The sequence below is a fragment of the Quercus lobata genome, chromosome 5 (assembly GCF_001633185.2).
Source record: "Quercus lobata isolate SW786 chromosome 5, ValleyOak3.0 Primary Assembly, whole genome shotgun sequence".
Classification (NCBI taxonomy): Eukaryota; Viridiplantae; Streptophyta; class Magnoliopsida; order Fagales; family Fagaceae; genus Quercus; species Quercus lobata.
In genome coordinates, this window is record NC_044908.1 from 4424964 (window position 1) to 4497052 (window position 72089).

Here is a 72089-nt window from a genome sequence, read left to right on the forward strand (position 1 = left end):
CTTTTTTAGTTCAGCTTAAAGGAAAAAGAAATTAAAAATATCAAACGATCAAGCCAGTTTGAAAAAAAAGAAAAAAAGAAAAAAAAAAGGAAGCGTTTAGGGTTTTGAAATATTGCATTCGGGGTTTTGAAATATGTAACATAGAGGGAAGCTTAAAGGGAGGAAAAAAAAAAAAAAAAGGTTGAAGCCTTAAGGTATTGTGTGAGAAAACAAAGAGTTTGAAAGCTGCCCATCTTTCTGCTCTACCGTTTCTCAGTAACGGCTGTCTATTTGATTTCCTTCCTCCCTTTATTCCTTTCCACACGGTTTATAAATACCAACAGAACCTCCCTACTTTGGTTGAGGTATCTCTACATCTCAATTCTTTTTTTTGGGTGCAAAACTTTTATTCTCTATTTCAATTCTTCTTCTTTTTTGGGTGCAAAACTTTTATGCTTTGTTTATATTAATATGAGACGCTCTTTTTTTTTTTTTTTTCTTCGTTTGTTTGTGTTTGTGTTTATATTAGACGAGCATCCTTAGCATGCCATTGATGTGTTTGTGAGATTTCTTGAATGTCTGTTTCAATAGTGCTATAATTTTACTGCCAAAAAAACTATTTTATTTTACCTTGGTTTATTTGGAAATATCTCAGGTGTCATTTTTTAAATGTGTTGTGGTTTATTGGAAGAATGTAAGACTCTGAAGTAGTGAAGTATAAAGTGTTGGTGGCACGTCTCATCCATTCCAAGGAGATTCAAAGGTGAGTTTTCATCTCTCTCGATTGCTTATTTTTCATAGTTAATTGTCACTTTTGTGATTGGTGTACCAATTTTTTTTTTTTTTTTTTTTTTTCATTAGAATCTGGCATCTACTATAAAAGAAATTGTACATCTTTTATGACCATGGCCTCAAGGACCTGCCAATGGACTAGAATGAAACTTCCATCTGGGTGGAGTGGGTTAGTACTATATTCAACAACTTTGAATTTAACTTGCTTCTTCACTTGCTTTACAGCCTCGCTTTTGCCCAATGAAATTGTGTCCGGTCATAGCTATTATTCTTTCTTTCTGCTACTAAAGTTGAAATTCCCTTTTTTTTTTTTAGAAAGGTTGGGGAGGGGGGCATTCATGTTGAGATGAATTTTCTCAATAATGGTATACTGGAGTTTGAGTGGTTGTTAGGAGTGGGTATGGCCGGATTTTAGGGAGTCATTAGATGTCAAGTATGTGAGTTTCTATTGTATTTTAGACTAAATACAAGTATATGGTGAATTAGGGAACATATAAAATTGAGCATGGAAGTCCAAAATAGTGAAGTGAATGAAAGTTAACGCTTGTGGCTTTAATTTAAATCAAGTTTTGGACCTAATTTTTCGAGGGAAAAAAAATAAAAGAAATCTATCACCTTACATAAATATTAATAAATTTTGAATTAAGATTGTGAGTTACTTTCATTTGAGGTCAGACTTTTGGAATTTTTAGGAACCTAGGTTTGGTAGATCCAAATTTTGCTACTAACGTTGAAGTTTTTTTATTTTTTTGGAAAGGTTGGGGAGGGGGACATTCATGTTGAGATGAATTTTCTTTGATATTTAGGTAGCTTGGATCTCAGTTGGATAATATTATTGTTTCAAGTATATTACAAAGTGTTGTATAATAGTGTGACAATCATGTAGTGCAAAATTAGGCAATATTGTACCAACTGGAGATAATTTCCTAATACAGTCCTATAATTCCCCCCCTTTTTTTTTTTTTTTTTTCATTTGGAAAGGTTGGGGAGGGGGGCATTCATGTTAAGATTTTAGGCAATATTGTAGCAACTGGAGAAAATTTCCCAATACAGCATTTATATCGGTAAACTTTCATCTAAACCATTGTCTCTTGCCACCAACTGTGATAAAAAAGCCACATCATCACCTTCCATAGTATCCCATATGCCTTTTGGGATATGATTTTACAGATTCTCTTTTGTAACGCATAATAAATAACCGAAGTACATCAGCCATGTGCCTCTTTGGTCCATAAGTGTCATAGATCCAGAGCTATTACCACTATGGAGGCAAAGGTAGCAGTCTATCTGGATAAAAAACTAATATGCGAGCGGTCAGAGCTTGATGCAGTTGCACATAGTTAGAACATATTACTTCTACTTTTCTGCAATGTATTGTTTAATGAGTTGCTTTGCTGGGAAATTTCACTATTGCCCAAACAGTTTGTGTAACCAAAGAAAATAACAAAAAAAAATAGGTCATTGTTGAATGAGTTGCTTTGCTGGGAAATTCCATTGTAAATAAAGTTGGAATGTTTCTTCAAGTATGTCCAACACTTAATTATAAATAAAATGAAAAGGCTATGCTAAAATATTTTTATACTATCTTTTGGTATGCTTGAATAATTTTATATTATCTTTTGGTTGTGTAAGGTGTTTAGTTCAAAAGCTGGATTGATTCTTTAAGTATTTGTAACTTTTAATTATAAATAAAATGAAAAGGCTATGCTAAAATATTTTTTATATTTTCTTTTGGTCGTGTAGGTTGTTCATATTTTCTACCAATTGATTACAGATTATCTATTAAATTGCAAGTTCAACAGCTGGATTGTTTCGTACAGTATGTCCAAATCTCAATTAATGAAAAGACTATTATAGAATTGAGATTGTATTATCTTTTGGTGTGCTAAACTAATTTTTATATTATCTTTTGGTTTCTACGAAATTATAATGGATTATCTTGGGGGAATTTTATAAATAAAAAATTTTCCAAATACTTTAGAACCACATGATATTCAAATTTTGAGATAACCGTTAGATGAGATTGTAAAATCATTGAGTAAAAATTCCAAATTCTTTAGAATCACATGATGTTCAGATTTTGAAATAACCATAAGATGAGATTGTAATATGTTTAGAGATTAGATATTTTCTATTGAAAAACATGAATGGTGCAAAAATATCACATAAAAGGTCTTGGTGTTGAATGATGTGGACACCTATCATCATTCTGATTACTATTTTAGTCACCAATTGCTCACAAGTTACCTGTTAATTTACACGTTTTTAAGCTGGATTGTTTCTTCAAGTATTTGTAACTTTTAATTATAAATAAAATGAAAAGGCTATGCTAAAATATTTTTTAACTTTTTATTTGGTTGTGTAAGTTGTACATTTTTCCTAGTAGTTGATTACGAAATATCTATTAAATTGCAAGTTGAACAGCTATAAAATGAAAAGGCTATGCTAAATTTTATTTTATTTTTTTCGGTTGTGTAGGTGGTTTATATTTTGTACCAGTTGATTACAGATTATCTATTAAATCGTAAGTTCAACAGCTGGATTGTTTCGTAAAGTATGTCCAACTCTCAATTAATGAAAATGCTATTATAAAATTGAGATTATATTATCTTTTCGTGTGCTAAAATAATTTTTATATTATCTTTTGGTTTCTACGAAATCATAATGGATTATCTATTAAATTACAAGTTCACACAAGCTGGAATATTTCTTCAAGTCTCTCTAAAATGAAATGCTTAGCTAAAATAGTCCTCATATTATTGGTAGGGTGTTCATGTTATCAACCAATTATTTCAAATGATTTTTTACAATAATGACGTTTAGTAAATGACGGTTGGTAGGTACTATGGAGTCACGTCAGCAGCTATGGTGTCTATCTTTCAATATGAAATTTTACTGAATCACATTCCCGTGATACAAAAGAATATAAAACCCAGACAAGTTGGGAAAATGGGGAAATTTTATAAATAAAATATGTTCCAAATACTTTAGAACCACATGATATTCAAATTTTGAGATAACTATTAGATGAGATTGTAAAATAATTCAGTAAAAATTCCTAATTTTTTAGAACTACATGATGTTCAGATTTTGAGATAACTGTCAGATGAGATTGTATCCTTTCCACATATAATTCCAAGACAATACCTTCTATCATCATGAGTCCTACAATATATTGTTTATACATATATAATGCAACTTAAGTAGTAATACATTCAAAAATATTTCAAATAATAACACGATCATAAAAAATAAAAAAAATAAAAACCACGCGCAACGCGGGTACTCGACTAGTTATATTATAAATTTCAATACCAGAAGACTTGAAAAAATAATCTGAAAAAATTAGCAAGGGGGAGAATCTTTCCAAACTTAGGATTTAAAAGTTTAAGGAACTAGAGGTAGAAAGCCCTCGTATGGATTTAGGAACTAATTTATGTGGGAAAACAGATCATGCCATATGAACACTATTTAGGAATTCTATCAAACTCTTGTGAGAAGCCAATATCAAATCCGGAAAAGACTTCTAGTTTGAATTCTTTCAAACTCAGGTTTATTTGCCTCCATCTAAAACAACCTTTATAAAAAAGAATGCTTAAAATCACTAAAATGAGACAACATACACTATATATTGATGACTATCTTAGGCATTAAGCTAATCAGTGCTTTCAATATAAAAAACTTAACAGTCTCAATTTTCAAAAGGGAAAAAAATACTTATCCCAATGAAGACAAACAAATACTAATCACCCTAATGTCATTTAATTATTATTGGGTTCTATTTGTTGTTATATTTCAAACTGAACCCCACACCCTCAGCAAAACCAAACCCATGAAATTTATTCTACAACTAGAAACTTGTATTGCGTCAAGTTCAGCTCTCCAAGCTGCTATAGCGTTCTTGTGTGGGCTTCTCCAAAATGGCTTGACCATCAATAGAATCAACTATGGAACATGTTCTATATGAAAGAATCTTTGATCTTTGAGAAAAGACAAAGATTGAATCTAACCAACTATATATCACAGATGAGCAAGAAAAAGAAGCAAGTGAAAATATCATGAAGTGTAATAGAGAGAAGAGAAAGAAAGAGAGAGATTAGAATTGGACTGAAAATTTTATCTCTTTCATTAATTTTGGATTAGATACACTTATCAATGTATAGTACGAAACACTCACAGTTCATCAAAGATACAATCATTTACACAATCATTTACACCATAATTAGATCACTTTAACAAACTCAGAATTTTCTCACGTGCTCCGTAATAGAATTCATAACTGCTTCTGAACTAACAGCTACTATACAAATGACGGCGCTTGATTAAGTGATGCATGCGTGGGAGGATTGAATGACACCGTTTGAATCCTTTTCTCTAAAGGGTGGACTTGTGGAAATGGCATCTTTTTAGTGCTTTGAATTCTTACTATTAATTTAGATTTTAGACTTGTGAAAACGGCATCGTTTGAGTGCTTTGAATGCTTACTGTAAATACTATTGGCTCGTTTGGTACATGTATTTAAACACATGTTTTCAGTTTTTAAACAACACTAGTCGTGAACCTGCGCGTTGCGCATGATAATTGTTTTTATTGTGGTTTTATTAAAATTTTTTATACAATTTAAACTAATTTAATAAAGAGTAATGTATTTTGTAATTATATTTTTATTTATTATAAGAATAATCATAAATGTAATATAAGAACAATCATAAATCATAAATTTAATAATTTTTGTCGTACTAAAATGAAAAAAAAAATACAATTTTTTTCAGAAATTCAAAAGGCAAGTTAATGAAAATATTTTTTTTAATAAAAGTTATTTATAACATTTTGTGAATCATTAAAAAGAGTATAAAATTTGGAAATTATTCTTTTAGTTTTAAACAAACTTTCTCAAACTTATTTTTTTTCTACCTACAATCCAAAACACTGAAAAAAGTAACTAAAAAATTTAATAAAACTTAACTATGATTAATTGGACCAATTAGGAAAACAATTTGTTGTTTATAATCTACTAAGGTTATTTTCTTTGCAGAAATTGTAATTTCGTCCACCCAAAACATATTATCAAATAAACAATTATTAGAAAAATCTAAGAATTAAATTTCTATATATGCATTGTTATAAAATAATAATAATAATAAAATTAAAATCATGAAAGATAAAATTTGTCTCTCATCCAATAATTTTTGTTTAGCCAACCTTTGCTTTTCTCTAAATAAATGGCATTATAGAGTACTTCTAATACTATTAAGAGTACTTTGTCCACCACAAAGGATTAAAAAATAAACAAAATTTACTAAAGTCTTATAGTTTAACATCTAAATTGAGCACTATAAAAATCATGCTATCAAATTATAATAACTACCAAATTAAATTATCCAAATCAAGCTATGTAGTAGAATAATATTATATTTTTATATTTAATCCTTTATAACACAATAGGATAACATTTAACAATCAAAGAGAGAAAGAAAAAAAAAAAAAACACAACAATTAAAAAAAACACAAAAATTGAATCACATTAACCTAAAGTAGATTAAAGAATATAAAAAATTATCAACCTAAAGCGAAGATGCAAGAAAAATAAAAAATAAAAATCCACTCAAAAATTTTGTGTGTGTGAGAGAGAGAGAGAGAGAGAGAACCTTTTTTTGTTTTTTTTTGTTTTTTTTTTTTAAGGGAAAACTATGCATAAAATGAAATAGATAGTGACAAATTTATAATAAGAGAGTGTGAATAAGAAAAGACAAAAATAGAGGAAGATGAAAGGAAAGATGAAGAATGATATTAATGTAGAGGGTAGTGGGGAGATGAGAAGGTGAGGGAAGGAGAAAGGTTGGAGAAGTAGTGGGAAGATGAAAAGGTAAGGGAGGGAGAAAGGTTGGAGAAGTGTAAATATGAAATAAAAAAAAATATTAAAAATAATTATAAGAAAATGGAAAGAAAAAATATTATGATGTGGACGTTGACGTGGCTTAACGTGAGCGAAACAGCATTAAACGCTACACTTCAGCTTTTAGTAATATATAGATTTGACATCCAATTCTCTTTTAATAGCATCCAATGATATATTGTATATTAATAATTGACGAAATTTTTTAAATAATAATAATTTATATCAATACCTGTAACCTCCTTCAACAAAATCACCAAGCAAGTCCAATTGCTTCCACTAACAATATTGAATAGAGCTTATAAAATTGTATAGAAACACATAAAAGAATTGAACAGAATTTATAAGCCAACAAATAACAAAAAATAACTCTATCTCTACCTTTCAATAGCAACCATCATAAAAGGATTGAAGAAAAAAGAATTAAAAGTAAACTACAATAGTAGGTAGTCAATTGAATGAATTAAACCCTTAAAAAAGGTGTGTACACAAAATGTATTCCTCCTCCTCCTCATTCATAAATGGATTTCTTTAATGTCCACATCCAATTAATTACATGACCCAGCAGCAAGAATTATTTCTAATAGTACTGAATAGACAATCACTTTGAAGTGAATGCATTAACACCACTCACAATTTTACATGAAATTTATATCAATACCTGTAAGCTCCTTCAACAAAACCTGAAATTTATCAAAATTCATCATCTACCACTATAAATTAATGCAGGAAGGTCACTCCTAAAAATCAATGATTTCTAAACATCATAACATAATGAAAATGATAAATGTAAGAGTCTATAGAATAACACATAGGAATGTAATGACAACAATAGTGTGAACCATGAATCAAATTTTAAAGTAAATTTACATATGGTTTATCATATTTGTGATTTTCTTACTAAGTCTTAGTGATACCCATTGAGAAGCTTCAAACAAGGCAAAAAAAAAATTAAAAAAAAAATCCTTTTACAAACCTTTTCTTTTAAAGATATATAGATAATAAGTCATACAGTATCAATTGATTTGTGGTAAATTATGATGAAATAAGATTCAAGGCCCCAATATTTATAATTCACTTAAGTCAGAAAGTAAATTCCCAAAATCATAATCTATTTATTCTAAAGACAACCACACAAAAATACATGTGAAAACTAACAATTCTATATAAACAAAATTAAAACTTAAAGAAATAAAAATTGAAAGAAGAAGATGAAGAATAAGAAATATTAGAAGAAATTCTTACCACAAAATTCCCAGCCGCAAGTTCATGTTGTCTTTCCCACCATGCCTCTTGCTTTTGCACACCTTTTACAAAACTCACTCTAACTTGAAACACCAAAGCAATCCCAACCAAAATGAAAATATCACCCATTGAAAAGCCATAAAAGAGTCAAACTTTAGACATATATATATAGAGAAAAAAGACAAACTTTACACACGTACACATATACATGGAGAAAGACAGAGACCTTGTAGGTAGTGTAGATATCAATGGCTTGAACTGAAAATTGAAAGGGGTTGTACAAAGGTCTGAAATAGGTGGACAACCTAGGTGCTTTGGTTGGGATATTGAATAGCATTACCGCTACTGTGGGAAGAATCAGCAAAAAAACATCAAGGTATAAGACTCATCATATTCTAATAATTATGAAAATCCTTGTAGTAAACAAAACAAATATCATGTTGTATTGGCATGAAAAAAAAAAAAAAAAAAAAAAAATCCAAACAAAAATAGAGGATTTTCATGAAATAAACATAAAAAATTTTCCAAGCTATTTTATTTATTTATTTTGACTTCACTCAAACAATTGTAAAGCACATTGGGTGCTACTATGATAGGGTTGGCCTATCTTCAAAAATCTTGTCTCAATGACTCTTATGTAAAGGTCAAGAATTTTGAAGAAAGGACACCATGCAATTAAGCTCGATCCAAAATCTACCAACTAAAAAGGGCAACTAATGAAATAAACTATACAATACTTTTAAATAACAAATCACAATATAGATAGGAGCATAAAAATTCAATGCGTCCAATAATTTGAATTATCTAAACCCTCTACATCTAGACCCATCAATCTATGAATTCAATTATAATTCACCCATGATCCAATTCTACACATCACGTATGAAAATAATAATAATAATAATAGCAAAGTAATGTAAAGCCAAAACCAATAACCAAAAATTAAAGAAAGAATCTTCCACCTCTAGGGGAAGAAGCCCAAGTTTGAAAACCCACTAAAGTGTTCGACTTCTACCACAATAAGATATAAAGCAGAAGAAACCATAGCCCCTAAAGTAAATACAATTAAATTTTTTTTGGAAAACCCTTTTTAAGGCTGGCGAACTAAAGGCCAATCATTTAGCCATAGCAACCCAAAACACCAAAATTAAATAATAACAAGGTAGGTAGGTTTTCGATTGAAAGAGAATCAGAATTCTTACCTGGGGTTCAGATTTTGCCCTTCAGAGAAGGTTGGCTTCAGTTGCAAATGCTTTGAATTTGACGGTGGCAAGGAAACTATATATGTACATAAAAATGTTACACATACAAAACAAAGAAAGATTTGGCAGATTACACACACAAAACAAAGTTCTAAAAGATAAAGGTTTAGGATTTTGGTTTCAATTAGTCAAAATATAATCCAAGAACCAAGATAACATCAATTACATCCTAACCTTTTCGTTTTCGTGCAGAACACAGAGAGCAAACCGTCAAAAAAAAAAAAAAAAAAAACCCTTTTCATATCAAACCTCGCTTCAAGATTAGCCAAGTTTTCTCATCTATGTGAATTGTGGACCATTGCATTAATCAACCAAATTTCGGTTCACAATTTGCAAAATTTAGGAAAAAATTCATCGAAGATCATTGAATAAACAAAGAGTCATAACACATAGATAGATTTAACAGTAATAAACAATTAGAGTGAAAGATTTACAGAGAAAATAGCAAAGATCGTAACGTACCTCAACAGAGCAACCATGAACCTTGCGGAGAATGACCTTAGGAAAGCCATTGCCGTATTCATCATCTTCTCTCTCTCCCTTTCTCTCTCTCTCTCTCTCTCTCTCTCTCTCTCTCTCTCTCTCTCTCTCTCTCTCTCTCTCTCTCTCTCTCTCTCTCTCTCTCTCTCTCTCTCTCTCCTTTTCTTTTTTCCTGATTGTGGAATAGTTAAGAGAATGAATCATATTAGGTAGGGACGGCAGGGTATTAAAATTGAAATAATAAAGAGGGAACGGCTGAACTTGTCGAAGGAGAAGGAAAAACAGAATAGGAAGGGAAGAGAGAGCATCTGAAATTTGAATGCATATGGTTTGGAAGAGAGGAGTCAGGTTAAGCTAGGTTAGGTTTTGTTTGTTTGTTTTTTTTTTTGTTTTTTTTAAGATAAGTATCCAGTTTTTTTTTTGAGTGAAAATATTTTTTAATTTTAATTTTAATTTTTTAAATATTTTGCTGATGTGGGAAATTGTGAGAGTTCCAGAGGTTTCGGTTTTATATATATATATATATATATATAGATGAAGCCGGCGTCTAACAAAAAGATCCATATGGACCCAAATTTCTCTTTATTGAGTGAAGCCCAACACAAAAAAGTTGTTAACTGTTTATTTATTTATTTAAAAAAATAAAAATCATAAAGTTGTTAACTTTAAAAGGGAATTATAGAATAAAGTATAATATATCAAAGACCGAAGCTAGTAAAAAAAAAATTGATACTTTGAACACTTTAACAAATATTTCAACTACTGACCACATTGATGGTCCATTGGCACCTAAGCACCTAGGAGTTGAAAGGGAGGGGAGGGGTTTGGGTTGTGATAGAAATTTCCAATTGTTTGTTTTGTGTAGACCCTTACAAACTAGACTTGTTTAACCTAATTAATTAGCTAAGTAGTTACTCAGATTAATGGGTCTATGTAATTTCTACCTGAACTATTTCATTTGAGACACTTGCAGTAGCAATTTCTGTGTACCTTAATAACTCAGAGTCATTTGTGATGCCATATCTCTCTTCAAGAGTACTTATTGTATTGTACAATTCAAACATTGTTGGCTTTTGACTACGAAAGAAGTTAAGACAGGTACATGCAATTCTAGGAAATTGAATGATTTCACCATCAAATCCTCGACCAATCAGAGATTTATCAATGACACTGTAAAGATCGGAAAAATTACTCAAAAGATGAGTAATCCAATCAACCAAACTCCCATTCAAATTGTTCGAAAAATTGTTGATTTGAATGGGTTCCTTCACTATAATTAGCTCAAGAAGCAGAATTCCAAAGTCATACACATCCTTTTTAACAAAACCCAACTCCCAAACACCATTGTCTACAAAAGAGCTATTGCTTGAGTCAATGTCATTTGAATCAATGAACATCATCCCTTCAGGACTAGATTTTTTTACCCCTCCAAAATTTGATAGCTTGGGCACAAAATTCTTATCAAGTAAAATAGAGTTTGAACTCATGTTAAGATGGACTACTCTGAAATCCCACCGTGGTGAAGCCATGCCAAGCCACTAGCTATCCCGATTGCAATTTTAATCCTCAAAGGCCATGCCAAGATCTTATCAGTGCCTTCCTTTGCGTGTAGCCAATCATAAAGATTGCCATTTGATATATATTGGTACACTAGAAGCTTTTCCTTCCTTTCTCTGCAAAATCCCAAGAGGGGAACTATGTTATTGTGTCTCAATGTACCCAGTGCCAATAGCTCACTTATGAATTGTTTTTCAAATGATTCACAGCCATGTAACCTCTTAACTGCAAGGAGTGAACCATTTGGAAGAACTGCTTTGTACATCATCCCAACCTTTCCCATCCCAATGACGTTGTCTATGATGAAATCATCAGTTGCCTCACTAAGTTTTGTAAAGTTCATTTTAGCAACCATTCCCTCCAACTGAGAATTCTGTGGATCAAATAATTTGCCACTCTGGATCAGTACAAATTTGAAGTTACCACAAAATTTATCACATGGATGTTTCTTCTAAGGGGCTGTATGATTGCATCATTTTGATCCTTATTTGACGTACCATTTTGATAAGTCTTGAACTTAAGGGGAAAAAAAATAATGAAAAAAGGAGACTATTTTTTTTTCGGAAAACTAAAAAAAACCCCTATGATTTTCTTGTAAAACTGCAGTTGTAGGATTACATGTTTTGATGAAAAACTATCATGGGGTTTTTTATATTTTTCCGAAAAAGTTGAAACAAGGAATTGAAAGAAGTTTCAAAAGTACCTTTTTGGTCCCTTATTGCAGGAACCCCCTAGTTTGCGACTGATTAACTTGATCAGCTTTTTTATTCTCGTTCTTAGTACTCCTTTCCTTTGACAGTGTCATCTTCTTATCCGTTTTCCTTTCATTCATGCAAACCACATAATGGGACACAAAAATAGTCATTACTGAAACTGCAGAAACCACATAACCAACTAGAAACCCACATTGGAATGAAAAGTCGAATTTCAGTCCACTCTTTTGAGTTGGACAGGGTTCTAAAGGCTTTCCACAAACGTTCTTATTGTTAGCAAAGCTCTCAGCTGTAATCGCGGTACTGCCAAAGACAGGGACTAACCCTCACAACTGATTGTTAGAAACATAGAGGACATTCAAACGATCGAGGTTGCCAATTTGGGGAGGTATTTCTGTTGGGTGCACGTGACACCCTTTGGATTCCAGCACACACATTTTGTCAAAGCTCATTTATGAGCTTGTTCCAAGAGTCTTCAAATTCAGCTTTCTCATTTATTGAGAAATGACCAAGACTTGTGAGAAGTCTGACTTCTCTTAATGAGAAGTGATCCTAAGTGTGTTGTACACACTGAAGAAAAAGAAAAGGAAGAAAAAAAGGCCATTTGGCCAATGTGTGTGACAGAGAGAAACACACAGCGAAGAGCTGAAGCAAGAGAGAGCCATTCGGCCATTGTGAGAAAAACACAAGTGAGAGCTTCAGGAAGTGTAGTCCGAAAAGATAGAGAGAAACATAGTGAGACTGTGAGAGAGTGAAAAAGAAAAAGGAGACATTTTTCTTTGCACAAGTTACACACAAGGAAGATAAATTGGTGGAGTTCTCATAGAATTTTTGAGTGCTACAACCATGGAGAGTTGGAGTATTCAGAGGAAGATTTTGCTATTGATTTTGTGGTGAGATTGTATTTACTCCTTGAGATTTATTTGTTGTATATCCAATTTATTGTGAACTCAAGTTTAGCATAAACTTGATAGTTGTAATCTCTATTTTAGTGGATATTTTTCAGAGTTGCCCCGTGATTTTTCCCTCTACACTAGAGGGTTTTCCACGTAAGATTTAGTGTTTTTGTGTGGTTGTGTTTATGTGGTGCTTGCTGATTTTTTTTTTGGTTTCCATAATATTGCTATTGCTTAGTAGTTATATATTTTAATTCACACATGGACATTGAGGGGATTAGGATTTTTCCCCAACAAGTGGTATTAGAGCTTTTGGTTGCTTGGGTTCGACTGTCTTGTGTTGGATTAAATGGAGAATATGGCTATGAATACTATGGTTAAACTCTCGGCATCGAATTATTTGATATGGAAGCCGATGATGGAGGATGTCCTTTATTGCAAGGATTTACATGACCCAATTGAGGGTGATAGTGCCAAGCCTAGTTATATGTCAGATAGAGACTGGGAGAAATTAAATAGAAAAACTATTGGGTGTATTAGACAATGCATCGATGTCAGTGCTTTTCACCATGTGTCTCAGGAAACAAATGCAGAGGCACTTCGGGAAAAATTAAGGAGTCTTTATGAAAGAAAGACAGCTCACAATAAAGCTTTTATTGCTAGAAAGCTTGTGAATTTGAAGCTTAAGGAGGGTAAGTCCATTGCCGAGCACCTTAGTGAGTTCCAAGACTTGGTTAATCAGATGGTTACAATGAAGCTAGTAATAGATGATGAGTTGCAAGCTTTATTGCTGCTGAGTTCCTTACCTGAGAGTTGGAAGACTTTGGTAGTGTCACTTAGTAATTCTGCTCTAAATGGTGTGTTACAACTTGCCATAGTTAAAAATAGTTTGTTTAATGAAGAAACTAGAAGAAAGGATATGGGCAAGGATATTGCACAGGCTCTTGTCACAGAGAACAGGGGGAGGAGTAAGAGTAGAAGTTTTAAAGGGCGAGGTAAATCTAGAAATCGGTTAGAGTCGAAAGGAAAATTCAAATGTTTTTATTGTGATAAAGAAGGTCACATAAAAAGGAACTGCAAGGCTTGGAAGAACAAACAGAAAGATGATAAAAATAAAAAAAAGGCGGATGATAAGAACACTGCTGCTATTATAGTGTTGGAAGATGAGGTCCTAGCCATAGGACTAGATGATTGTTGTACAGTTTCAGATCCTTATGTTGAATGGGTGATTGGTTCAGCTGCTTCTTGCCATGTCACTCTAAGAAAGGAGTTATTCACTTCATACAAAGCGAGAAACTTTGGGAGAGTGAAGAAGGGTAATGATAGTTATGCGGACATTGTGGGAATTGGTGATATTTGTGTTGGGGCTAACACTGGATACACCTTGATTTTGAAGGATGTGAGACATGTCCCAGATATTCGCCTAAATTTGATTTCCACTCATGTTCTTGATAAAGAAGGCTATGGCAATTATTCTCATGATGGAAAATGGTGGCTTAGCAAAGGATCATTGGTGTTTGCTAGAGGGAAGATTTGTTGTACACTTTACAAGACATAAGTAAAGTTGTGCAAGGATGTTGTTAGTGCAGCTTAGGAGGATTCTTCACCTAACTTGTGGCATAGGTGGCTGGCTCATATGAGTGAAAAAGGGTTGCAGATTTTGGTAAAGAAGTCTCTCATTCCCTTTGCCAAAGGTACATCACTAAATCCTTGTGACTTTTGTTTATTTAGTAAACAACATAGAGTTTCATTTAATATACCCTCTACTAGAAAACCCAATGTATTAGATCTTGTTTATTCTGATGTATGTGGTCCCATTGATGTTGAGACTTTAGGTGGCAGTAAATATTTTGTTACATTTATTGATGATGCTTCATGAAGGGTGTGGGTTTATGTTTTGAAAACAAAAGACCAGGTATTTGAGCACTGATAACAGAGGTGAATACACATCTAATGAATTCAAGAGTTACTGCTTTGAGAAAGGCATAAGACATGAGAAGACAGTTCCTGGTACCCCACAGCAAAATGGTGTGGCAGAAAGGATGAATTGCACTATTGTTGAAAAGATCAGATATATGTTGAGAATGGCCAATCTGCTTAAGTCATTCTAGGGTGAAGCTGTTGTGACTGCATGCTACCTAATTAATAGATCTCCATCAGTTCCTTTGGGTTTTGATATACCAGAAAGAGTATGGACACGAAAAGATGTTTCTTACTCTCATTTGAAGGTATTTGGGTGCAAGGCATTTGTACATGTGCCTAAGGAACAAACATCGAAGCTTGTTAGCAAATCCACTCCTTGTATATTTGTTGGATATGGAGATGCAAAATTTGGCTACAAGCTATGGGATCCAAAAGAAAAGAAGGTGATCAGAAGTCGAGATGTAGTTTTTCATGAAAATGAAAACTTGGCAAACTTTGAGAAAATTGAAAAGCCTAAAGCTACAGTTGGAGGTGTTCATGATCTTACACCTACTTCTTCTTCCTCGCATAACGCCACAAATAAGGAAGAGGTACAAGATGAGAATTATGGTGATGAACCAACTGAATTTGATGTTGATGAGCCATCAAGTGTTGTTGATGATGATGTGACAAATACAGATGGTGTTAAGCAGGGGGAGTAGTCTCCTCCACTAGAGATGGTAGAACCTCAGGTGAGAAGGTCTACCAGAGAGCAGTGTCCATCGACTAGATACCCCACTTTTGAGTATGCTATGATTACTAAAGAGGGGGAGCCAGAAAGTTTTTAGGAAGTACAGTCTCATAAGGATAAGCAAATCTGGTTGAAGGCTATGCATGAAGAGATGAATTCTTTGAACAAGAATAAGACTTATGACTTGATGGAACTTCCTAAAGGCAAGAAGGTATTGAAAAACAAATGGGTGTTCAAGCTAAAGAAAGATGGTGACAAGTTAGTGAAGTACAAAGCTCGATTGGTGGTTAAAGGTTTCAATCAGAAACAAAGGATTGACTTTGATGAGATATTTTCTCCAATAGTGAAGATGAGTTCCATTCGAGTAGTTTTAGAATTAGTAGCTAGCTTGGATCTTGAGCTTGAGCAACTTGATGTGAGGACAACTTTTCTTCATGGTGATTTGAAAGAAGAAATCTACATAGATCAGCTAGAGGGATTCAAAGTGAAAGGGAAAGAACACATGGTTTGCAAGTTAAAGAAGAGTTTGTATGGCTTAAAGCAAGCTCCAAGACATTGGTACAAGAAGTTTGACTCATTCATGGTGGGTCACGAGTACACGAGGACAAATGCAGATCATTGTGTGTATGTCAAAAAATTTCCCGATAGTAAATTTGTTATTCTTCTGCTATATGTAGATGATATGCTGAAAGTAGGAAAAGATGCAAGTGTGATTGGAAATTTGAAGAAGGACTTGTTCAAGTCATTTGATATGAAATACTTGGGTCCAACAAGGCAAATTTTGGGTATGCAGATTCTATGTGATAGGAAAGCTAAGAAGCTATGGTTATCACAAGAGAAATATATTAAGCGGGTTCTTGAAAGGTTCAATATGAAGCATACCAAGCCAGTTAGCACACCTCTTGGTTCTCATTTCAAGTTAAGAAAGAGATCTTGTTTTTCATCAAAGAAAGAGAAGGGAGACATAGCATCAACTATTTATTCCTCTGCAGTTGGGAGTTTGATGTATGCTATGGTTTGCATATGGCCAGACATTGCTCATGAAGTTGGTGTTGTTAGTAGGTTCATGGTTAATCCTGGTAAAGATCACTGGGAAGCGGTGAAGTGGATTTTTAGGTATTTGAGGGGTAGCTTTAAATTGTGCTTGACTTTTGGTGATTCTAAACCAGTTTTGGAGGGTTATGTAGATGCAAGTTGGGTAGATGACCTTGATGGTAGGAAATCTACATTGGGGTATTTATTTACTTTTGCAGGGGGAGTTGTATCATGGCAGTCAAGATTGCAGAAGTGTGTTGCCTTATCTACACCTGAAGTTGAGTACATTGCAGCTAATGAAGCAAGTAAAGAGATGCTTTGGTTGAAATGGTTTCTCCAAAAATTGGGTTTGAAGCAAGATGGGTATGTAGTTAATTGTGATAGTCAGAGTGCTATAGACTTGAGCAAGAATTCTATGTACCATTCACGCTCGAATCACATTGAGGTGAGATACAATTGGTTAAGACAAGTTGTTAAATAACATTCATTTGAATTAGAGAAGATTTCACACAGATGAAAATCCAGGTGACATGTTAACCAAGGTTGTGTCAAGAGAGAAGCTAAAGCTTTGTGTCTAATTGCCCGGCATGAATTCTAATTAAAGACTTGGGTTGAAGATCTCCTTCCTTAGTGTGCTAGAGGGGGAGATTGTTGGGTGCATGTGACACCCTTTAGATTCCAGCACACACATTTTGTCAAAGCTCATTTATGAGCTTGTTCCAAGAGTCTTCAAATTCAGCTTTCTCATTTATTGAGAAATGACCAAGACTTGTGAAAAGTCTGACTTCTCTTAATGAGAAGTGATCCTAAGCGTGTTGTACACACTGAAGAAAAAGAAAAGAAAGAAAAAAAGGCCATTCGGCCAGTGTGTGTGGCAAAGAGAAACACATGGTGAAGAGCTGAAGCAAGAGAGAGCCATTTGGCCATTGTGAGAAAAACACAAGTGAGAGCTTCAGGAGGGCAGTTCGAAAAGATAGAGAGAAACATAGTGAGAGTGTGAGAGAGTGAAAAAGAAAAAGGAGACATTTTTCTTTGCACAAGTTACACACAAGGAAGATAAATTGATGGAGTTCTCATGGAGTTTTTGAGTGCTACAACCATGGAGAGTTGGAGTATTCAGAGAAAGATTTTGCTACTGGCTTTGTGGTGAGATTGTATTTACTCCTTGAGATTTATTTGTTATATATCCAATTTATTGTGGACTCAAGTTTAACATAAACTTGATAGTTGTAATCTCTATTTTAGTGGATATTTTTTGGAGCTGCCCCGTGGTTTTTCCCTCTACACTAGAGGGTTTTCCATGTAAGATTTGGTGTTCTTGTGTGGTCGTGTTTATGTGGTGCTTGATGAATTTTTTTTTTTTCCATAATATTGCTATTGCTTGGTAGTTATATATTTTAATTCAAACATAGACATTGAGGGGATTAGGATTTTTCCCCAACAATTTCACCAGATAGCTGGTTGTTGTCAAGTTTAAGAACATTTAGATAACTGCAATTGGCAAAGCTCTGTGGAATTTCGCCAGAAAAATTGTTGCTGGAGGTCAAGGATTGAGATAAACGGGACTAACTCGAAAATGTCAAGTGGAAGGGGTCCTAAAAGTTCATTAGAAGAAATGTCTAACCCTATTAAACTTGAGCAGTTTTTAATGCATCGAGGAAACTGGCCCCTGAGCCCCTGTTTCTGAGTTGGATACTTATGACTTCATTCCCATCAGGGTGCCAGCAAGCAACTCCATCAAATTTACAAACGAAACCTTCAGTATTGTTGCTGAAGTCCCATGAATCTTTAAGGTATCTGTGAGGGTCTTCTAGTGAATTTTTAATTGATTTCAAGCAGTCAATACTACTCTGTGAACCATTGCTTATTTCAAGAATATCAAGAAATAAGCAAACAAATACATGCAAAAGAGCTGTGAGGACTCCGAAATGTTAGGAACTATGGAGTCAACAATGAAAAGAAATAAGAAAGTTTAATGGCTTAGAGTGACTAATAAATTCACTATCTTTAAGACAATATTTGCTCCCCTACGAGAGAGTTTTCTAAACAAGTACTAGCAAATTTGTTTATAGGGTATAATTAGGCTAAAATTTTCCAATAAGCAATTTTGTAGAATTCTGTGAAATTCTCTCAAATGTTTCAAAAATAAATAAATATGGGGAAAAAAAAAAAAAAAACCTGAATAGGGGAAAAGCATACGTTGTTTTGTTTATTTCTTCCAAAGATTTTAAACCAAGGACTTAAAAGATGATTCCGAATTTTAAACATAGACTAGTAGTCATATGTTCCGTTTTGCTTCCTTCTTCCAGGAGACTGATAAGGGCCAAAATGGGCAAATGCCCTTTTTTCGGAAATTAAACATCCTTGTGCCGTCATTCTGAAACTAAATAGGGAAATGCCCCTCTTTTGTAACTCGAGAATACTAAAATCGAGTTATATGAAATACTCGATACTTCTATGATCGAGTTATATACAGGTTTTTCCCGCACTGCTGGCATTTTTTTTTTTTTTGAATCTCTACATAACTCGATTACTTAAAAATCGAGTTAGTTATGCTGTTATAAACCCTGATTTCGTACTGTCTTTGTGTCAGGTGGAGTGTTTCAATGTAACTCGATTCCTTTAATATCGAGTTATAAAGTATACTTAATATCCGTAAAGTCGAGTTATTCTCTTATAATTTCTGCACACCTTCTCCCACTCAGTGTGCCTTGCTCTCTGCTGAACTGAGGTCGTGCTTTCTGCTGAACTGAGTTGGAACTCCTCCATAGATCAACAGCGGCTTTCAAACTCAATTGAAATTTGTATCACCTCAGGTAAAAAATTCACATCACAATTTTAGGGCAATGTTATTTTCATTTGATATTGTACTAAATTTTGATTTTTTAGGTTGAATGAATGTGAAGTAAGTACATTGGTATGATTTTGGTTATTTGTTGTAGTAAACGTTGGTCACAAGAGGATGAAATAATTTCTTTACTATAGCAACATTTTGTATTGCACATAATCATCATTGGTCAGACATTTACAACAACATTTAGTGTCGAAGACAATGTGTAGACATTACCAACTATGTCTATTGTTTATGGTCAAATGTTGGTGTTAGTGTTAGTATTTCATTTTTAGCATGCAATAGTACACAATTTTATGAATGTCTTTGCTGTGTACCATTCTATGCAGGATTACATTATTTAGCAACAGTTGATACACACTGTTAACTTGATCATTTGGTGTTATTGTATTCAATGTCAATGTCTGGTTCTGGCAACCCACAACTCTATAGGCCTCATGATGTGTTCACTGCTATGGGTCGTTGTTGGGTATTGGTTTTAAGTTGCCAGTGCCTCGGCGACTCGCATCACAGATGCCCAGAGACAGCATCGACGAACTTCGTAAAGCATTGAACCGCATAAGAGAAGAAAATAATCGAATGAAGATACGTCTTAATCGATATCAGATCCAAGTCGAGATTCGAGAGTCAGTGCAGGAAGGGTGGTACGAGCATGCACAGTTCATGCAATCACTTCTTGCTGATCCCATTTATTAGTCAGACGTGGAGATGTCAGATGAAGAGTAATCGTGTCGTGTCGTGGTGTAATTAGATTTTGTTGGAGAACTATTTTGCTTAACTATGTGTTATATGTATGATTGCATTTGTACTATGTAAACCTTATTATTGATTATGAGAAGCATGCATGTTATTCGTAATGTAGATTATTCTCACATAAGTCATAAAAGTCAAATATTCTCACACATGATGTTTTTCAATAAGCACGTACGACATAACACAGAAAACATAAAATAACTTACACTAACATTATTAACTTAACCATAGACATAACACACACACACCACAGTGGCATTCATTCTGATAGGTAGTCCTCGTAGTTGAGGACATTGTTACGTTCTGCCGGAGTGAGTTGCCTGTTCGTTGCAGCGGCTTGCTCCTCTGCCAATTGTAGCATATGATACCTGGACCTACGAGTATCATAAGATTGTTCTCTTTTTTTATTTTCGTCACTGCACGCTCATATTGTTGCATGTTTTGTCATGGCAGTGTGAGCGAGCTACGCTCGACAAGAGGCGCTCCGAGTTGCAGGAGATCATTGTGCAGAGCGTTGGACTCGTTCACGCGAAAGTCCCACTCCTGTTGCAATCCGGCATAGTATTCCTTCTCGTCAAAATCTCTTTGCGTTCTATAGTTATTTGGAAAACGAGGTAGCATCCAATTACGCATTGACATTGGAAAATGTGACTTTAGATCGGTATGTATAGAAGTTTTGCAAGGGTAGATGTATGTAAATGGGACTTCGGTATGTGTAGATGTTTTGCAAGGGTAGATGTAAATGGGACTTCATATAGGGGTTTTGCAAGGGCAAGTATTCAGGTGGATGTGACTATAAGTATTCACGTGAATAAAGATGATATGACTTGACAGTATATTGTTCAGTGGCGTCTGTTGGTGCATGTGATTCGTTGAGGTAGCTGTTTCATATGGCTATAGCTTGTGCTACAGTAGCGGGCTAGTGATGTGTACTGCAAAAGAGGTTGCGTATTTATTCACGTGAAGACTATTCAACATTGATGTGTTTCATCTGACATAACTTGACGAGACAATGTTGAGCTGTGTTAAATGTATCATAAACTTCTCAGGGATGCTATAGGTACATCCTTTAAAAATGCTGCATTACAAAAGGATGCATAGCTGTGTATTAACGTGCGTGTAGGTGATATGACTGGACAGGGTTCAACAATGCGAAGTTGTTGAGCAGCACTATGAACATCAATATAGCAATAGGACCAATAACACCCGAAATTGATGCACAAAATTTTCTGCGCTGCTATGTGTATTGACGTGAGTGTGGATGGGTACTTCTAGTCAGGGTTCAACAATTCTGAGTTATCCATCGTAGCTACAGTCATTGCTCCCTATGGTGGAATTTGGCAAGTGGGATTGAAGAAAGCTGATAACAACATTTGGTTTTGTAATGGTTGGCAGGATTTCGCTGAATACCATTCTATCTGTTATGATTATTTTTTAGTCTTCAGATATGAAGGAAATTCAAGCTTCCATATTGTTATATTTGATAAGATTGCCATTGAGATTCAATATCCACCTAGGAAGAATTGTAAATTGGAAGATCATCAGGTAAAAATATCAAAAACTTAGATGAAGATGATACAAACATTTCTTCCTCAATGTACAAACCCATAAAACATGAAGTCAGAGAAAAGTTTGTTCTTAAAAAATTATCGATTATGTCCAGAGGAAGAGAGAGAGCAATCCAAGCAGCCAAAAAGTTCAAGCCTAAAAATCCTTCTTTCATGTGTATCTCGTGGCCACATAATATGGTGAGACTTTATACATAATGTGATTATGATGTTCTCTTAAATATGGCTTGGAAACATATATGGGAAGCAAGTATATTATTGGGAAGCAATTTGTCACACATCAATGTCTTGTGCTATTACCCTCCATCAAATCATATTAAGCAATGAGATTCGGGGAAGGCTGGGTTGCATTTTCGAAAGACAATAATTTAGAAAAAGGAGATGTCTGTGTCTTTGAGGTGATCGAAAGGACTCCTGTTGTGATTAGTGTCTCAATATTTCACTTGATTGACCATCAGAGTTTGGACTAGGATAACCTGTTTAAAATTTAAACTAGTGATGTTTATGCTTATATTTAATTAGAGACTTTGATCACTACTATGGTTTATTTCTGATGGATGTGGTTTTAAGATTTTTCTCTGACCAGTTTGGTATGTCTTGTTCAAAACTATTCAGAATTCCTGTGCTTCATCTGACATGACTTGACGAGACAGTACTGAGCTGTGTTCAATGTATCATAAACTTTTCAGTCATGCTCTGCATCCTTGAAAACGGTGCATTGCAAAAGAAGGCATATCTGTGTATTGACTGGACAGGGTTGAACAGTGCGAAGCTGTTAAGCAGCACATGTAGCACTACGAACAACATCTGTGTAGCAATGGTGGACAGCTCACACCTAAAATTGATGCATAACCAATTCAGGGATGCTCTGCCTCTTCGAAAACAGTGCATTGCAAAGGGTTGCACATATGTGTATTCATGTGAGTGGGGATGGGTACGTGTGGTCAGGGTTCAATAGTTTCGAGATGTTGAGTATCACATGCAGAACTACATCAATCAAGTGTAGTAATGATGGACAGCTTACCCCCAAAAATTTTCTTACACTTTTGAGGGGTCCTCTGCATCCTTGAAAATAATGCATTACAAAATGTTGCATATCTGTTTATTCACGTGAGCATGGATGATATGACTGGACAGGGTTCAATAGTGTCGAGTTGTTGAGCAGCACATGCAGAACTGTGAACATGACTTCACCGAACAATGCCGAGCTGTGTTAGCCTTTTCCAACCTCACTTACCAAATGCTAGTATTACGAGCAGTGAGTGTAGCAACAGTAGAGAGTTTTATCCCCCTGTTTCCCTACAAACTTTTCAGGGAGTCTTTGTAGGTAGAAAATGTAGTTACATTTTCACAACATCAATGTAAAATTACATGAAGAAAACTATGCTTCCAAGTTTTACATCAATGGCTTCCGATCATCACAATTGCAATGGTAGGGAGCTTTCAAGCAATGCTACAACAAACCAATAACTTGAATGAAACATTTTAAAGGCTGATCAGGCTTTTAGGCCTTTACCCTATTTTTAAGCAAACCAAATATCGTTGTGAGAGTGTGTTGGGTGAGCCATATGGATTTTCAGTGAGTGAGTGGTTAGTCTGGTTTGGACGAGTCTTTATGTAATGTATCTATATAAAGTAGGACACTATTACAACTAAGATACACAGATACGTGCATATTATATCGTGACCTAAACAACTCATATAAAAGAATTATTCGTATTATTGAATCATATGTGCAGTTGGTCTATGTGGTTTGGATCAGTCTGTATGTATTGAATCTATTAAATTTTCCTACAAGTAACGTGCAATAAATATAATTTGGAGGCATTTCACTTCCTAAGGTTTTCCCTACATTACAAAGCAAAGGACATTGTCCAACCAAAGCACATTACTTGAATGTAGCAACAAAGAACACGTATGAAAAAAATGAGAAAGTGATTTCACATAAACTTAGCCAAAAGTAATAAACAGTTAATCTTTAGAGTTGCAAAGGTTGAACATACATAATCATTATTTGTCACACATTAACAATAACATTATGTATTGCACATAATGTGTAGACATTAACAACAACGTCTAATGTTCGTAGGTAAAAATTTTTGGAAATCATTATTGCTTGAATCTGAGAAGTCTGAAATATTTGTTTCATCATCTAACGCAATAATTTCATTAATAGACTTCATGGCTCGCTCTTGCGCCTTCCCCTTTAGATGCTTCCTACCTTTTTGGATTGCGTGAAAACGGTCTAGTCGCCTTTGCATTTGATTGTTCTCTTGTTCAAGACGAGCAAGTATGTTGGCAAGTTCATCTCTAGGTAACTCGGCAGAGCGTGCCTTAGGAACTCGTAACCCGTGCCATCGACAATACACCTCTAACTCACACCTCTTCTCGTATAGGGTTGACCGTGGTGGTTCTGCTATAATGAACTCTATTGCGGTGGTATCTGTACTTAGTTTTGTAGGTTTGCCGACCATGATGTGTCCGACGCTTCCAAGACTCTCATACGTGTATGATGATGCATTTGTTGAAGTAGGTCCAAACTTGTTTCGCATTGTACGATTTGATGTTGAGGCATTGCGACTCATAGCTTAATCAATCTACGAAGTTAGCGGGGTAGAAAGTTAACATTATATCACTGGTGCATTTATAACCTCATTTCACGGTCCAGGCATTACAATTTCACTTATTAGGGCTTGTCATGTCAAACCCTTCAGGAAAAACGCTATATGAACAGGATTTTAAATGTTCCTAATGTCACATCAAAGGTGGGCAGTAGTTGCAACAGTAGATGTAAATGAGACATCTGTGCATCCAATTTCACAATTCTGTATTCACGTGAGTGTGGGTGTGAAACAGTGTCGAGCTGGGTATCCACATCGTGTAAAGCACCGAACATGACTTGGCTAAGCAACAGCGTCTGTTGGCGCATGTGCTGCGATTGAAGGAGTTTGATATGACTACAGTTGGTGCTACAGAAGCAGGCTGGTGACGTGTGTTTAGAGTTGGAACTTGGTCACCTTCAAACTTCGCTATATTAATTATGTTTTGTCTTTCACCAGCAAGTTCACAATATTAATTTATTAATTATGTTTGGTCTTTCACAAAACAAATTATGAAGATCACAGTGTTTTCTGTGATTTGGTCATTTTGAATGTCTGTAAACATCATGATGTGTAAACATGACGGTGTTCATTATCTTTGGTCATTAAACATTTACAGGTTAAAAGCATCACTTTGGTCTTAGAACCATCACTCTTACAAATTACGCAGTGCCACAAGCTGAAACACTGAAATTTCTCTTGTAATCATAGCCAATTAATGTGACACTACATTTGAGGGAATACATACTTACTCGACTATTCGATCAAACATCGTGGTTAAAGACTTGTCGGTTTGAAGCGAGGCCCAATTGGGACTGAATACCACATTTGTTATACCTTAGATGTTGGTGGCTTGAGCTCCTGGTTATATCTGTTTAATTGTGCTTGGTCCTTTACAAAATCTTAAACATCAGGGTGTTTATTATCGTTGGTTACTTTCAAGGATGCTAGTCAAAATGCTCTTCCCATAATTCGTGACTGTTGGTTAGAAGAGATTGCACATGGTAAAACCATGTTCAACCCTGAAACTAAGCTCTCAAACAAACGCATGCCATAATAATTTATAGGTTGAAAGCACCACTTTGCTCTTAGAACTTTGATGTTAGTGGCTTGAGGTCACTGTTATATCTGTTTAAAAGTGTTTGGTCATTCGTAAAAACATTAAACATCAGGGTGTTCATTATTGTTGGTCATTTTCAAGGATGGTAGTCAAAACACTCTTCTCATAATCCGTGACAGTTGGTTAGAAGAGATTGCACATGGTAAAACCATCTTGAACACTAAAATTGAGCTCTCAAACAATCACGTCCCATACACATTTATAGGTTGAAAGCACCACTTTACTCTCAGAATTTTGATGTTGGTGGCTCGAGCTCACTGTTATATCTGTTTAATTGTGTTTGGTCCTTCACAACAACATTAAACTTCATGATGTTTATTATCTTCAGTTCACTGTTATCTAATATATTATGTAAGGGGCTTCCCCTGTTTGGATTCCTCATATTTGATTAAAAAAAATTCGTTAGACCTAATGCTAGAGTGAATGAGGTCATGCCAAGTGTCGCTTTTATCTTTTTTGACGAGTCTGCACTGCAAGGTTTCATCAATAAATTTTGTAATGAAAATATGATACATGAGGAATAGTCCAGGCGATGATCAAATTCAGAATAATATAATTGCTGATTTAAGATCGACAAAAATATCCAATTAGTGGAAAATACATGTAAGCTCAGCAAAACCTCCAATAAAAATAGTTGCCTGAAGTCAAGATATAGCTTCAGCCATTGTTCCAAGGAAAATCTCCTAGGTGGTTCATCGTTAATATCAAAACCTGTAAATGAATTGTGCTTTCACAAACCTTCCATTTGTATTAATAATTACTATAATCTAAAAACACGTGAGCGTCATACAGAATTATGAAATAAATGTTATTTACACACAGACTTGGATCTACTTGATATTATATAGAATCACATAATAACATAAAAAATTCTTAGACCATTACATCCATTTCAATAATACTAATGATAGTAACGATGGGCATGAAACTAACCATCATATTAATATATCAAATTACTTTCAACGGATACCATGTTCTTCAAATTGCCACTAAAATAACAAAATATAGAACTGTCATACAATTCTCCAAATATGTTATAGCAACCACGAACTGAAAATCGTCCCCCCCTTGGGTACAATGCCCAATGGCAATCATCAAGAGTCAGATGGTGTAGAAGGTGGAACAGGACGTCTATAGTGAGCTAAGTCCGCTCGCATAGCTCCAACCTCGGCAAGAAGACCATGTAGAAGCTGCCCATGGGCTGCCTGAGTTGTCATAATGGTCTCCATCATAGTATGAAGAGAGGAAGGAAGAGGGCATGTATGCGCTGCATCAACAGTGTCAACATCTATCTCATCATCACCATCCTCGGCAACAACAGATGTGGGATCCCCATGCATGTCCTCATCTTGAACATCTCCAGTAGTAGACCGTACTCGTGGTCTGTTGGATGGACCAACACTGAGGTCGACAACCTTCTTTTGGGCAGTTCGCTGTTTTAGAAATTTGGCTCCCATGGGGGCTTGGATGTGAACCAACTCGTGGGAAGGAAAGTTCTTTAATCCTAAATATTTGAGGACCCTATGGATGAGAAATGGGAAAAACAAAGCATGCCTCTTATACTTGCTCCTATGCACCTTGACAATGGTTTCGATGAAAAGGGAAGGAAAACAAATGGAACTATTGGTGACGAGGGCGTAAAGCAAGATACACCTGTCTACAGGGATTGTATGGATATGAGAGATAGGGAAAATGTTGTGACAAGCTATCCTAAAGAAGATATAATTAAGCTCAATCAACTCACTTGAGCTAATACTTCGGTTAGAATCCCGATTGTTTGATCGTCCACAAAGAACATTTATAACATCATCAATACGAGAAGACATAGAGTTTGGATAAGTAGGTGTACAAATTATAGGTACATCAAGAGCTTTAGATACATGCTCCCTAGTTATTGTAAACGGTACACCACGTATGGACGATGCCACCTTGTGACCACCAAGATCCTCATGCACCGATAGATTCAAATAGAATTCTCTAATCAAGTCAGCTAGAGGCGGTTGTATGTTTGTACATAGGGACAGCCAATGCCTAGACTGTAGATTCTCACGAACAAAAGGATGCAGTTCCTGTAAATTGATTTGCCTTTCTCCCTAAATACGCCTACGCTTAATCAAGGTTTCAAAGTTTTGCTCATTTTCTGGCGTGAGGAACCTTAATTGATCAAACACCACTTCAGGTTCGGATGCAGCTTTGCATTTTCCCCTCTTAGTCCTCTTCGGACCCATAACTAATCGATGGTCAGTAGTGCAAACACGATCAGCTCACACAAAAACAGAACCAAAATGAAGTTTGAAGCAGAGAACAAAAATTGGAGAGTAACCAGATACCATGTGTAGAAAATCATGCACACAATATACTGTCTAGAGCAGTTTACAACAACACAATGAAAAAACAATATTCTTATTCACGGGTTGTTTAGTTGGTGCAATAATTGTAATGCATTTTGGTCCGAGTCAATAATTTGAAGTTAGAGACCTAGAGTATATAACAGTAATAATATTATATAGGAAACATACAAGTGGATTTAGGAACTGACATATTTTCGAAATTCGTAGCTACATGTAGTAAGTTTCACCAGCTTCTACAAAAAACAGAAAATAAATTGCACAATGTACAGTTCAGACATACAACCAGCATATATCTATACCACACACATATGGAGCCACTGGCAAGTTCATTTTGTGGAAGGAAGACAACCTATGACATAGGCAACCTTACTAACAACAATGCATTTGACTAGCCAAACACCCAATTTCATCACAATCTTCATAGACATAGAAGTGTGAAGCATCAAAAAAGAAAATTTGAGAATAACGCACCAACAATGTGTAATTTCAAAGACAGCAACCGTTAAAAGAGTCTTACTATGTAAAATCCTCGAAGAATTTGTGCGGGAAATTGTGGGTTCTAGCCAGATGAAGCGAGAGCAATCGAAGATGTAATTTCGGATAGCTGCAAGTTTTGCAGAACTGGGGAAGAGTTAATAAAAATGGGTAATAGATTGTAATGTCCATATAACTCGATTTTCAAGAACTCGAGTTACATGCAATCCAAATTTTCAGCACAAGGGCTTGCACATAAACCGATTGTCCGTAAATCGAGTTATGTGTAGCACAAATAACAAGAATCCAGTTAATGGTGGAACGGCTTTCTCATAACTCGATACTGCAGACAACGAGTTAATTTCAAATAACTCGATTATATCTAACTCGAGTTATATTTCTGGGCCTTCCACACCCAGCCCAGATATTTGGACTGGTCCAGATGCAGTCCAAGACGAATCGAAGTTTAAAGGTAGGCCTGCCACAATACTCGATTCTACTTGAATCGAGTTGTGTACAGTGGAAAATCACAAGAATTAAAATTCTTTGATATTTCGAAAATCGAGTTACGTTGTACACATGGACCCACCCAGCCCATATATTTGGACTGGTCTAGATGCAGTCCAAGAGGAATCCAACTGTATAGGGCTACCTCGCACAAAACCCGACTCTGGTAAAATCGAGTTATTCGCAATAGAATATCTCAAGAATGCAATTTCTGTGTGTAATGGCTTGCACATAAATCGATACATCAGAAAGCGAGTTGTTTGCAAAGTTACTCGATTTTGTAGAACTTGAGTTATTTTCACTGGTCTCACCCATAGACCTCTTCTCCCTTAATCTTCCTGTTAGGTGTAATCATTTCTCAACATTAATTTAGTGTGGTATTGACAATAACAAGTTGACTGGGCTTGTTAATTATGATACTTCAATTCATGTGTCTGATCCTCAATTTCCTTGTACAATATGGTGCAGGTATTGTGCTGAAGCTAACATAAAGAATTGCCGTTCATGAATATTTTTGTGATGTGATGTGTTACCAAGCACTTTTAATATAAAAATGGTTCTGAAATATGTAAGCATTACCTGCCTTCAATAAGAAATTTGTAGGGCTGCCCTAAATTCTAGTGTCATCATTCTGCCATTCTGGGACTGCTACAAGTAGTCTTCTAAGTTGTTCCAAAAATCATGCGGAGCCTTTTTATTTAATATTTTTTATTTACTTTTTTTTTAGTGGTATGATTTTCAATAAAATGTAAGTTTCACAGTTTTCATGAAAATTTCTTTTTCATGAAAATTTCTTGAGAAAATGGATTTAGAAATAATCCTGACTCATGATTCCTTATGACAATGATAGAATTACCTGCATTTATGCCGGGATGGATGACCCACTTTGAACTCATTTAGTCCACACACACGTGTGTGTGTATATATATATATATATATATTCAAATTTTAAATATAAAGTTGAGTAATAAAAAGAAAGTTAATGTTATGTTGGTAAATTTTTTTATGAAACCTTAAAGTGTCTAACCCTTTTACCCAAACAAAGAAAAATATAACACAATTGAATTCAATCATACCTCTTCCTATTGAATGCAGTACACCTAGATAGGAAATTGTAGCTAAAATTTTCCAATTGAACCCCTACGATTTTTTTTAAGGGAAAAATAAAAATGAACTCCTCCTAGCCATCAGTGATGACGTTTTCGAGTTTTGTTTCAAGACATCTATCCAGATACTTTTATTTGCCTATCGGTCTCACCGACACTGGAAAAGTAAAAATGAATTGCTAGTCTTAGGTAGTAGTAGGTACTTATCCGTGCCTGTCGTTAGAATTCTTTGAACTTGCCATCAGTGATTACGTTTTCAATTTTGTTCAAAACATCCAGTAGTCTCTAGCTCTTTTCCTCTCTACTAGTACTACTATATATATATATCTGAGATTTAATGATAATTGAACAGGGAAATTATCCTAGAAAGAAACAGATTTAAGACATTGAAAATAATCTTGAAAAGAAAAACACACAATTTGAATGATGGCAGTACGGAACGAACTCCAAATTCCATTGGTGAAACTGGGCAATCAAGGCCTTGAGGTAAAGACCAAAGGCATTCCTTGAATACGTACCCATTTCAATTTTTTTTTTTTTCCAAGAAAATTCCCCATTTTATATATGATCAACTCACATTTCTTTGAAAACCCATATGCCTACGCTTAATCTATTTGAGTTTTTAAAGTCACAAGAATCCATCTACTGTAACTCTCAGTATCATTAAGTACTAGGTTTTTTTTTAAAAAAGTGAATTGACTATTAGTTTCAGTCTTAAATCATGCATATATTTTTGCGTCGGAAAATCAATAAATCATGCATATCCATTATCTATTTAATATTATTTTATTGTTATTATATATATATTAAAGCAAAAGATCTTCTCAAAAAAATAAAATATATATTAAACCGTTCAGTCCGATGACAAGTAACTTTTACCAAAAGTTACAAGTTGCAAGTTTAGCTACCCATCATAATCTTTTCAAGAAAGTAAATTTAATTCTACTTTAATTACCTTTAATTCTGTAATGTACTTTTAGTCTAATCTATCAATAGTACCTAGCCATAATTGAATAAAATAAAGTATTTTACTTATGTTGATTATGATTTATGAATCAAAAATGTAAATATCACATGAACTGCATGGCTAAAATCCTACATCAAATAGCATATTTTTTGCCTTTATGATTCATTTCAGCAGCAACATATTCGTACAGATTCAAGAGCTACTTCTCTTAATACATAATATAAATGAGATAACTTTTAGTAAAGAAACAAACGAGAAAGAAAAATAATATAGATCAAATTTCCCAGCTGTTATAGTATTATTCTACCATTTCATACAGTGTTCTACTTTAATGGGGACCTTTTAATCTCAACCTAATCTTAATTATGTCAAATAAAATAAAATGAACGCATGTGCAATAAATTTAGAAGTTTTTTTTTTTTTTTTGGTGTAAAATTCTATCGCTTTAGAATCCATTATTTTGTTGGAACTAGGAATCTTAAGCAGCTGGAAACATAATATTGGTCCAAACTCCAAAGTGCAACATTGGTTTAGACATATGGAACCCCCCACCCCCCAAAAAAAAGAAAAAAAACTTGTAGCAAATATTTGTTTCATAAGCAGTTAATGGCAGCAGTTATGTAGGTACTTTTTAATTGGATCAACCTCAGAGAGAAGAGGTATGATTTAATAGGAAAGAATCTATAAGATTTGACATAATGAGAAGCTACTCTTGGCAGCAAGTTTACTTGGGAATGAAAAAGCTAGAGTTTAGATCAATTTGGAAACTTATAATTGAATTGTGACTTAACTCTAAAGGTTATGGTGCCCTTAAGGGACTGTTACAATAGCAAGGCTGCCATTTGTGTACCCCCATAGCCAAGCTCAACATGATAACTAAACAGATTTGGCATAGTGAGAATCCTTTTTTGGTGATAAAGAAAGACGAGTTTTGAGCGATTTGGTTATAGTTATAATTGAATTGTATTTTGAGGTTATGATACCTTAAAACTCTGTTATGACACCAATACATCCAACTGTATACCTGAGAACCAAGCTCAACATGATGGAATAAATAGATTGAGGTGATTGTCAAATTGTTAAGGTAAAGTTTAAGTCCGAAGAGATTTGCTATTATCTTTTGAAGACAAGAGTATGACAGATGTTGTCTGTTGAAGAGTAATTACAATTCTCTTGCCTAGTATTATAAGAAATTTTTTCCATATATTTGAATCCGATGCATATACACCAATTTGATGGATTTTGGAGGAGAAAGAGTTCATTTTGAGTTTAAATGTCATTTTTATATTTATATGTTGGGTAATCAATTCATCTATACTATATAATAGAGACTACGACGAGATTCTGGAATCAACAAAACCCTGCTCCTTAATCTTTTCTGTTTTTGGAAATTAATAATGTATGTAGTAAAGTCCTTCAAATCTTGTGTGCTTCATAAGTTGTCATGTGGGAGGCTTCAGAGAAATTAAAATTGATAGAAAGGCTGGAGACTTCAGACCTTATATAGTCCCGTTTCTTTCTTCCTTCAAGACTCTCAACATAAGGTTGGACCTTCATAAATAACCTATAACCATGAAAGTTTAGTAATAGATTTTACTAAAAATATAGATCCTTCAAATCTTTATTTAAAATCTTGCAGTTGATCTTTCTCATTGTTCAAGATGCAAAAGTTCTATAGGTTTTAAGAAATGGTTTTCTCTATAATTTTTTGTTCATTTCTCTATAATCTTTGACTCTCTTTTTTCCCCAGGTCTCAAAGTTAGGATTTGGATGTATGATCCTGAGTGGAATGTACAATTCCCCACTCCTTGATGAGGATGGAATAGCAGTAATAAAGTATGCTTTCAGTAAGGGAATCACTTTCTTTCATACATCAGACGTTTATGGACCCCATACTAATGAAATTCTTCTTGGAAAGGTAAATGACACCAATTTTAATTTTACTAGCTCCAAAGTCAAATGGCCTTTTTCCTATCTGGTAGTAAATCTAAAGATGGTCACTGATATGGAAATGTCTTTGTCATACTATTTTCTATAAGTTCTGCTGTTAGTGAACTGATTACCAATCTGGGCCATGTAAAAACTCTGTTATATTAACTAAGAGAAGTTAATATTTTTCAGGCCTTGAAGCAGTTGCCAAGAGAGAAAATTCAGATAGCCACCAAATTTGGCATTGAAAAAGTAGAATTTCCTCACATGCAAGTGAACGGTAGCCCTAAGTATGTTCGCTCATGCTGTGAGGCTAGCTTGAAGCATCTTGATGTGCAATACATTGATCTGTATTATCAGCATCGGGTAGACACAAAAGTACCCATAGAAGAAACTGTAAGTCATTCTCTTGCCCTTTCAACCACATGACAGCAATGGTTGGCCTCTTTGAATTATTTCTTGTTTTTAACTTAAAATTGTCCTCATATTTGCAAGTCTAATTTGCAGAGAATTTCAGAAAGGATTATTTCATTGTAGTGATGGTGAGATCTTGGTGGCAAATTTGATTAGATACATCTTATTGGAATGTAGGTTGGTGAACTTAAAAAACTGGAAGAAGAGGGAAAGGTCAAGTACATTGGTCTATCTGATGCTAGCCTAGACACAATAAGGAGGGCACATGCTGTGCATCCCGTCACAGCTTTACAAATGGAGTGGTCTCTCTGGAGTCCTGAGATTGAAGATGAGATAATTCCACTTTGCAGGTTTGTTCAGTTCAAAGATGACGTTTTTCTATAAATTTTGGTGTCTTGAATGCTTCCGTGTATCCTAAATCTCTCTCCTTTCCCCCCCCCCCTTATATTCATTCTTGCGTTTGCAACACTACTGTTCTTTTGAAGGACTGCTGCAACAAAAAAAAAAATATCATCCATTTTGTGTAGATTTGATTTCAATATAATTTAATTATCTTATCCAGAAGCATGAGTATGCTCTCTCGAATTTTAATGTTTTTGTACATGTAGGGAGCTTGGCATTGGAATAGTTCCATACAGTCCTCTTGGTCGTGGTTTTTTAGTTGGCAAAGGAGCTGTGGAAAATTTGGCTGCAAATAGCGTATTGGTACATATTTCACCAGTATTTTGTGTTATTCATTTGTAAGATACAAATATTTTTCAGGAAACAATGATATTTTTCTTTGAGCAACGATTCATCAAGTTCATTGAATAAAACAGTACCTATTTTAGTCCTTGCAGTTTACAAAAAGTTCCAATTTCATCTATAACATTTGAAAAATTGCAACCAAGTCAAATTTTGAAAATTTAGCTATCAAGCTTTTCAATTTGCCACATTATATTGATTGACACAATTGATGGATTAACTTCTCACTTATTTTTTAAACATCTAAATTTGCAAACATCAAAAATAATGACTAAAAATTTTAGATTTGGTGTTATTGTATTAAAGTGTTACAATATATACAAAACATACAACAATGTCATCTGAAAACAACAAAATCCTATAGCAATAACAATGTTGACCCCCCTAAAATAAAATCCAGGAGTCGCCATTGAATGTAATATAATTGAATGACACGCAAAAAGGCCAAATATCTAAACATCACATAATATTATCATCACTTTACATCCACCCTAACCACTTAGTCTTGGCATTTGAAAATGTGGACGTTTAACACAACACCGTCCCTCATAATCAGCTCAAATACGCAAACATCTCCTACTCGCAAACTATTTTCCCTCACAAATGCAGACCAACCAGCTAATACGACACATGATGAACCCCCACTTCGTTCATAAATGTATAGCTTCACAGGCCATAATCGGTCCACAATCTGGAGCTTGACAAGGAGTATACTTGCTTTGGTGTAGTCCTTGGTAAACCCTTCTCTCGGTAAGTAGTTGATAATGTCTTGGGGTAAACTCTGTACAAGGAACAATAATAGATATTTAACAAATATATTCTAGCAACAAGTATCTAATTGATCTACATCTTTTCACCTAAAAACACAAATAAGAAAAATCATTACCAACAAAATGTCCAGCAACAAGTATCTAGTGTGACAATCTTTCTAATTGATCTATGAAAAATGATAGTTAATGGGAGTTGCATTTCTAAATTACAAAAATATTCCATTTTAGTGAAGCTAAAAGCTTACCGCACGATCCTTGCCATTAACGTAGGATGGACGAATGATAACAGTGAAAAGGGGATTTTCTGATTTAAAAGCATTGGCTATAACAAGATTTTCAGCTACACCACCGTCTTTCTTAGGATGGGTTAATCCTGAAACGAGTTGAAAATATGAAGTCATGCACATAAAATTAATAGTAAACATGCTAAACAAATCAACCATTTGCTTACAAAATTGTAACATTCAAACCTGAACCCTCTCCCCTATAAAAGTGTTTGATGATTTCAACAGAGCTGTCATCACTGTCATCATCTTCGATCCTATGAACTTGGAGTTCGTCGTCTAAAGTATAGTCTATTTCTATTGCAATGGCATCAAATATGAGTACATCAAAGTGTGAATTTCCTTCATATTTGAAAACCAGCAAATGCCCCACGGCTACACCATGAGAGCTTGCAAATTCGGACCAACCATTTTGAAACCAAACCCCCCCAGCAGGTTGTGTCAACTTGAATTTCCATTTTCTACCATTTGGAATAGTGAGAAAGGCCATATCTGACAGATCCACTCCAAATTTCTACACGAACTTATCTGGAATCCGCTGTAAAAAGAATCTCATAACATAAATGCAGGCTAGGGAAATAAACACATGCAATCAATCAAGCTCTATGGAGTTGTGCAGCTACCATTGCAGGAAAAATGGATTTAGTGATTGTTAGGTCATATTACTTTCATAAGTGTTCAATGGTATTACTATTTGTTGGATGACCAAAAGCTCAAAAAAGCAGACAAAATCCTTATACACAATGCTAGAAAATAAAAGTCAAACACATGGCAGAATACTCCTTAGTTACAGCCCCCCACCCCCACACAAAAAAGAAAAGAAAATCAAACAAAATAAAATAACAGCCCATGCAACATTGACGTTATATTTAATAGCTATAACCTCAATCTGTCATATTAAGGGCTCGATATTTGACAGTAACAAATCTTATGAATTTTTATGCTTCTTATACAACCTAATCTTATAACCAAAATAACCATCAACAGCTTTCAACATCCAACATTTCTCTCTTGTTGTTGAAATGTAAAAAATTTTGGGGAAATGTTGTATTTTGAGTGCTTCTGTAATGTGTCTGTGATTTGGTTTTGGGGTGTTGGGGAAACATTGAAGATGACCCACTTTTGTTTATGGGTAGGATTTCGATTTAGATGTACAAATTTTTGCCACTTAGCCACTTCATAAGTTTGTGAACTCTAAAAAACAAATGATAAAAAGAGTGAACGATTTCTGTATCCTAGTTTGATCCCAGGACACAGTTTCACAGTTTAAATTGAGTTATACATCTGTGGTGACCCTATAAGCCCTATCACATTTTCAAAAAAATGCCATCTGCTCTTTCTCTGTATTTATTTTTCCTCAATCTCTACCATGCGCTTATCCCTGTTTCATTTTTTGTTCATATAAAAGTGTTCGATGCAAAAGTACTATGTTATGTGACTATGTTCTTCTTAAAATGTAACCTACGTATTGCAAAATGAAAGTTTTTCTGACTACATGTAACAAATGTACATTTTTTCAAGAATCACAAATAAAGAAGATGAAGTGGACGACGTGTATTAGCATATGATTTTCAGAGGAATCTAGTTTATAAATTTAAGCATACTTACAAGCTTTCCTTCCTGAACAGCATTCGGCAGAATAATCTTGAAAAAGTGTGGGGACCAATCAGCAGGACCATCGTCGTTGTCTCTCCGCCATTGAGAAGCCATTGTTCTGGTTCTCCAAACACCAAGTCTTTTCGCTGAGAAGTTGAACAGTTGCTGCTTCGTACGTTTGAGCATTAAATAGTGGCCAGAACGGTGTGTGGTCATACACATAACCCGATTATTATGAAATCGAGTTCTGTGTACTGCGACTAAAAGGAGTCCATGCTGTGCGCAGTGTATCTCAGAGGAATCCATGTTGTGTGTGCTGGTTTGGACGTAACTCGATATCCCTAACCTCAGGTTATAGTAGACTTACTCGATACTAGGATAATCGAGTTACCTGCCAACAACTCGCTCATACAGAAATCGAGTTAAGATATTTGGACTGGTTCGGATGCAATCCAAGAGGAATCTAAGTGTGGACAATGGTCTTCAACGTATCTCGAAGCTAGAGAAATCGAGTTCTTCTCAACGTAACTCGGTAATACGTAAATCAAGTTACGTTGACTGGGCTTCCCAACCCAACCCAGATATTTGGACTGGTCCAGAGGCAGTCCAAGAGGAATCTAAGTGTGGACAATGGTCTTCAACGTATCTCGAAGCTAGAGAAATCGAGTTCTTCTCAACGTAACTCGGTAATAAGTAAATCGAGTTACGTTGATTGGGCTTCCCAACCCAGCCCAGATATTTGGACTGGTCCAGAGGCAGTCCAAGAGGAATCTAAGTGTGCACAATGGTCTTCAATGTATCTCGAAGCTGTAGAAATCGAGTTCTTCTCAACGTAACTCGGTAATACGTAAATCGAGTTACGTTGACTGGGCTTCCCAACCCAGCCCAGATATTTGGACTGGTCTAGAGGCAGTCCAAGAGGAATCTAAGTGTGCACAATGGTCTTCAACGTATCTCGAAGCTGTAAAAATCAAGTTATGTAACTCGGTACTACAGAAATCGAGTTATGTTGTCTGGGCTCAAACACCCAGCCCAGATATTTGGACTGGTCCAGATACAGTCCAAGAGGAATCTAACTGTGCAGAGTGCTCTCCAACGTAACTCGGTACTCTATAAATCGAGTTATGTTCAACGTAACTCGGATCTATAGAAATCGAGTTACCCAGATACTTGGACTGGATGCAGTCGAAGAGGATTGAGAAATGACTGCAACGTAACTCGTTAACTTGAAAATCGAGTTTTATTTAGTATAACCTTTCTACTTGAAATTTTGCTTGCGACTTGCACTGTTCACACCCATTCAGTATTGGCGTGCTTATTCATAGTAAAAGTGGACTTGCTGACAACCATACTATGAACAACAAGTCATCCATCTACTTCCAACCACATCCATCAGTAACATTCCCCCATTTCCATTACGCGAATAAAAAAATCATCCATATATACAAGCTTATTTGTAAGTAAAGAGCCTCTATGCATTTAAATTAGTTGATGTACAAAAATAAAAAGTTCAATTTCTGGATTTTAAACATTCTTTACAATTGTAACTTGAAACTTGGACAGCATCCGCCAAAAATGGTTTTAGGCAAACATGGAGTCTGCACATTTGAGTGACACCTTCTTTTTGTTCTCTTCAGAAGTTGCCTCCTTTCTGAGGAGTAGCCAACACAGAAATTAGTATACAACCCACAGTAATTAATAAATTGAATTGACAAATACAGAAGAGCCTTCAGGCTTGCCTGCTTAAATGAGGAGCATCTACAGTTACACCTTGGCAACAATTACAAATCTGCAGCAAAACATATACAGTTAGGGAAATAGAGACCCCATGAATACTAGAATATGTACACCACAAACAATAAGATTGAAAGAACACCAAAACTGGGACAAAAGACTTGGAATGGTAATATGTAGGAGTTAAGACTAACTGCAACTACTTGAAGAAGTAATCACAAGATTGCCCAAAGTGGAGCTAAATTTGATACAATGGTATTACTATCATGGTTCCAATCTACAAATTACTCCAGGTATCTTAATTATAACTCATATAATGTAATATCTAAACATGTAAAGAAGAATAACTTATAATCCCCCCTTGTTACTATGATTTGTAATTGTTACCTGCTACATAGCACCATGGCTTGTTCAAGCCACATTTCGAGTTGGACATGTACGACGGTTATGACCCTCTTAGCGACACAACCCACACTTCAACTTTGATCCATTCTCAATCCACAATGAGGTTGGCAACTCCCTATCCTCGTCATCCATCTCATTGCGGATTCTCGTGGACTTTGGCCGACCTTTCTCACGGATCAACCGCTGGTTTGGCATCACGGTTCTCCTTTCTGCTAGCTCCGGCCATTCTAACCTATCTTTCAGTGGTTGGAATATCGGCTCATAGCTGTGATACCGTTCTTCAACGCGGTAGAAATGATCCATATACTCAGTGGCATCATGGTTGTGTTTGGCACAAACTGCTATCAAGTGGGAACAGGGGATCTTGTTTGCTTCCCATTTGCCGCACGTGCATGTCATGTCTATGAGGGAAACCCTATAGGTGTGATCTCCCCCACCAGTGTTCAACAGTGAAGACTATGTCTCCACTGTATATAACCGTTGTTGCGCACTCATCCTTCTAACAATATGGAGCTTCGCCTTCTCTTGATTTGCCTCGAACTTGTCATAGGCATATTTGCACCACACTTGCCCCTCTTCCAACTGCTCTAGGGTTTTGTTTCGACGTTCGTCAAAGTATGAGTTCACCTTGTAAAATGTAAACTTCACCATTGCAGTTATAGGCAAGCTACGTGCGCCCTTAAGTACCCCATTGAAGCACTCTGACAGGTTGGTTGTCATTGCCCCATATTGGTGCCCATGGTCATGTACAAGTGTCCACTTTTCTTGATTTACCTCCTTAAGATAGTCGTACGTAGCCGGGTTGACATTCTTGATGCAATCCATGGTGTTCTCAAACTTCCTAACTTGATTCGCAGTTGCTACGCTCCATACCAAGTTCTTCAACGGCGCACTATTGAAGTTAGTGTTAACATTGCTTACTAAATGGCGGAGACAATACCGGTGATAGGTTAAGGGCGGTTGCAAGTAGCCCCTAGTGGTGTCATCAAAGCATGATTGTATCCCACAATGCCTGTCGGATATTATACACAAATTGGTCCGGTCTGTAACATAGGTCAACAGGCATGCCAAGAACCATCCCCATGTCTCTGTGTTCTCGCTTTCGACAACGGCAAATGCGAGTGGATAAACCTCGTTGTTACCATCTGTTGCCATTGCTATCAATAGCTTTCCTTTGTACTTGCCATAGAGGTGCGTTGCATCTATGCTTATCACCGGCCTGCAATGCCTGAACCCTCTAATACACGGACCGAAAGCCCAAAATGCGGAGTTGAATATACAAGTCCCCGGGACATGGGGGTCACACTTTAATGTGGTCACAGTATCCGGATCTGCATCGAACAATGCAGCTAGAAATCGGGGCAATTCTACGTACGACTCGTCAAAATCCCCGTAAATACGTGCAACTGCCTTCTGTTTGGCTTCCCAAACCTTGCATGCAACATACTACGCAAGTCCCTTACCTTTCGGGTTAGGTCATCCCGTACATACTTCTCAAGTGCAATGGAGATGAACTTTGAATCCATCATCCGCCCATTAGTTGCTAGCTGGAGGGATGAGCAACTATGGGGACCCTTACATGTACTGATAACCCACATCCCGTGCTTCTTGCTGCAATTGGCCCGAATTGACCACAAACATGCCTTATGTATGCACCGCACTACCAATCTATTGGTGTCAGACTTGATGACCTTGTATTGCTTATTATGCTCCACAGAGTAGAGGGTCAACATATATTGAACCGAGGCTTTATTCTTGAATAGCATCCCCCTTGCTGGGTGGTCACCTTTATGCCAACTTGTAAGATGTCCTATACCCAATGCAGGTGATGGGTCATTAATATTGTCCCATGTGTTTGATGTGAACCATTCTGGGATAGGAACTGTTGTAAGGCAATCCTCCTCGTTATTTTCGATCAGTGGTACATCTAAGACCTCCGCGTCGTCCACTGGTCCATCAGTATCAATGAACTCTTCGTACACATCTCAGTTGGCATCAATATCAATTCCCCCATCCATATCAGCTTGGACATGTTCATATGTGTGACTAGACCCTCCCACATCATGTGTATTGGTGGCGCCCACCACTTCGGTGTTGTCCAAATGATCAACCGCACTACATGGTTGATTATTGTAGGGGAAAGGCGTGGCATAGGTAAAGGGAGGATGCACGTCAACCGACAATGAGTGTGGCTCTTCCACCCCCCTGGCATGCTGTGAACTTGCACTACCATGGAACCCAACAGCCTCAACAGTTACATACAAGTCGAACGCTATGAACTGGGGGGTCCGCTTAATCACTGCCCACATCATGTCCACGTCAGCATCACAACCCAACGGATTTGAGTTGTAGACAACCTGAGTACTCATAAGTATCTGGGGGGCACGGTACACGATGGATATCTTATATGACTCCCTGTCCAACCGTAGAGCTTCCATTATCTTCCGGTGCATTTTTCTCAAGTGTGTTCCCCATTTCAACTCAATGAACTTCTGCTTGACTGACTCGCCTCTATAGGACAGCCCATGCAAGTCATGGAAATACTGTTCCCCATCATAGTAAACGTAGAAGCAGTGACGACCCATGCCAGACCTGGATAAGGACAATTAATTGTGTTATCATGCAGAAGATAGGGGGTTATGTTAATGCAGCAATAATTAATCTTTTACAGATGCACTATGATGCTATCCTAATTATAGGTGTACACACTTGATTCGTTTGGACACAAACATTGGCCTTTTAGGGGAGACGTGCCACAACAAAGAATCAGGGTGTTTGTAATATCGCTTGGTAAGGATACAATAGGGAGTAGGAAAATGCAAACATGGTCAGCAAAACTTGTTCACCTCGCAGGCTTTCTTTTTCAGAACCCACACGATAAAGCCTTTCAGAACTGAAAGAGCCATACAATTTAAACCTCAGTATACATTACACATCATTGTTAATATGTATAAATGAATGCATATGTCATCATATGAATTCACCATACAATGTTTGTTTATATATATGTTTATTTAGAATGATTATATACATATTTCCCAAAAAAATTCTCAAAAATAATTATTATATACATTACTATATCTATACATATTTAGGAACAATATGTATACAATGTCACTATCACACACACACACACACACACATATAAGATTTTGCTAATGTATGTCATAAGAGCACACAATAATTAATCGATTTTGGACAATTTTTTTCAGGATTTTCAATGCATTAACAGTTTTTGCAATTCCTAACAAAATGTTTCAAAAAATTGGTGCCCTAAGCACATACATTATATGTAAACATACCTATATATGTGTGTGTGTGTGTGTGTATATATATATACATGTGATCATATATTGGTAGGTAGCTTTGTTTATATTTACATATATTTGCATATACATACATACATACATACATACATATATATGTGTGTGTGTGTGTGTGTGTATACATATATTTGTTCATGCCACATATACATCTTATGATATGGGTAGGTACGTTTGTCTATATATACATATATCTATACATACATACATTTATGTATATATACACACACACATAATGTCAGAATAAGACAGTTGTAGAAAGCAATGTCATTTTGTCCCTAAAATGGCAATCCAATTATAAGTAGTTATGTAAGTGAATATATACCTATCAGGGAAGATGTGCCAGAACAAAGAAGAAGGGGACCACAACAACAGCACGCCTGGTGAGGATGCAATAATGACAAGGAAAATAGCAGAAGAGTTAGCAAACTTTGTTCACCTCATAGGCTTTCTTTTTCAGAGACCAAACAGTGAAGGTTTTCAGCACAGATAGAGCCAGACACGTGCATGGATTCTGAAATGTGGGGAGGGGGACAACATGACTCGATATTGAGGAAATCGATTTTATATAAAACTCGACACCATATAAATCGAGTTACTATTGACAAGACATATTGAAATGACGGCATTTCAGAAACTCGGTTACTAAGAAGTCAAGTTACTTGTAACTTCGCATTTTATGCAGGGGCAGATGTTGCTATAACTTGATTTCTTTAGATTCGAGTTTTAGCTTCATTTCCTCTACAAAAGCGCACTTCACACGTTAGAAGGTGCAACCACATTCTGGTGCAAAGAATTCCCACCATTGCGTGTTTGTAGAGCAGGATGGGACGCACCTATGTTGTGTTTAACGGTCGTGTTCCAGGCATATACGACAGTTGGCTAGATGCGAGTAGACAAATTCATAAATTCCCAAACGCCAATCACAAATCATATAAAGATTGAAGGGAAGCCGAAGCTGCATACATGGAGTATTTGCATGGTAATGGTATGGGCGTGCATGGTGGTGCGTCTACATCGTGGGAAACTCCAAACATATCAACCTCAACTCCACCTAGCACTTCTCTAAGCGAAGGAACCAACTATGGCAGTGGAGACATTAGGAACACTTTGTTAAGGTATCAGTTGGAAGTTGCCATTAAGGAGTGTGACCACGCAAGGAGGATCGCAAGGTTGAGTGCAAACATGTTGAATGAAGTGGTGGCCCATGTTGTGGGGGATGATGAAGTTGATGCACCCACGAGACAACATACGGATGCATGAATGCAAAAGTACGACTTCTTGTTGTGGTATTTAGTAAGATATGTATACTTGCAAGTAACTACTTTCTTGTGTGCTTTAAGTAGAAGTGTCATCGTTTTCCAGTTGTTTCACTAGCAGATATGTATATATGGAAAAATAACATTTTGTATTTTTTTTTTTTTTTGGACTACTTTGGTCTTATTCGGTCCATTATATCTACTTTGGTCTTATTCGGTCCACTGTAGTTTCTAGGAAAATCGGTGTACTACATTCTATTTACTCTATTTGATCCTATTCAGTCAGCTTTGGTCGTACCCCGTCTATTTGGTTCACTGCAGTCCATTATTGTGTAGTTACAAAATACAAGATCAGCCTATACATAATGAGCCACGATTAACGAATGTACATGACGTCAAAAACAACAATGAATTGCATAACCTCTACATGAACGATTTGGAAATCCTCCTCGTTGGAGGATTCACTGCAATCCATACCAATCAAAGAAAATTCAAAGTTTAAAAAAGATAGGATTGGAATTATTCATACATGATAAATTGTCCAACATTAGAAAATGATCTAAATTCTTCAAGTCAATTCTGAAAATTTTAATAGCCACAATATAGAAAGTCCAGAACAAAATAACCATGAATAAAAATTGACACCAACCAACTAAAAAAACAAATAACACAGCTATATAAAGGTTCTTGAATCCCAAACACAGTAAATAAAACCCTAAAATTATGATGTACCTTGTAATATTATTCTGAATTAGAAAAAAAAATGAGCACTTAAAATTTCAAAGTTACGTAAAAAGTGAACATTACATGGAATACTACAGGTTTCAATAGATACATTACTATATATTCCCTCTAGCTAACTCCACTGGACGAAATAGAGCACCTATGAGAGTGGTCTTGCCACTGCCAATTCTGCCAACAATACGTATTTTGTGCCCTTCCTCAAATGTGCAACTGATCCCCCTCAGAACAAGTGCATCAGCCTATATTTGATCTGTTTTATCAATGATATTCTTAGAATCTCAGCATAAGAACCTTATACATTTTTAAATTAAATCAAAAAATATAGTTACCTGCAAACCATGTATTTCAACTTTACCCACAGATGGCCAATTTGATGGAGGCCAATTCCCTTCGAACGAGAACATTCTTCAGGAAAGTTTGGTGTAATGCCCTTGTAAAAACTCAAAGACCCTCGAACCTAGAAGCCCCAACAGAATAAATTAGCCTTATAGATGAGAAAATGTCTCAAGTTTATAATGAAAGTAAGAACGTCTAACAACCTAAATCAAGTTTGTGACTCAATGGGGTGAGACAAAATCTCCCACCTTCACAAGTTGAGATCATTAGGTATTTATTCTCTTATAGCATTTGCAAGAACATGCACAGATTTAGTATTTTACTTATAGAAAAGACCAATGTGTTTGCACTCTACTTATAGAAAAGGCCAATTCAAAGTTTCAACAACTATTTGCTAAGCAGATGAACCGCTGGGAATTTATTCAGCCCTTCATATGCAAGCAGGGGCAGAAAGTCCTATAGCAATAACAAATTGTCTAACGAAAAACCAGATAAATGCCAGCAACGAAGCAATAATTCAGCAATTCATTCTCTACGAAATATTTTTGCTACTCTGCATACCATTTTCTAGAGCAGACAAGTCCTCATTCTTCTCCTACAAGTCATGTGCCAGCTGATATGTCAGCTCAATGGTCTTAACTGCATTTCCCTCCAAGGAAAAATGAAAATTACTGAGCATAAACTATACAATTAGAAGCATGAACAACCATGTATTCAACAGATAGAACAACCTATAAAATATTGATGAATTATTGAAGAATAACATATAAGTGAAATGGCTGAGATTATTATCAAGATCTATAATTTATACTCCGCCTTGTTATCTTCAGAGAATGTGTTCGCTAAAATGGTTAGCCAAAATTCATAAAATTTTGAGCAAATTGATTAGCAAGGCATTCAACCAAATAGAGGATAAACATAGACTTGCAACCACTTGGAAGGGTAAGCAAAGCCTTGGAAATTTTTTTCAATTCTAGCGTCCTCTAACACCCATATGCATATTATAAAGCCAACTTTGAAGCAAATAACTCAGCTCTCAATCATGTGAAGATAAATACAAAACCAGTCAGATTGGTAATGAATGCCGAACGGTGGTTCTTTTTTCAACCTTGCATATCAGATTTTCCACCGTGCAAATCAAACCACCAATCTTGAGGCCAACTAAACCACTTTCTTGAATTACATAAATGTAAAATCAAACACATATCATCATATAAGTATCTCTCGAAACTACAAACAAAATTCAACAAAACAAGCCTATCGTGCAAATGCAATAATTATAGGAGTGTGCTCTGATGGTGTGAGTAACTATCGTACAACACTAAGAGTGAGTAGCTTTAAATGCTATTACTTTTCCAACCAAAATAGAAAACACACTCAATTACTTTTTAATTTTTTAACGGATACCATGCCCTCAAGATAATCATTAGGCTATTTCATCCCCAGTTCAAGCAATGAACGCCTCCATCATTTCATTAAAGCAAATGATGGACAAGATTTGATTCATTGGCCAATGACACACACAACATATATATATATATATACTAAAAATCACAAAATAAGAAGGCTAATTGATGAAAAAATCAATAATCAATTTTTTGTTTCTCATTGGGTTCCCAAATTGCTACCAAAATGAAAAGCTAATATATACAATGTTAAATAACAATTACAAACCCCAAGAAGCGAAAGGAACAAAACATGCACACATAACTAAGATTTTTGCCGTTTTTAGCTTTAGGTAAGTTATATTGTGAGCTGCTCTAGAACTCAGAAAAAAAAATATATAAATTCTATTCTCCAAAGTTCCTACTAACGAACTTGTAATCAAATGTACACAGATCTAATCATTCTAGAGAGGAGGGGATTTAAAGGAGATTAAAAATAAGAAAATGGGAAGGAGGATGTACCAATCTAGGAATTTTAGGGAAGGCGAATCAGAAAATTAGGAGAGAGACACATACCTAGCCAAGCATTGTAGAGACTCGGATAAATGATTTGCTACAAAGGAGTTGGTTTTGCCATTGATCTGCACAAACTTCGTCATGAAACTCTTTTACGGAAAGTATCAAATTACTTCTTCTTGCTTATCAACAATGCCACACATTTGTTTCTCAAAAAAATAAAAAATAAAAATAAAAAAAACAAATTACTCTCTTACAACCCACTTTACTGTAGCTAACAACATACAAAAACACAAGAAAGTTTGGCTTCAAATGAATACCAATCCAGACATTTGTCAATTTGCAATCAAAACTCCAAGTGCAGAAAAACTTCCTAATACATCAATAAATACAACACGCCTTATGGGTTTTCTCCAAAATATCAATTTCTTGACAACAAACACATTGACAGCTAGTATTCTCCCTAAGCAATGATCCAAAAATAGATGCACAGCCACCAAGATTCTCCCCAATTAGTAGAACATTTTGCATGCTTATTCCAGTCACCTATACACATGAAGAATAAGCACACAGGGACAATCCGGCTCAATGGCCTTTTCGTGTCCACCATTGCAGTTAGGTCTAAAAAAAAAATACTACTTTAGAAGAAAAGTGAAACGTAACTATGCAGTCACCTATAGGCAGGAAGTATAAGCATACACTAAGGCATTTAATGATCTTTTCGTTTCCGCCCATATGCCCTGACAGGTCTAATCTTACCTGTTTCATCAGACACAACAGCATAATTAAATTAACATAATCAATCAAATGCACAGTAGAAGTAGCTCAAGAAGATGGGAAGTGTAGACGAAGTACATACCATCACTGGTCCCGCAATCAAGAGCATGCGCACGCGGGCGTCACGATCTCCGTAAAGCCTCCACTGGCTCAATGTCCTCAGTCGGTATCTGCTCAATCTGTACAGCCTCTCCGTGGGGGGTTTGAGATGGAGCTAACATGGTGGGGTCCACATGCACTAGAGGTGGGGTGGGCATGCCTGGTGTGGGGACAAATATGCATCCACCATCATGGGCAGATCCACTGAAAACTAGGGGCGACATACGAGGAGGGCCCTCATAGTCCGTGCTAGCACCATAGGATGTAGTGTGGGCTAGAACAGTGCCCTGATGATCGACGCTATGGGATGGCCCAGCACCATCGCCAGGCGTGCATCGCGGTGTCCTGCCGTCGTCATCAGACAGTACCCAATCAGTGCCAAGCCATGCCTCTTCTGCACCCGACTCATTCCCTTCCTCGTAGATGGGAGCTGACTCGGTCGTACGGCTGGGACCAGCTTGACCACCTCCACGATGTCCACCCCCACGAGACCCACCACGTTGCCCGCCACGAACTGGGGCCTGTGTACCAATGTCAACTGCTTCTGCAAGCGCATTCGCCAATTTAAGTCGGCCTAGCTCCTCCACAAGCTCTAGTGTAAATGTAAGGTCAGTGTGCATGTCAGAACCTTCATCGCACCTCTGTATAGACCTAATCATCGTCCGAACCTACAAAACAAGGGCGTCATAAAAGCAAGAACGCAAGTATGATGCAAAACTTGGATAAATCTGTTCCAAAATCAAAAGAAAAAAGTACCAAAAATAGCTAATGAAATCCTTATATTACTTATAATTATGAAGCATCTTTAAAAAGACAGTGTATAAAAATAGGGGTTGGCCCCCCCTGTGCAAAAATTTATAGTTCGAACCCAACACTCAGGAATTTTCAGTTTCCTGTTATGTTTATCGCTATGCAATCTAAACATTGAGATAATACTTCTAAAAAACACGTATAGTTGGTTGTACATAAGTTCAATCTTAGCATAAGTGAAAATATCAGAATTTCACTTCTGTATCTAGGCTTCACCAGATTTACAACTCCATTAATATCACATTGCAATCAGGACACATATTTTGAAGTTATTATTTCCTAACGTACACGCCCAAATCAAATGAATTGAAAATATCAAACGCAAGCTTCAAGTTTCAATAAGGGAAGTACCAAAAACTTAGAACATATATCATACTTGAATCTAGTATAAATGCACATCTCCTTGCTGCATACTTGCAAGATTTTAAATGACCTTTAAGCTGTTGGGAATTGCATTCTACCAACAGTTTAGTAAGGGACTTCCCAATCCTAGAGGTAATATCTATCAAGGAATATGTAATACATTAATCAGTTCTGGAGGAAAGGCTATCTAAACTATCATGAAATGTGAATTTATCACTACTACACAGAGTTGCACCGTCCATTTTAAAGTACAAGCCAACCAAAAACAAAAAAAAATAAACAAAAAATAAAATAAAATACAATAAAACCCAACCCAACCCACCCTTTTTAAAAGTTGAATGTAATTATATGAACAAAGGTGTGGTCATCATTAGTCATTGCCCATTAACCATTCCTCATGCAAACAAATTGGATCAAGACAAATTCAGTTTGTTATGAACAACTTAAATCATGCAGTATTTTGACTTTAAAACATAATGACATGTCATGCAGTATTTTTTGACTTTAAAACAAAATGACAGAGAAACTTATAGAGATGTAACAATGATAATTATTGTGGACTTTTGCATGCATGATAAAGCTGCTGAGGATATTTAATCCAACAATGGTTTCATCCATAAAATAGGAATTGTTGCCTCACCATGAGTTCCCAATACGCAGACTCTGGTGTTATGTACCGCCTTGTGTGGCGATTGTACCACATCATGTACTCAACGAGATACGTATCATCATCGTCTAGGAGATCGGACCCGCGAACTACATTCACTCGGTTGGCCCATTGCCGAATAAAGGGATCATGTTCTACCTCCCAGTTCTTCTCCCATTTACCCTGAAGGGATATCTTGTGAAGGGTAGTCGACGTATCCACGACACTTGGAACTGGTTGCTTCATCCCAAACTGACGGAGGACTCGCTCAGGATGATGCCACTCCACTATCCAAAAGAATATCAACGGCACCTCGGCCCTCCAAATATGCTGCCCAGCAGTGCAATACGCAGGTAGGGAGCCTAGCGTATGTGTGTACGGCTCCCATACAATCTGCATAAGTAGATTATGTTTGTGATAGTGAGACATCATACTAATTTAACATTATGTTTGTGATATGTAATATGCAAAGCATGGAATTTCTTGCTTCTAGTCGTACACAAAATCTTCAGGGATTATTGGGCAGAAAGTAAAAGAACAACAAAATTGACCTGCAAAAAATATTAAAAGATCTAGGTTGTTCATGTCCACCATTTTCAGCCCCATGTTCATATGCTGGACAGGGTTCAAAGCTAACTGACACCATCAAATACTAGGGTTTTCAATCTGAACCAAACTTAGAGGAGGGTACTAGAGCATCCTTATGGCTGTAAGATGAATCCAAGTTGATGATTTCGCAAAATCTTTTTATCGTAATAGAAATATTGTGCTACATTAATTGCATTAGTCATTAACAATGTTTCAATGAATGAGAACAAAATGACTATTATAAGGTCTACTGAAGACATTGCATTTCAAGTAGCACTTTATATTGCAAGAAATGGAAGCTATGTAAATTATTACATGGTATAATCCTCATCAAATACTGTTATTATATTTCTATGTAAATATATATTTCTTATAAATTTTAGTGTTGGAAATTACGTAAGCCTTTTACTTATCTCAAACTAATCATGTCAATGTCTAAAATTACATTCCTCTTGAAGAATATGGTGAGCAGCATATTTTGCACGCTTCTAAAATTATATGAATAAAGTACTCGTTAATAATCCATAGCTTTTAATAATTTTAGGACTATTAAGGCAGCTAAAGTGGGGACAACTTAAGGAGTTGCATGCTGCAATTAAATTGTGCTCTCCAACTTTGGTGCAAGGAGCACGAACTAACTTTTCATTTACGTCAACAACAAGAGGTAATGTGTCAAGTGTCTTTATGTTTTCTCATATATCACTGATTAACAATTATTTGTTTCTTTAAACTTAGGCCATTGTTTTCCAAGAAGACAATCGAGGCTGTGCATATTCAAAATATACCACTTGAATACGTAAATCGAAGTCAAACAGTATTCTACTAGACTGTAAAAATATAACCTTCAATTCAGCAAAGGTAATTTATAACTTACAATGTAACAATGTTTTTTGCATCACAATAACAATGTTTGTAATCCTAGATACCCCTATGTTAGAAGAAGAAATACTAAATTGTCTACTTATTAGGCAGAGCAATAACTATGGTTTTAGGCTCATAACATTTTATTAATTAATTACAAACTGTACAAGCTTAATTACAAACCGTACAAGCTTAAATTTTATTTGTTTAATCAAATTTGTAGCATATATTGTTTGCGTTTTGAAAATATCATTTGTATTCTAATATGCCTTGATTCCCTTGTTCTGAAAAGACCCATATTTGTCAAGTTTGTAGTAGGAAATTTGTTGTTTAGAATTTAATTGATATCTTCTGCGTTTACAATCATTCGCCTTATATAAAGTCTTAAGAAATATTGTTTTGAAATTTTTTAGTTTCTTTTCATAGCAGGCTAAAAGTTCTATTTTCTCGTGTTAAATAGGTTGAAACGGTGTATAATGACATAATCAGTAAATGAACACAAACTTTTGATTCAGTTAGTAGCTGGAAAGAATTTAAAGATGTCATCGTGGGTTTCGAAGATGCATCATTAAAATCAAATGAATTACTTGAGCACACAAATACAACCAAAGACAAATCTGATTATCTTTGGTATACTCTTAGGTAAATTCATTTCTCATTGAATTATAACCAATTACATAATCCAATATGTGCGTCTTCTATTCATTGCATCAGATTAATGACATTTGTAACAATTGGTGGAGTTTTTGTTTTTTGGTTGCAACACAAGTTTGAACTCACTGTCTTGCACTAAACCAAGACTTCATGCTCAATCTTTTGCGCATGTTGCACATGCTTCAAACATCTTGGAAAAGGGACAATTTATTCTGTGTTTTTTCTTTTTTCGGTGTAAATCACAAACGTTTCCGTACATAATGAAGGATATAGCCAAATTCTACTTAATATATATATGACTAAATTTATATATAACCCATTGATTTAACCCAACTTAACCTGAGTCATGTGAGTTGGGTTGCATTGGAAAAAACCCTTCAATCCAACCCAATTTGGAAAAAACCCTTTGATTTAACATTCAAGAATTTTTTACTTTATGTTTGGTCGTATTCATGCAGGTGCTACATATGGAAGTTCTAATGTGAAGTACTTCACGATGGACATTCCAATTGAGTTAAATGATGGGATGGAAATCCAAGTATCAAACAAAATGATGGGATGGTATTATGAAATCAACTCATTCCTACAACAATCCAAGAATTCAAACTAAAATAAAAATAAAAACGTGGTCATGCAATTGAGGGAAACGAAAATAAAAGCATGTGCGGTGCATTTGAGGGAAACGTGCTCGGCCCGTAGTCATAAGAATTGAGGGAAACGTGGTCATAAGAATTCAAACTAAATTAACCGAATACCTGCTCGGCCCGTAGTGTAGCCAGTGACGCCCGGTACGCAGCAAGGACGTGTGTGGCATGCTCTGCGGTGCATTTTGGCCCGCTCCACCTACCAAACATGGGGTGTCGACAAATGCTCATTACTGAACCTTACATTTAACAAACTTTGCTTTTATATTTCACATCCATATACTAAGCATTGATAAGTTTCTTTTGTTTGTTAGTTTGGCATATTTTTAATTATATGAAAGAGACAAATAACGAGAACTCAATGAACGTACCTAATGGCAAGGGGCCCTGAGTGCACTGGCGGTAGAGGCGGCCTCACAACAGGGCATAATTGTGGGAACCTTGAATAGGCCCATAGCTGCACCAACAAGAGTGCTCCTCCAATCTGCATCGCATCCTTCTTCGATGCACCACAAAGTTGCCTATACAGCCAGGCCAATGCTGCACTACCCCAGCTATACCGTCTCGCATTGCTGACTAGGTTGAGCAACTGCAGAGGCACCAGTGAGACCCGGTCCGCAGACTTGTCCATGAACAAGAGGGCCCCCATCCGTACAAGTAGGTGGTAGCGGGCATGTTGCTGCACAACTTCGTCACCAGCGTCCACAGCTAAGGGATCGGCAAACTATGCATTAAGCCAGGTGTATTTTATCCTCACCCCTGCAAGGGTAGACTTGTTTGACTTTGGTATCGAGGGTGGAGGTTTTCGGCCCAACAACTGTTTGCACAGCTCACTCCATTGGTAGTCTGTCTTCCCAGTGACAGGCAACCCATCCGCCGGAAGCCCCAGCATCACCTCCATATCTTGCAAGGTGATACCCATTTCTCCATGGGGTAAGTGGAACGTGTGCGTCTCCGGACGCCACCGCTCAACCAACGCCATGATCAAGGCGTGGTCGACCTCCATATCAGGAACCTTGAATAAACCAGTCAACCCTACTGCATCTATGTGTTGCATGATACGTGGATCTAGCCCACCCTGTGGCAATACACATTTACGGCATCGAACCTTTATCATGCCAGGCACCTCCTGCACACGGACGAGTATTGTGTTAGGAGATTAAACACGAGGTAATTATAAAACAAACATGTATTAATAATACTACTACATACCTCATCAGTGGCGCACCTCCAAAGCGGACTTGACCGATGATTCGGCTGCTGGGTCAACTGGGTATCCACATCGGGTCCAGGCCACACTCTATCTAGTGCCTGCATATTTGACATGGCAGCAAATACATTGTTAGCAATTTTCTAACAAGTAAACCACAATTAATATAAAATAAAAGCATAGATTCAGTAAGATATTATATTTTGAGCACAAGATTTTCAACATCACTTCTTAAATAAATAAGAACTTGCCATAAAAAAAAAATTATTTCAAAACTATTTAAATCACTTCTTAAAGCTTAGGATAATTATTAATTAACTATTTATGAAAATATAAGTTATAACACCACTTTTATGAGAACTATAATCAACCGTCATAAAAACTAAATACTTTTTTCTTCTCCTCTACAAAGTCCCTAAAAATGTATCCAAAATCTAAGCTTTATTATGAACCCCAAAATCTAAAAATTTAAGTGCTCCTAAAATACGAAGAAATGAAACCCCCTCCTCTCAAATTTATTATGAACCCCACCATTAATTTAAAAAATGGACTCCTCAATGAATGTGAGAACAACACCCTTTTCTTTGCTCTGTTCACTTTTTCGTTGTTAACTTTTTCCTTATTACTTTTGTGCACCACCTAAAATATTTGTGCACCTAATAAAGAGGACCAAAGTGATCAAGAAAAACGGATCAAACATATATGCCTTAAAAAAACTGCCAAGAAACAAAATCCATAAAATAAATTGAACAAGTGAGAAGATAACATTCAAACATTCAGCGGTAAAAAATGTGAAATCAAAAGAATATTTCAAGGGCTTTCATATTGCCCCTTAACAGTAATAAAGATTCAACACTTCTACACCATAACCTTACTGCAAAAGTAAATCACAATTTTCCCTCACGTAGACAAACCATGAGTTAAAGTCTTTTCACTAACAATAAATAGCAAGACCTAATGAAAAATCAGTGTTTACCATAAAACAAGTTGCAAGCTGACAAACTAAAGACAATCATTTTTTTTTCCTTAACCGAGGCACTTGCATGTTAGGGAAAGAATAATGATTTCAATTGATAAAAACAGATTATTGCCTTATGTCCTCATTTATAAAGATTCAAGAATTCTACACACTCTGTTGTATCAGAAAATCAACATTTCCCCTCCCTATAGAGTGTAGACACGTCATCACAAATCAAGATTGTGAATCACAATTTCACCTTCTGTAGACACATCAAGATTCAAAACTTCTAACTAACAAATAGCAAGAAATAATAAAATTATAAAAGTATAAAACTCCAGTGGTCTCCATCCTGACAGAAAATGATATCAATGATGATATAGAAAACAAATAGCTAGACTTCAATTAACAAAAACGAAGTTGCAGTCTGGCTAAGAAAAAACACACAACCTGACACACTATGAAGAAAATAAATAAATCAATTGATAAAAAAAGATCATTCCTTACGTCCTCATCAAACACCATCCCATGTAGACATACCTTACTTAAACATATTAAACAGATTCATTTACGGGTAAAAAAATTCATAAAAACCCTTGTATCCCAAAGCATGACCCAAAAATAGAAGAGTGCAAATAAGGAAGCACATACCTAAACTTCCATATTTAGATTAAAAAAAACCATGTATAAAGCATGCCAATCATTTCTATTTGCTCACCATTGACTAATGCAAAATATCATATGAGGCTATAGAGCGAATGACAAATTCATCTATGCAAATCTTAAGTTCTAAAAACTTGTGATGAGTGCAAACGGATGACAATAGAAAAAGAAACCAGGGAAACATGTCGAGTGTTGGAATGAGTTACAACCACACAAATGGGGCCTGAAATATCCACAATAGAAGCACCCATTTTCATTTACACAAAAATTTTAAATTTCTTAATCCATAGTAACTAGCCAACTCAAAATAAAAGGGGGCAAAAAACAGTTCACATATTTGTGCTCCTATAGAAGAGTACCACCTTGATTTAGAGAAACCTTAATAAGTAGGCACTCACTCTCCAAATTCTTTAAATAAAGAATTAGAGTAAACAATATTATAATATTTTACGGATCAAACAAGAATCTCAAATTCACCAAAGGGTGCAGGACCATTGAATGTTCAATTATTCCTCTCCCCCTCCATATGGTCAATTTAAAACAAATAGGAGCTGTATTGCAAGCAAAAGAACTTCTATGCTTGTTATATTTGCTTCTCTAGCCATACAGTTGCACATATAAGCTGAGGGTACCAGGGAATTAATTTGTTTTTTCAGTACAGTTACTTAAAATTTTCTACATTGGACTGATATGCACAACAAAAGTACTGTCAATCCCAAGAAATAATGAAATTTATAACAACCTAGATATACCAAAAACAATGAGTACTAAAACTTTTAAGGGATATCAAAGAACTTAATCTCTTTGTTGCTGTACTAAACCCAGAGACATCACTGAAACACCACCTCTCGATTTGCCAAAACCCCTCATCAAAACCCCAAGCACATTTAAACTCATTAATGAGAAAATCATCATTGCAGCATATAAAAGACAACAAAATTCTCATCTTCATTAGTAAATTTACTACTTCTTAAGTTACAACAAAATAATCAAAATCCCACACAAAACGCAACCTAACATTAACCAACATCAGAAAATATTTCAGAGGGAGAGGACCGTACCTGTAATCAGCGGCGGCGGGAACCAACGACGACTGATGGAGACTCGAGGAAGAGTGGGGAAGCCTGATCGCAGAGTGAGAGAGACAGAGTGTAGAGAGAGAGTGATGGCAGAGAGCGAGGGAAAGAGAGTGTACAGGGAGAGCGAGTGACTGAATAGCGTTGTGAGACGTTAGGGTCCTATTGATTCAAACCGCTGAAAAAAACTCGATTTCCAGTTTCCCGAGTTATGAATGTCTACACAAACATTTTTTTATTGGGAAAAATTCGAAGGGTCAGACTAACTCGATCATACAAATATCGAGTTATTCATTAAAACTCGATTTCTTTATTGTCGAGTTACAAAAAAGGGGCGTTTCCCTATTTAGTTTCAGAAAGAGGGCAAACGAATGTTTAATTTCCCAAAAAAGGGTATTTGCCCATTTTCTCCTATAACTTGATATCAATCTAAAAAAATAATAATAAAAAAACAGCTTGATTGATTGGAAACATGAAAGTTTAAAATAACAAAACAACTTTGTGGAGTCATGTCATATAGCACAAAATCCATAAGATTGACCACAGCCAAAATCTAGCCATTAGCATAGTTGCTCGATTAGCCTCTTTGCAAAATGTCAAATTTTGTAACGGGGGAGTTGGGTCATGAACCACCTACAATCCTTAATAATAGTGGCAAAGAAAACACCAAAATTGAATTTTTCGTGAATCATACCAGCAACTAACTCACATACATAAAATTTAGCTAGCTCAACCTCCAAATGAGTAAATTGATCGTTAGGTTCACAAATGATGTCTCAATGATGCACGTATATATACTTAGTAGAAAATGCAAACCAAAAGAGCATTCTTTTGGAGTTTAGTTTTTCTTTTTTCTTTTTTGGCATGAAGAAAAGAGTGCAGACTGCAGAGACCACAAACCAAATCTAAAGTCAAAATAGACATAAAATTAAGCAATAGATATTAATTAAGGAGGTCTCGTTAGGGCACTAGATGTCATAATTTAAAGTAAAGAAAGAGGACGAAGATGAAGACCCAATTCAAAGAACACGGACTCCTTATTGCTAGAAATGGCAAAATTGGACCTGATTCGAACCTAAATTTTTTAAACTGAAGCAAAAACGCATGAAACCGACTAACTCATGATTTGGCCCATTTGTTAAAAACTTTAAAAATAATAATAATAATAAATCAAGACATTGTTGGCTTACTTATATGTTTTGAGCTTTATAATACAAAATTCAAACTCAATTTCAATTGATAACTAAAAAAAAAAAAAAAAAAAAAAAAAAAAAAAAACATCAATTGATAACTACAATACTGCCATGTGATTGTTATTTATTTATTTATTTTAAATATTGTTAATGTTTTTGGATAACGCCTTGGTGCTAGATTAATTTGACCCATTTATTCTCATAAAAAATAAAAAATAAATTAAAAAAAAATTTGACCCATTTATATTTGGTAATTAAAGTAGACTCCAAGGGTCACAAAAGTAATTCTACCAAATGTGCCTCGGAATCAAAAGTAAACAAACGAAGTTTTTTTTTTTTTTTTTTTTTGGATAACCGATTAGAAACAGAATTAAATTAATTGACATAGGTTATTTTCGTCAATTTGGTGTAGTTTGTAACATATTGCAACAAAAAAAGATTTTGAAGTATTCTTTTTAATTTAATTTGTCTAAATTCAAGGATTGAGTCCTATTATATTTACCGAATAATTTTTTTTGATATATAAAGGATTTTAAAATTTTAATTTCACCTAGATTTATTTTTTAAAAATTAAAATTGTTAGTATATACATTAGCCTAGCCCACTAGGTTTGGGCCTAGTGTACTACACTTGTCATATACTTATATTACTTGTACTTCACACATTACTTGTGGTTAGGGGTGTGCAGTCAACCTGCCAAAACCAACCCGACCCAACCCAACCAGCCGGATTGGATCGGTTTTTGGGCCTGGTGGGTTAGGTTGGGTTACAAAATTTTTTTGATAGTGAGTTGGGTTCGGTTTGGTTCGGGTCATAAAATTCCAAACCCTACCTAACCCACCTATATATTTTATATATATTTAAAATATATTATATACTTAATAAAAAATTTTAAATAACCAGTTTTTCCTATCCTATATAAAAGTCAATTAGTTCACACAAACTCTAGTAAATTACTATTGCTGTTTAGTAATTAGTGTTCTTTGCCATTAAGGAGTTACATTGATACTAATTTATGAGTTTTTTAATATATTTATATTTTTTTGCTCAATTTAATAATAATAGTAATAAAAAAATTGTCCAATCCATGTGTTCAACCCGACCCATATGGGTTGGGTTGGGTTGGGTTGGGTTGAATTTTTTTTAACCCTCCATGGTGGGTTAGGTAAAAAAATCCTCTAAACCCGACCCATGCACACCCCTACATACTATGCTTATACAAAACTCTCTATTGTACAATATTATATACACAAAATATACTTCAATATACAAACAATTCTCACTTCTCAGTCTCTCTTTATATTCTTAACAAAAATTAAAAAATTAAACACATAAAATAATATAACAAAATAACTATCATTTGGTCAAAAGCCTCGTCAATCGATTGGCACTTCCATGCATAACTTTGCTGTGTACTATATGTCCTCCATCCTTATCCAAGTTCTAAAGGAGAAAGGCTGCTGAGTGATTTCTATAATTCTAGCTTCTCTAGGCCAGTCTCCATAGCCACCATAACCAGTATGCCTAGCAAAACAGAGCCAGAGTTTCTCATAGGGGCAGCACCAATCCAATCCATGGTTATGTCCAACAAATATTGCCTGCCACGATAAAGAGAAAAACAACTCAACATAATGATATTCATATCCATCAAACTCAAGCCATAGATTCATTTAGTTTGTGACTTTCAAGAACCATAAGCACACATATTGTTTATTAAATATATGTGGTTCCAATTCAGAGCTTTTCTTAAAGGCAAAACTGATCGGGCTTATTCAACCTTCTTGCCAACACAGTAACATTTTGGTTAAACTTCTTCCACATTTAAAAGAGAGATATAATTACACTAAACAAAACTCAGCTGACCATCCTAAACCACATTTGGATGATTTAGGTGCTAGTGTGTGACTCATATGTCATGGGTGCTTGAACTTATATTTTCCTGTAAATGGATTGTGAATCTGTGATAGAACTGAAAAATGATAATTGTACCATCCAAGCATGAAGAACGAATTTAAGGGGAAGCAGTAGAACAACATGGTAAATTAATCATGGTGAATAACCAACAGAAACATTACATGAAAAACAATAATAATAACAATAATAATACCATAGCTCCACTTGACTGCAAAGAAGTTATAAAGACAAATTAAAGGTACTCAAATCCCAACATGACAAAAGATTTCAAGTTTTCATTCATTTCTTATGTAATTCCTGTCGATCAAATGGAACAATAACAAAAACCGAAAAAAAAAAAATGGTCGTTTTGGGCCATAGAAGCCAAGCCATAAATTTCAAGCCCGGCAAAGCCTGGCCAGCTTGTGTATCAAGAAATTCCAACCTTCCTATTTGACTTGGCATTGGTAATCAATCAATCCAGCTGAAAATGGGGTCATTCAAATTTCAAGTTCAAATCTAATGTCTAAACCCAGTCTATATCCAGGAGCACTTATGTCTCATATGTGTATGGAGGTATATGTACTTTTTTATGTATATATATGCATATGCTTATTCAATTCCTTTGTGTCATTACCAAGAGAGCAGGCATCTTACATGAATTTATGTTATGCATGTTTGAATCTATATATTTACAGATGAATATGGTTGAGCGTAAGCGTGATTATCTTTGAAATGAATATATTTATGTGTACATGCATGCTTATCTGTGTACTTACCTCGACAGAAGGCCTTTTAACAAGAAGTTCCATGATAACCAATTCAGCTGCTTGAGAAGAAACATTTTCTTTGTTAATTGAGCCTACACAGGGCTTGTGAATTCCAAACTGTGGAGCAACTTTATTAGATGCTTGACTTGGGATATGCCAGAATATTAGCTCGGGCACACTGTCAGGTAACACTAAATTGGATAAGAAAATGCAGGAAACAGATTTATTTAACCAAAAAATAAAAAATAAAAGAAGAATATTCACCATATCTTATTGGTGTACTTCAAAAAAGAAAACCAAAACCTCAGCATTGTCAATTACAACTATTTGCCTCAGTAGAATAAACCTTCTGTCTTTTTCACTTTCTATTTAATCAAACCATGCTGGGAGCAATGTTTCCAAGTTTTCTGTTCATTTTTTTCTCTCTTACAAACCATTAAAATCAACAAACCAGAGTCTAGATATTTAAACCTTGTTACCTATTAATTCTAGTCAATGCTAATAAGGTGCCATGAAAAGTAGTTTAAAAAAAAAAGAGGTAATTCTTTGTTCTAATACCTTGAGTTAGGGTTGATCTCTTCAGATTTGTTCTGGAACCATTCTGCTTGAGCATTTGAGATAACTTGTGGATAGGATCCGCCACCAGAATCTAAAAAGTACAGGTATACTACGGGTGACTTTGGATCATCTGATGATGAGACTTGGATAACATAGTTGGATATACTTGGCCAAAGCGCTTTAGGACCATTGCTAGAATAAGATGGCACATTATGCTCAATCTCATGTTTCATCAGCTCAATACGCTTTGTGCCTCTGAAGCTACATGCTTCTTCTCCTGACAGTTATGGAACATAAAAAGAAGAGAAAAGAATGGAAGAGATTAACATGGTTTGGTCACTAAGACCTACATCCACAACACCAAAAACCAAATGGCTACAGCTTTAATTCACCTGATTGATAGCACATTTCAGGATTTGAAAATAGATCAACAATCAATTTCTCACATATATATTTTGAATGTGAATTTCATATCAATATAATTGATTTTTCCAATTCCTTGATTTACTCCATGCAATCAATTCCTTGATTTTGTCAACAATTTGAGCAAAATGTCATTCTTTCCAACGTATATTGTTATGAACTTATGATTATTGGTTAATCTAACAACAGAAGAAGTGTTATCCTATCATAAATGCTATCTTCAAATTACAAAATTATAAATATTAGAAGGGGTATGTTGTGTTCATATTTTGAATGGGGGGGGGGGGGGGGGTATTTATTACATGGTTCATTTGGTTCTGTAATTTCATTATTCTCCATTATTGTTTGCATGAATTTCTCTAAGACTCTTTCCCAGCTTATAATAGGCCAGTTTCAAAGAGGCAGTTGTCTGAAACAATGAGAGATCAATCATAATTCTGGAAAACACTCAGAAACCCAAGGCCTGTTGCCTGTCACTAGTGAATAGTGATGACTGGTTGTCACCAGCTTATTTATTCCACATTTCTAACATCATGCTAACCTGAATGTGTTGAGTTGACTGCTGGGCAAATAAGTAGAGGAATTCCAGGGGCTGGAAACCAAGCCTTCGGCCATTCAAATGGTTCATCGTCATGGTTTCCAAACACACTGGCAAACAGAATACCTCTGGATTTTGTTGGAGAGATTGCCTGATCCCAGTACAAGCTGGCATTTGCAATTGGTAAATTGTTGGCCGTAATTACATATCCAAGGTATATAAGAAAATCTGCTATGCAATCAGTTAGGTAGAGTTTTAAACCAAAAAAGAAACAGAAATAACCAAAATATTAACTATGTAAAGGTGCTCTATATCAAGCTTTGAGCGCTTCACTTTTTGAATTGAACAATCATTGCAGAAATCATGGAAATTTGTCAGGGTACACCAAAACATAGGGCAGAAATGCAGCCTATTAAGTCAGCTGAATATCAAACAATTCAGAAGAATCCAACTAGAGATCAAATTTATGGTTGTTTAGCGCTAAGCTGCAAAATAACAATAATCTTGTCATCTTCAACAAGTGATTCTTATTCCTAGCATGTTAGTTCAGAAGATGGAACATTTAAACAGCAAATGAAGATTTCTTGAAGTAGCATTCAGAGGCAACAAACATGTAGTAGTAAGGCCCATATAACCATATCATTGTCATTTCGAGTCATCTGTGAAAGACACTTGACAAATGATCGACAGGAACAAGTTGCTAAGTTACTAATCCCAAACTCCCTTCAAGAAAATTGGACATAATACTTTACATAAAAAATGTGCATCCACAGGTACTAAGTACTAACAAACTAAGCATTTACAAGTAATATGTTACCATGAGTTGACCTTCTTTTGTGAACAAAGCTTGGGTTCCGTTGTCCACATTGGACATGTTAGGATATTGATACGTATAATACTGAATCCAAGCCAAGTCTTTCTTATTTGAACTCTCAAAATCAAATTTCAAAATGATAAGTTTATATACAACACATTCATTAGGGTCTTTTGTTTTTATTTACTGAAATTCATTAGGGTCCGTTGGGTGCAATTATTTTGAAAAAATAAATTAAAAAAAAAATAGACGAAAAGTTGCTTTTTGAAAAAGCATTATCCTTTCCTCTTTCTTAAAAAATTACTTTTTAGTCTAAAATTTAAAAACAAAAGGCACTTTTGGGATTTAGATACAATAATAATAATAAAGGCTTTCTGATTTTACTTTTTATCTTTTACATCAAAAAATAAAAACCTAATTACAGTATATCTTTTGTAAATGATAATAAAAAAGAAAAAACACACACATACAAAGGCCGATTTTTATAACTTTACCTCTAAATCTCACAAATCACAGCATATGAACATTTTGCAACGAAAAAAAAATAATGGGATTATTCTTTATTCTATAGTAGGGCAATATATAATAATAACATGGGACATGTACTTCACCAAAGTTTTAATAACGTGGGACTTTCTTTCTTTCTTACATTGTACAAATACAACAACAACAAACAGAGCTAGCACATGATTGAAAGAGGTATTAATAAAATAGACCATTAGTTCATATCATGTATTTTTACACACGTTTTGTGACAAATGTCTATGTGGTAGGCTGTAGTTGGTTGTCTATTACTTTTACATAGGTCCACTATTTTTTTCTTCACTTCTTACTTTTATATATAATTATGATAAAGTATGTAGGAAAGTGTGCAGAACTAGCATCGAAGGGAAGCGATAACGTTACCTAGAGTTTCATCATCAAGTACAGTGTTCATAACTCTTGTTGAGTTCACGTCCTTGAGTGGACCCCGGTCGGTAGACGTGGCCTCCCCATAATGCAGGTCAGCAAACAGCGCTATCTTGAACGGTGCACCCGCCCGCATCTGAACATACCTCTCACCTGAGGCCCTTGTTGTTGTTGTTAAGCCGACCACTTTGTAATCTGATCCGACGGTCAGGATGAAGAGAGAGAAGAAGGTAAAGGATAAGATAGTCATTTTGGGTCTGATTTTGTGACCACTCTGACTCCATTAACTGAGAGCAAAGCAAAGATATGGTTGTTTTTTTTTTTTTTTTTTTTTTGGTATCAACGAAGGTGAAGGCTGGTGGAGGTGGGAGTGAGTTTTGTGGGAAAGAGGATGAAATGACGGAATTGTCCCTGGTTTAATTAGGTCCCAATGATTTTGTGAATTTGCAGTGCACCAAGAAAAACATGATTTTGCTCAGTGTAAAATACAAAAAGTCAAAAACAACTCATGAGGTTGGGCTAAGCATATATATTATCATGATTTTTCAAAAAATATTTAACTTTCTTTTTAACTTTTTTTTTTAAGAGAGTTTTAACTTAGGATGTATTAACGCCAGCTCTTGATGACATCTCTTTATTATCAGATCAAAATATCAATCAGTTTTTAGTATTTTTTATTCAACCATAAAAAACTTTACCAATTAAACTAATTGAAACCTACTACTCTCTCTAACATTAGAAAAACAATATTTAATATTGTTTGAAAATAGCATGAGTACAAGCCCAATGATAGTATTGAGCTACTGGAATTTAGCAAAAGGAAAGCACACAGCAGACCAAAAAAGGTACAGCAGGCACAAGTCAAATAATAACATGCAAGCAATTAGCAGAAAAAATTGAGTTAAAAAGAGAAAAAGTTTTTAGCAAACTCGATTTAGGGTGACAGCAACAAAACCACCACCCTCATGAGGAGCAACTTTTTAGCTACCCTTGGAGGGTCCTAAATTTGCAGAAAGAAAGAGAACGATTTGCCTAAGGAGAGTAAAGATTGAAACAACAAAAAACTGCATGAGTTTTCACATACGAATTGCAGGAGCAATCCATATGCTCAGGGGGCTGAATGTTGATGCTCATTTTTGCAAATCTGTACCCAAAGGCCCATGAGGAAGAAAGTCCAATGAAAAGCAAGGCCTAAAGACCCACAAAGAAGACTAAAGAGCAAGAAAGATCCAAAGAAATAATGCAAGTGAAAGCAATCTATAGCAAAACGCAGATCTGCCAGAGAATACAGTTCTTCAGCAGAATACAGATCTGCTGTAGAATACAGTTCTTTGACAAAATGGCTTCGGCAGATGAAGATAAATTGGGTCCAAGACCCTTTTGATCCAGTCAATATTATTTGGCTCACAAAGGCTCAAATCCTTTTGTATGAAAAAGATAGGCGTGAAAACTGATATGTAAAAGCACGATAAAAAAGAAACAAGGAGCAGCAGGAAGTGTCAGTAGTAAGAATTGCATGAAGAAAAGAAAAGCCAAACTAAAGGAAATGACAAACACCGCAGGAAATGCGTGAAGAAATAAGACAAAAGATACACAGTAGGACGAAACAGAACTAATCTGCTACAGCAGAAATGATGTGGGAATGAAAGAAGACAAAAACAAAAGGGGCGAAGCACCACCAACCTGTACCCAGCCAATACAAGGGAGGTAGGCCCACGGTCAAAGGGATTTAGAGGGCGTGGTTTGGTGGTGGGGGGAAAAGGGGGTCTATATTTGGTTTCCTGCCATGACTTCTTTTGGGAATATATCCTGCTGGGATGGTATCTTACCCAAAAGAAGTAATAGATGGTTAGGACCATCTGATGCATGCCATAGAGCTAAGTAGTGAGTAGTCCAATCCTTACCCATTTGAACCTAGAGGTAGAGGTATACAGTAAGAACAAACAAAAAGAAATTTTGTCGTGAAATGAGTAATAGTGCAGTTGACATACAGAGATAATGGTTGGGACAACCAATGGGTTGGTGAGTAGTCTTGAATGGATGCCCACAATGAACCAAAAATAATTGGTGAAACCCTAGGGGTAAAGGGAGAAATCCCATTGAATTAGCTCACTATAAAAGGAGGAGGTAGCCATGGATAAAAGGGGGGGACCCAATAGGGGGAGGAAAAAACAAAGGAAACGGAACATAGGGGGAAGCACTTAAGGGAAGCACCTAAAGGAGGAAACTCATGGTAAGAGAGTAGTAAGCACCTAGAGAGAGAGGGACCCAAGAAAAGGAAAGACCAAAATAGGGAACAACTCACAGCAAGAGAGTAGTAAGAAACTAAGAGTAAAAAGAACGGAGAGAAAGAAAAAAAGAAAGTGGTAAAAAGAAGAGAGAAAACACGGCAGGAATAGGGGCATACATCAATAAACCATCTTTTCCCTCCCTCTTAGCAAACCCACTCTTTGAAGTCTCCAAATGTAATAGCTAGTAGCCATTTAGGTCTATTCTCCAAAATGCACAACTTTGATGGCAAAAGCCTATGACAAGGTTGTTCAAGTTGGGGTTTGAGTTCTTTCTTGGTTTACTTATTCTATGGGAAGATTCAGTACTTGATTTTGATTGCAAATATATTTGATTTCTCTTATTATAACTTATATCTGCTGTATTTAGTCATTCTGCTGTAGCACGTTTTTATCACGTCTGCCGCATTAGTTGTCCTGTTGTGGTGTCTTTACTTGCTGTATTAGTTATTCTACTGTAGTACCTTTTTATCATATTTAGCGTGTTAACTATTATACTAGCTAAACCTTTTCTGCCAAAGCTTTCTTCTTTATTTGTTATTACGTGTTTTAGCTTTGACACAAAGTAATCATTATCCTGTCATAAGTATATATATACATATACATTGTTTCTCATGTTTTGGAAAAATATATTTTATATATGTATATGTGAATACGTATAAGTGTATTTGCGAATATATGTATATATATATTTGAGAATATGCTAACCCATTTAAACTAACATTTGTTTGATGGGTATTTTCTTTGGGTTTTAGATTTGTTTATGTGCAGGAAGTAGGAAAGTATTTCTGCAGTAAAAATGAAGAGTAATCATTCACATTGCAGAAGGCTTTACTGCACGGCAGAAGGCTTTTAAGCACAACAAACAGCTTTAAAGCACAGCAAACAGCTTTAATACACAACAAACAGCTTTACTGCACGACAAAAAGCTTTAAAGCACAGTAAACAGCTTTAAAGCACAGCAGACAACTTTATTGTATAGCAGAAGGCTTTACGGCAAAAAGCCTTAATGCACAACAGACAGCTTTATTGCACAACAGAAAGTTTTACTGCACAGCAGATGGTTTTACTACACGGCAGAAAATTTTGCTGCATAGCAAAAAAGTCAAACCAATGGCAGAAACTGGAGAAAAGTTCCTTCTGCAGCAAAAACGTCAATCCTACGGCAGAAATTGGTAGCGGTAGAAACAAAAAAGTCAATCCTACAGCAGAAACTAGAGAAAAGTTCATTCTGCGGCAGAAACAGAGGATAAGCCCACTTTGCAACGTCTTTCCTTAGACTTTGGACTCATAGTTTGCACACAAGCCAGACCAAGTTGAGTTGTAGTTGGACCGGTCTCAACTCCCTTACTCAGAATACTTGGACCTAGTACCGTAGGAAGCAGCCCAGCCCAGTACAACAATAGTACTACAGGAGGCAGCCCAGCATAACACACAAAAAGCCCTCTACACCAATAATAAATAAATAACAGTTAGGAACAAATTAGATTTTTTAGAAAAATACCATATTGTGTAGTATATAAACCCAAAGCTGAAGAATAGTTTTTGTATTTAATCTTTTTTTCGATTTTTTTTTTTTTTCAACTTGCCGCCAAGGTCAAACTTTTGAAAAATAAGATAATTGCTAGTAATGGCAATATTGTAATTCTGAAATGAGGCTTGGAGGAGACCCATTTTTTTTATTAAAAAAAATAAAATTGTTTTTAATCTTGGAAAAGGTTGTATATATTTTTTTAGAAAACTTTAAAAACGGCTACCAAACAAAAAGCCAAGTACAAGTAGCATGTGCAGAAATTGGACTGTTAAAGATTGGAATTGGACCCATTTTGGCCCAATTTGGTGGCCTGTTTAGTGGACCCAAGTCACAACTTGAACAGCTAAAAACTGGTCAGAATAGCATGTTTAAAAGCTGGGTCCCTTTTTCTCTCCCCAATCTATGTAGACTGTGTGGAGGTGACCAAATAGAAAATAATCTCTCTTTCAATTCTCTCTCTCTAATGTAGACTGCGTGGAGGTGACCAAATAGAAAATAATCTCTCTTTCAATTCTCTCTCTCTAAGTTAAGGGTTTCTAGGTTGTGGAGTTGTGGAGTTGTGTGTTTTGCTCTAATATCAAGTACCACCACCTAAGGCCGTAAGGTGTAACAACCTATGATATAATATGAGTATTTTTATGGGTATTTATATTGTTCAGTCCCACATCCTATACATATCATATATAAAAGAATCTTGTGTTGCTTATGCTAAATCACCTAAAATGAGGGTTTAAGAATTTTAAACTCATAACTTTGAGATGTAGGAACCATTAGACCAATCCCTAGTATTTGAACCAAACACATTAAAATTTTAGTCTCATGGAACTCGTCATGAGGCAAATTCAAATTCAATCACACTTCCATTTATATGTGTTTGGTATATACATGATTTATTTTGTGGGTCGTATGTGTATCCACTAAATATTGTTCGATAAAATATGTAATATTGGAGCTTTGAGGTGCCCACCTACTGAAATATATATTCAAAATAAAATTAAATCTGCTCAAACACTAAAATAGTAGCAAGTTACAAAAGCATAGCTTGTCTAATCCAATCCAACTATTTACTTCTAACAAATCCTAATTGTTTATTTGGGATTTTTCTTTTGGTAGTTAACTGATACTGAGTTAGTACATATGTAAAATGCTGCCTTTCTTGGCATTATGATGGTGTTTGACCTCAAGAAGTAGCAACATAAAATAACAATAACAAAAGCTAAACATCAAAACTGAACGCTAAAATCTAATGAGTGCTTGGCAAATCAACTTTGACAATATTCAAAAATAGAGAGGATGGATGAGCTCAGCCAATTAAATGGGTATATCTTATCATCAAACGAGATTTTGTGGTTACCCCCAATCAGCTATTTCATTGGTTGAACGGTGAACTAAATTGAGTATTCAAACTTTTAAAATATCTAGTCAAAACACAAAATAATTAATTCGAAGGTTTTCCAAATGAAAAATAAAAAACAAAACCAAAAAATAAAAAACTCTATACTAAAGTTAATTTTTGACAAGACTCATGAAAACAAAAACAAAAACAAAACACTTTATATAAACATTATTTTATTAGGTAATTTGTTTTTATTAGGGTGAAGTAGAGGTTCTTGTACAGAATATATGTTGTCTTTAAAGTAAAATAAATCCTTTTGACTAGTCCATCCAAAAAAAAAAAAAAAATCCTTTTGACTAGTCAACTTAAGTTTGGTGTGAACCTACTAGCAAGTCTAGTATTGTAAACCTTTTTACAATTTTGTTACAGTTTTACAATGTGACTAATGATAAGTGGTAGAAATAAAATAGTAAGTTTATGTGAATCTATGATTTTATTAATCACAAATCACAACGTAGTCAAATTATATTAAAGTTGTAAAAAAGTTTATGACGCTAAATTTACTCGCGAAACTATCTCCCTATCTCCCATGTAACATTTTCTACCCCAAGCTTATTGCCATTTTGACCCCAGTCCTTTCTAGCCAATATCTGCCTCAGCTAATTAGCCGCTTCTTTCAATTATTTCTTGATAGAATTGAATTTCTGAAACTTCATTTTTTTTTTTTTTAAGGATTAAGACAACATAATCCTCATTGATAGAGATATTAAAGCCAGTTTATAGTTATTAATCTGTTTTTGGCAAAGCATTTTGGGTTTATTTATTTCTTATTATAGTTAATTAGTACTTACACGTGTGATGAGAAATAAGATAATGTAGGATATAAAATGTAATGCTGGAAAAGATGGAGGTTAAAATGAAAAAAATTATAATTTTGAGAGCTTAATTGAGAAACTAAAACTTGCCCAAACAATTAGTTAAAGAACTCGTTGGTCATTTCGCTCAACCTAGTCGCGATGTAACACACAACCTTTTTTTATGAATGGTTCCTTGGTATATTCTCTGGCATGGCATATAGCTCCTCTGACTATTGCATTTTGTTTTTTGTTTTTGTTTTAATTTCTTTGTAAGAGTTGTGAAATTAATTATCAAAACGATGACAGTGATAACCAAATCAATAACTCATCAATCCAACACAAAGCACAAGGTAATCTAAATACCTAGTTGGACTCAAAATGACAACATGTTTTACGAGTAAATTAACCCTTTTTTTGTAAATAAAAAATTATATAGAGACAATTATAAGAGGCTGAAACTAAATGAAAAATAAATTGCCATTCTCTAGATTTTCTAAAATAACTCTATTATGGAATTTATATATATAAAAAATAAAAATAAATAAATAAATAAATAAAAACCAAAAATTTTTAGCTAATATTTATTTAGGCAAAAATTGTCAAATTTTGTAGTGGGGGGAATTGAGTAATGAGCCACCTACAATCATTAATATTAATAGAGGCAAAAAAAAAAAAAAAAAGAACACCAAAATTGACTTTTTCATTAATCATTCTAGCAACTAATTAATTACTCACTTACCTAAAAATTTAATTAGCTACCTAAACCTCCAAATGAGTATATTGGTGGTTAGGTTCACAAATAATGATTTACGTAAGGCACCTTGCATGTATTATTTACGTAATATATGCATGTACTTAGTAGTAAATGCAAAACATCCAGGGCTTTCTTTTTTTCTTTTTTCTTTTCCTTTTTTCTTTTTTTCTTTTTTGGCATGAAGAAAAGACTGCGGAGACAACAAACCAAACAAATATCCAAAGTCAAACCAAACATAAAATTAAGCAAGTGTGACATTAATTAAGGAGGTCCCTGTGAGCCACCAAATGTCATAATCCGAAGTAAAGAAAGAGGATTAAATGAAGACACCGAATTCAAAAAACCTAGACTCTTCATTGTATGGATGGATTCCTAATTTGGAGTTTTGTTAGTTAATTTTCAACCTAAATTGATTAAGATTGCTACAAAATAATCATTTCTTTAGTAAGAGTTATAATATACAAACGAGTAATGTTATAGTCACAAATTATTTTAAAATATTTTTACAAATTATTAATATGTCAAATTTTTATTGGGTCTCATTTGAGTTAATCACTGTGGGGCCCAAATGATTTACGGGCCAGGCCCATCTACCTGGGAAAATCCGAAGGCCCAAGCCGAGGAGGGTTATGGCCCAAGCTCGACAAAATAGCCTGTGGATATCGCCGAGGACGGCTCAGTCCTCGGCAGACCCAAAGTCCCCCCCCTGAAGGAAGGGTAAAAACGGTATAGGACTGAAATCAGGACGAAAGATCTAAAATATCCAGGGAAAGCTGCTCTCACTGCCATTCAATGCTCTGAACCTGACAGAGCCGCACTCTTAGGCTTTTACAACCACCCCCAACGACTTTGAATATGGGCTGATGGGACAAGTATCAATTTTGGAAAGGTTGACCCTATACGTGGGCGAAGGACAGTGGACGCAGGCGAGGATAAAAGGAAAAATAAGTAACCTAAAGAAGGGGTTGGGAAAAATGGCCAAAAACCAGAGCCTCCCAGCCCACCTCCAGGAGAAAGACTCCAGGGGTGTAGGAAAACGTAAACTGGTACGAACACCGCGAAAAACCCACCGCCTATCGATCAAGGCCTAGCCTTCCAAACCCATGCTCTACAAATGATGTTGTTAGGGGCCTTTTCACGTGTGAACCCGACACTGTTACGGTCCGCCACGAATCGCGTCCTTACAATTGGCGCCGTCTGTGGGAAAGGCTTGTGTGTTGGTATAGGAAGTGGGTCGATAGAATTTCTTCGTTATATCTAACCGTTGGTTATAGAGTTCTAGTACAAAGTTCTGTTACGGACTACGTTTCTTGACTAGGGGCTTGGTTGAGGAGCTAACTCCCTTAAAGTCAAGGTCCCCCGTAAAGAGCAAACTAGGCACGTGGTAACGTTAACCGTATGGATAAACTCTAGGGGCTTGGCTGATGAGCTAACTCCCCTAGAGCCAAGACCCCGCACAAAGAGAAAACTAGGTTTTGGACAGAACCAAGGTATTGCATGGTCTACGGACTCAAGCCTCTGGGGAAACCAACTACCTGGATGTGGAAAACTAGGTTTTGGACAGAACCAAGGCATTGCATGGTCTACGGACTCAAGCCTCTGGGGAAACCAACTACCTGGATGTGGAAAACTAGGTTTTGGACAGAACCAAGGCATTGCATGGTCTACGGACTCAAGCCTCTGGGGAAACCAACTACCTGGATGTGGAAAACTAGGTTTTGGACAGAACCAAGGCATTGCATGGTCTACGGACTCAAGCCTCTGGGGAAACCAACTACCTGGATGTGGAAAACTAGGTTTTGGACAGAACCATTGCATAGTTCGGACTCAAGCCTCTGGGGAGGATCTACAGAACCAAGGCATTGCATCGGACTCAAGCCTCTGGGGAAACCAACTACCTGGATGTGGAAAACTAGGTTTTGGACAGAACCAAGGCATTGCATGGTCCTCGGACTCAAGCCTCTGGGGAAACCAACTACCTGGATGTGGAAAACTAGGTTTTGGACAGAACCAAGGCATTGCATAGTCCTCGGACTCAAGCCTCTGGGGAAACCGACTACCTGGATGAGGAAAACTAGGTTTTGGACAGAATCAAGGCATTGCATAGTCCTCGAACTCAAGCCTCTGGGGAAACCAACTACCTGGATGGGGAACCAACTATTTTAAAAAAAAAAACTATGGCACATAAACCTCAAAATTCATCCGAAGAGAGCTCCGCGATAATAGATGGGTTAATACCTTGATTGCGCGAATTTCTCGGTCCACCCTCTGATCCCCCAATATCAAAGGGGTTGATGCGATACGGCGTAACATATTATCCAGAAGCACAACCAAAGCCCCTCGCTACTCGACTACCCTCTCGGACGAATTACTTAGAGTTTGTCGTACTCGGACATCGCTCTTGCATGCATCGCGTAGCACTCAGCCGTTATCCCGGTTAGTTCCAAGAGTTTAATTTATTTGATGACTAACCTTGTTATGTTTGATAATATTTGTAAGTCTAAACTAGTAGGACTCTGTGTTAAGGCCTTTCTCTGCCTAGAATATCATTAAGGGCAAACTCATATTTAATATTCATGCATAAAGTAGTGGTTACGGAGAAGAAAGATATGTATAGAGAAATAAACAC

General features: G+C 35.7%; 6 protein-coding genes across 6 annotated transcripts; 1 reads left to right on the forward strand and 5 right to left on the reverse strand.

The window, feature by feature from the left end:
* Nucleotides 1–10583: 10583 nt before the first annotated feature.
* LOC115989814 (probably inactive leucine-rich repeat receptor-like protein kinase At5g48380) lies at nucleotides 10584–11141 on the reverse strand. The gene has a single exon (XM_031113692.1). The coding sequence runs from the start codon at nucleotides 11139–11141 to the stop codon at nucleotides 10584–10586; it is 558 nt and encodes a 185-aa protein (XP_030969552.1).
* An 11-nt stretch (nucleotides 11142–11152) lies between these two features.
* On the reverse strand, nucleotides 11153–12076 carry LOC115989815 (probably inactive leucine-rich repeat receptor-like protein kinase At5g48380). The gene is made up of 2 exons (XM_031113693.1): nucleotides 11963–12076; nucleotides 11153–11608 (listed from the first exon to the last, which is right to left on the reverse strand). Exons 1-2 carry the CDS (start codon nucleotides 12074–12076, stop codon nucleotides 11153–11155), a joined length of 570 nt encoding a protein of 189 aa, XP_030969553.1.
* An 18139-nt stretch (nucleotides 12077–30215) lies between these two features.
* Nucleotides 30216–33961, forward strand: LOC115989817 (probable aldo-keto reductase 1). The gene is made up of 6 exons (XM_031113694.1): nucleotides 30216–30324; nucleotides 32556–32723; nucleotides 32927–33130; nucleotides 33326–33498; nucleotides 33757–33853; nucleotides 33911–33961. The coding sequence occupies exons 1-6, from the start codon at nucleotides 30262–30264 to the stop codon at nucleotides 33959–33961; spliced, it is 756 nt and encodes a 251-aa protein (XP_030969554.1). The 5' UTR covers nucleotides 30216–30261.
* Nucleotides 33962–34391: 430 nt separating this feature from the next.
* LOC115989818 (B3 domain-containing transcription factor VRN1-like) lies at nucleotides 34392–35436 on the reverse strand. The gene is made up of 3 exons (XM_031113695.1): nucleotides 35133–35436; nucleotides 34908–35035; nucleotides 34392–34673 (listed from the first exon to the last, which is right to left on the reverse strand). The coding sequence occupies exons 1-3, from the start codon at nucleotides 35434–35436 to the stop codon at nucleotides 34392–34394; spliced, it is 714 nt and encodes a 237-aa protein (XP_030969555.1).
* An 11707-nt stretch (nucleotides 35437–47143) lies between these two features.
* Nucleotides 47144–52360, reverse strand: LOC115989819 (serine/threonine-protein phosphatase 7 long form homolog). Its single transcript, XM_031113696.1, has 4 exons — nucleotides 52058–52360; nucleotides 51798–51885; nucleotides 48934–49332; nucleotides 47144–47788 (listed from the first exon to the last, which is right to left on the reverse strand). Exons 1-4 carry the CDS (start codon nucleotides 52333–52335, stop codon nucleotides 47144–47146), a joined length of 1410 nt encoding a protein of 469 aa, XP_030969556.1. The 5' UTR covers nucleotides 52336–52360.
* A 5723-nt stretch (nucleotides 52361–58083) lies between these two features.
* Nucleotides 58084–63006, reverse strand: LOC115989477 (probable inactive purple acid phosphatase 16). The gene is made up of 5 exons (XM_031113162.1): nucleotides 62689–63006; nucleotides 60972–61196; nucleotides 60008–60284; nucleotides 59459–59627; nucleotides 58084–58384 (listed from the first exon to the last, which is right to left on the reverse strand). The coding sequence occupies exons 1-5, from the start codon at nucleotides 62939–62941 to the stop codon at nucleotides 58202–58204; spliced, it is 1107 nt and encodes a 368-aa protein (XP_030969022.1). The 5' UTR covers nucleotides 62942–63006; the 3' UTR covers nucleotides 58084–58201.
* Between the last annotated feature and the right edge of the window lie 9083 nt (nucleotides 63007–72089).

Coding starts and splice junctions, on each gene's coding strand:
- LOC115989814 (XM_031113692.1), bottom strand. CDS start 11,141: ATGAGTTCAAACTCTATTTTACTTGATAAGAATTTTGTGCCCAAGCTA.
- LOC115989815 (XM_031113693.1), bottom strand. CDS start 12,076: ATGACTATTTTTGTGTCCCATTATGTGGTTTGCATGAATGAAAGGAAA. Junction 11,609..11,962: donor AGAATAAAAAAGCTGATCAA/GTTAATCAGTCG, acceptor GTACTGATCCAG/AGTGGCAAATTATTTGATCC.
- LOC115989817 (XM_031113694.1), top strand. CDS start 30,262: ATGATGGCAGTACGGAACGAACTCCAAATTCCATTGGTGAAACTGGGC. Junction 33,131..33,325: donor AAGTACCCATAGAAGAAACT/GTAAGTCATTCT, acceptor ATTGGAATGTAG/GTTGGTGAACTTAAAAAACT. Junction 33,499..33,756: donor GAGATAATTCCACTTTGCAG/GTTTGTTCAGTT, acceptor TTGTACATGTAG/GGAGCTTGGCATTGGAATAG.
- LOC115989818 (XM_031113695.1), bottom strand. CDS start 35,436: ATGGCCTTTCTCACTATTCCAAATGGTAGAAAATGGAAATTCAAGTTG. Junction 35,036..35,132: donor TTATAGGGGAGAGGGTTCAG/GTTTGAATGTTA, acceptor AACTCGTTTCAG/GATTAACCCATCCTAAGAAA. Junction 34,674..34,907: donor TTAATGGCAAGGATCGTGCG/GTAAGCTTTTAG, acceptor TTCCTTGTACAG/AGTTTACCCCAAGACATTAT.
- LOC115989819 (XM_031113696.1), bottom strand. CDS start 52,335: ATGGGGGCCCTCTTGTTCATGGACAAGTCTGCGGACCGGGTCTCACTG. Junction 49,333..51,797: donor CTACACTACGGGCCGAGCAG/GTATTCGGTTAA, acceptor CTACTTATGCAG/ATTGTATGGGAGCCGTACAC. Junction 47,789..48,933: donor CTGCGTATTGGGAACTCATG/GTGAGGCAACAA, acceptor CTTGTTTTGTAG/GTTCGGACGATGATTAGGTC.
- LOC115989477 (XM_031113162.1), bottom strand. CDS start 62,941: ATGACTATCTTATCCTTTACCTTCTTCTCTCTCTTCATCCTGACCGTC. Junction 61,197..62,688: donor ACTTGATGATGAAACTCTAG/GTAACGTTATCG, acceptor ATTGCATAGCAG/ATTTTCTTATATACCTTGGA. Junction 59,628..60,007: donor GAGATCAACCCTAACTCAAG/GTATTAGAACAA, acceptor GTTACCTGACAG/TGTGCCCGAGCTAATATTCT.